This window comes from Setaria viridis, chromosome 5 (genome assembly GCF_005286985.2).
Source record: "Setaria viridis chromosome 5, Setaria_viridis_v4.0, whole genome shotgun sequence".
NCBI lineage: Eukaryota > Viridiplantae > Streptophyta > Magnoliopsida > Poales > Poaceae > Setaria > Setaria viridis.
The window spans coordinates 15,891,956-15,963,685 of record NC_048267.2 but is presented as its reverse complement, the minus strand read 5'-3'; the positions used below and the strand labels follow the sequence as shown (position 1 = coordinate 15,963,685).

Here is a 71,730-nt window from a genome sequence, read left to right as displayed (position 1 = left end):
CTCCCTCCGGGCTTGACAGTCGAGTGGGATCCCTCCTCGGACGGCGAGGGTAGGGATTATTGATGTCATGATCGACTTTGTCATGATATCGTGTATCAACATTTAGTTTTTGCTTGTTTTACTCCATCGTTGTTCACAACCTTGCAAACTTTTGTGCATTTCAAAAACTCTGATGTAATAAATTGTTGAACTATGTTAATGTGATGGGAATGTTGTAATCTCTGTGCCCACTCACCCTCGTTTGAGCAATGCCTCTCGATCCTGAGTAAGTGGTTTATTGGATGAATCCGATGGACGACCAAGTTGACTTGCTTAAAGTGCATGATCGCGTGTCAGGCGATGTCGGGCATCCACCCTAGGCCCACGAGTAGACCTTGGATGGCCCACTAAGGGGCGTACTTGGATACGATCAGGACAAGGGATAGGTGTATCCCACTCGGACTAGTCAAGTATGTATATGGAAAACTACTCGGGCCATACCGAGTAGGACTCTGTAATTGTACTCGACTAGGACTCAGACTTGTAACCCTTCCCTCCCATGTATATAAGGGCGGGCAGGGACCCCCCTCAAAAGAACAACTCCAGTTCATCCAAGATCAATACAAACCAACATACATGATGTAGGGTTTTACGCGATCTAGCGGCCCGAACCTGTCTAAATCGTGTTCCTTGCGTCACCATTGATTCCTTGATTCTCGACGATTCTTACCGCACAAAAGACCACCTAGGGTACCCCCTAGGCGGGTTGCCGGTATAAAACACCGACAGCTGGCGCACCAGGTAGGGGAACTCGTCGAGTTTCTAAGCACGAACTCAATGGCAATGATCGTCATCAAGCCCGTCTTCATCATCGAAGCGGGCGCAACCTTCGTTTTCGGATCCTGGCTCTGCATCGCCGATGGCTCGGATTCGTTCCGGTGCTAGATCATCAACGCTCAGGAGAAGAAATCAGAAGATCCGATCAGAAAAAACCAAGATTTTGAAGTCGACAACTTCGAATTCAACTATGCGTCGGACTCGACTTCGCCTCGGACTAGTCGGTCTCAGTCACTTCTCGACCCGGCTTCGACTCCAAAGCGGTTCCTGCATGGACTCCACAATGCAATCAAAGTTCACCAAGGCTTTCTTACTCAAATCCAACTCGAACTCGGGCACGATGAAGACGTCGACTCCGACTCATTTTATCCGCCAGAGATACCATTATCTGGTCCAGCCCAAGGATTGGTAATAACTTCAACATCACAAGGCACATTCATACATTGGCTAGGATTAAGACCATCTCTTCTTGCTCGCGACTACGACTCGCGCCTTGTCGCCCATATAGAAAACCTCCCATATCAAGAAGGTGTTCCACTCAATTCCAATCGCGAGGAAAGCTCCACAGAGATTGCAACATCAAGCTTTGAAAGCTACTACCCAGACAGGGAAGTCCTTGTTATTACTCAAAAGAACAACCCGGGTACCAGCCGGAACAGAACCCCCAGTCGATTAGCACAACTTGACAACATCTTCGAAGACGAGTCCACTGCTGACACCCCACACAATGAAACCTCCGAGCAAAGAAACCAAAGAAGGATGCACAATGCTACTCGAGCCGAGCGACGGTAGTCCATGGCCGCAAATATTCCTATCACAAACCTTGAAAGGGCTTTCGACGCAGTTCAGGCTCAAGAGCACAATACTCCACTCGCGGCAATCGCCTCAATCAATCTTTTAACAACGTTGATGCCTCAAGACAGGGATAACGAAGCCACAGCTCAACTCGTGCAGCGCGGCAACGGACTAATCGCACAACTCGCGGAGCAAGCCTACAAGTTACTTGACAAAGAATCACCAATTCCATCTGTTCCTCGCATCACGGCTCACCAAGAAGGCAGCCGAGGAGCTGCAGCCAACAACGACGTTCCAAGAAACGACAATGAAGTCGTCAACCAGCCCCGGCAGCACAGCTAGGGCTCCAGCAAACACAAGGCCCCAGCACGCCATAAGAATGTTGGAGAGGCCAGCTGCACCAACTCGGTAAAAAGTATTCGCCCTACTCGGAAGAACCACGAAGTATCAAACTTTAGTGATCTGCGAGAAATCCTCAACAGTCGGCGCGAACGAGAAGTTGACAACTACAACAATTTTCCTGCTTTCACAAATTGGGTAATGAAGACAAAACTACCCGAGAAGTTTATGCCGACTGGAATCACCAAGTATGATGGCAAACAGGACCCAATTCAATGGCTACGATGCTACTCACTAGCCGTCCAAGCAACCGGGGGCAATAACGACACCAAAGTCATCCACTTCCCCATCTGCATGGAACCCGCACCACTGACCTAGCTTGAGTCACTCAAACCCAAGTCAATTGACTCTTGGGCAGATCTGACAAAGGCTTTCACCAACAACTTTGCCGGCTCCATAGCTAGACCAGGCAACAAAATCGACTTGAGTCAAATCAAGCAAAAAGAAAGCAAAACCTTACGCGACTATCTGCGATGGTTCTTCGAAAAGAAGGCAAGTATAGTTGACATTTCCGAAACAGACATCATCGAGTGCTTCCAGAACAGACTCTACGATCGACGAACATACCAAGACTTTGGCCGACAACGACCAGCCAATGTCAAGGATCTTAAAGTTATGGTACAACAGTGGGCAGATAAAGAAGACAAAGAGCGATAACGGTTCGGCTCCCACCGTAACCGTGGACGCGACAACAACAACAACAACAAGGACCAAGATAGAACCTGACACAATGACACTCGAAACAACTATTCGAGTAATCACAACCGCAAAAGGAAGCCCGACAACACTATTGCTGCCATGACCAACTCCGGGAAAAAGGGATCTCGTAAAAACGATGAAGGGCCAACCTTCACCGAACTACTCAAAAAGCAGTGCCCATGGCACCTGACTAGCAAGTACTCGACAATAGACTGCTACAGCATGCGCCGAGTAATGCAAGACTTACCCGCACCACCACCCCCTGAAGAGTACACCAAGAAAAAAGATAAGGGCAAGAACAAAGTCCACAACGACGAAGACAAAGAAGGCAACTTCCAGACCGCCTCAAAAACTGTCAACGTCATCTTTGGCGGTATTCCAGGCACCACATCCAAGCGAGCCAACAAACTCGTGCTCAGGGAGATCATGGCCATTGAACCAACGGATCCAACACCACTAAAATCGTTAGAAGTGCCCATTTCCTTCAGCAGAAAGGACCAATGGACCAAGTTCTCAGAACCAGGCCGTTTCCCCCTAGTACTCGATCCAGTCGTGGCAGGCTCAAAGTTAACCAAAGTACTCATCGACGGCGGAAGTGGACTCAACGTTATTTTCGCCAAGACATTGAGGAAGATGTGCCTCAACATCACTGAAATGCTTACTCCAACAGATTAAGCTTCCTACGGTATCGTACCCGGAAATGCAGCTATACCACTAGGACAAGTCATCCTTCTAGTTACCTTTGGAACTAAAGAACACTACCGTACGGAGTACATCAGATTTGAAGTCGCCGACTACGAGACATCTTACCACGCCATACTCGGAAGGCCAGCACTTGCCAAGTTCATGGCCATACCACATTATGTTTACTTGGTACTCAAAATGCCAGGCCCCAAGGGAGAACTAACGCTACGAGGAGATCTACGGCGATCCTACGAATGCGACACTGAAGCTGTGAAAATTGCTGCGACTTCTCAAGCACTCAATCTCATGCAACAAGTCTTCACAGTTTCAAATAAGCTCCATCCAACCGAACTAAAGATCCCAAAAAACAAGTCGGGGTCTAGAAAGGTGAAACCTGCCAGCGAGCAAGACTTCAACCAGTCGACCTCCAGACGGGCAACCTTTCCAAGACAGCCCTGATCGGAACAGGGGGCTAGATCCTAAATAAGAATCCGCGCTCGTCAGTTTCCTTCGGGCTAACCACGATATCTTTGCTTAGAAACCGGCTGACATGCCAAGTGTGCCCAAGGAGCTGATCGAGCACTCTCTAAATGTTGACCCCAAAGCTACCCCAAAACGGCAGCGACTCCGCAGATTCTCTCAAGACAGACGAGAAGCAATCAAGAAAGAGTTGGCCAAGCTACTCGCAGCAGGGTTCATCAAAGAAGTCTTTCACCCTAACTGGCTAGCAAATCCCGTACTCGTGCATAAGAAAAACAACGAGTGGAGGATGTGCGTCGACTACACTGACCTCAACAAGCACTGTCCAAAAGACCCTTTGGGACTCCCCAAGATCGATCAAGTGGTTGACTCCACCGCTGGATGCGCTTTACTATGTTTTCTCGACTGCTACTCCGGCTACCATCAGATAAGCCTCAAGGAAGAAGATCAAGCCATACAGCTTTTATCACACCTTTCGGAGCTTTCTGCTACAAAATAATGTCCTTCAAACTAAAAAATGCAGGGGCAACTTATCAATGCGCCATACAGATGTGCTTTGAAAAGCAACTTCACCGCAATGTTGAAGCTTATGTCGACGACGTAGTCGTCAAAACAAGAAACCAGGAGGAACTCATCGTTGATCTGGAGGAAACTTTCTCCAGTCTACACGCTTTCCGATGGAAACTCAATCCTACTAAGTGCGTCTTTGGAGTACCTTCCGACAAGCTACTCGGGTTCATCACTAGCCATCGCGGCATTGAGGCCAACCCAGAAAAATTATCTGCCATCACAAACATGCAAGCACCAGCTAACATCAAGGATGTGCATAAACTCACAGGCTACATGGCCGCTCTCAACCGATTCATCTCAAGACTTGGAGAATGGGGACTACCCTTCTTCAAGCTTCTCAAACGCCAGGACAAGTTCAAATGGATGGAAGAGGTAGACAAGGCACTAACACAACTCAAAGACTTTCTGTCAAAGCCTCCTGTACTCATCGCTCCTTCTCCAAACGAAGACTTGCTCCTATACATATCGGCTACTACTCATGTCATGAGCATGGCAATAGTAGTTGAACGGTCTGAATCGGGCCACGCTTACAAGGTCCAACGACCTATCTACTTCGTCAGCGAAGTACTCTCGGACTCCAAAACTCGGTATTCACCGATACAAAAGCTCTTATACGCAATCCTGCTCACCTCCCGGAAACTACGTCATTATTTCCGGAAGCACAACATCACAATCATCTCTGACTTCCCGCTCGGTGAAATTCTTCACAACATAGACGCCACAGGTAGAATCTCCAAATGGGCAGTTGAACTCGGAGCTCTCACCCTAGATTTCAAGCCAAGGATAGCTATCAAATCCTAGGCTTTGGTCGACTTCGTGGCTGAATGGACTGAAAACCAACTACCAGCACCAGTCGAGCGGCCGGAGCACTGGGTAATGTACTTCGACGGGTCCCTCAAACTTGAAGGGGCCGGTGCAGGTGTATCACTCATCTCCCCCAAGGGAGACCAGCTCAATACGTACTGCAAATCTTCTGGGAAGCATCTAACAATGAAGCCGAGTACGAAGCACTGCTACACGGCCTTCACCTTGCAATCTCCCTTGGCATCAAAAGACTCTTGGTGTACGACGACTCACTAGTCATTATAAATAAGATCAATGACGAGTGGGACCGAAACAAGGACAACATGGACGCTTACTGCAAAGAAGTTCGTAAACTGGAAAACAAGTTCTCAGGCTTGGAATTTCATCACATCGTCCACGACAACAACATTGCCGTTGATGTCTTATCCAAAATGGGCTCAACTCGCGCAGAGGTTCCAGCAGGAATTTTCATACACGAACTGCGCAAGCCGTCAATACCTGACCAAGTCACACCGCCAGCGGTCCAGACTGCTGACGTCTCTTGTGAAATCATGATGATAGAAGTCGACTAGAGGACACCCTTCATCGACTACATCAAAGATCACCAGTTACCATCCGACAAAAATAAGGCTGAACAAATCTCTCGGCAAGTAAAAAATTTACGTTCTAGTCGGAGACAAGCTCTACAGGAAAGGTGCATCATCCGGGGTACTCATGAAGTGTGTTACCCGGGAAGACGGCCAAGAAATCTTAGAGGAAATTCACAAAGGAATCTGTGGCAACCATGCCTCTTCGCGGACAATAGTTGGCAAGGCTTTCAGAGCAGGCTTCTACTGGCCAATGGCTCTAGCCGACGCTAAACAACTAGTTCAGAAGTGCAAAGGTTGTCAATTCTTTACCAAACAACAGCATGTACCAGCCTACAAGCTAGTCACAATACCTCCAACATGGCCATTTGCTTGCTGGGGGCTCAGCATGATAGGGCCATTACCAACTGCACTAGGAGGATTCAACCGAGTACTCGTGGCAATCGACAAATTCACCAAGTGGATCGAGGTCAAACCAGTCACTTGTCCCAAGGCAGACCGGGTCCTCGACTTCTTAGATGAAATCGTACACTGCTACGGCTTTCCCAATGGGATTATCACAAACCTAGGGTCAAACTTCAACAATCACGTCTTTTGGAAATACTGCGAGAATAGCGGCATCGACGTCCGCTATATCTCGGTCGCTCACCTACGAGCCAATGGACAAGTCGAGCATGCTAATGGCATGATACTCGACGCCCTGAAGAAAAGACTACATGACGTTGGCAACACCAAAAGTGGCAAATGGCTCAAAGAGTTACCCAATGCCCTATGGGGCCTACGTACCCAACCATGCAAAACTACTGGGCTCTCACCCTATTTCCTCATGTATGGCTCGGAAGCCATACTACCCACCGACATCATGTGGCAATCACCTTCAGTTGAACAATATGACGAATAATTGGCAAAAGAAACAAGGCGAACATATATAGATAGTCTAGAAGAAGCAAGATGTGCAGCACTAGTGCAATCTGCTAGATACCTTGACAGTTTGAGGCGTTACCACGACCGTAACATCAAGGAAAGATCTTTCAACTTGGGCGACATGGTCCTCAAGTGTATCCAAGACACAACAGGGTTGCATTAACTCAATTTACCATGGGAGGGTCCTTACATCGTATGAAAGATTATGGGACCTGGATCTTACAGACTCCAAGAGCTTTCAGGAGAACAAGTACCAAACTCTTGGAATATGGAACACCTTTGTCGCTATTACCCATAGCAGCACCCGAGTAATCGCTTCAAGGCAATAACTCATTATGACTACTCGAGCTAACAGCTCGACTACCGACTTCAAGATACATTAGTCTTGACTCAAGAATTATCAACTCAACAAGGATCACTGCCTTGGTACAATGTTTCCGTAAAGTAATTCTTCACTCAAAACCGAAGATACATCATCAAGTTACATATGAGTAGGAGTATTCGAAATACATAAGGACTACAAGCAACTGCCTACTGGCGGGCTGCATTTAAGCCTCAGGCTTTTACTATATCACAAGGCCATTCAGGTCTGCCGGCTACAATGGGAAGGGCCTACACGCAAGGAAGCTGCGCAAAATGCAGCCATATCCAGGTCCTCTACCCAAGGCAATGCTAGGAACTCCTGCATCGCCACTGCCTTAACAGCGGCAACGATGAATCCGCGCATCGCGCCTAGAGGGAACCAAGGCTGCTCTTTTGCTAGCCTTGCGGAGCCAACCCATTCTACGGCCACACCTCCACCTCTAAGAGAGCGGGATAAAGAACGCGGCACTCGTCACCTATCACTCGCGAATTCCAGCGCATACTTCACTGGATCACGAGCTGCAAGATGAGGCGCGCGATGAAACCTCCTACAAGGATTAGCATCACAGCTATCCCTACGAGCGCAGGAGTCTGTGGAGGGAAGGTGACCTCAATCTACGAGGAATGTTCTAGCACCAGTGCACTCTTTGATGGCTCTCTAGACTCAAACAACAATAACCGAAGGCAATCCATTGCTACTCAAAAACTTGGTTTGAGTCGACCTCCAGGGATCTATTTATAGCCAAGCGCTACAACTACCACCCACCTAGGAGTTACTATGCGCCCGTGATCAATGACTCTGATGACTTTTGACTCTGCCCACGTGAAGGCAGTTATGCCACAAAGGACAAAAGAGTATAGTACACCCGTGCATCCACAAAGGACAAAAGTACAGTACACCCGTGCATCCTCAAAAAGCAGAGTACTCGACAGCATCACGACTACTCGACACTTAGAAATTTTCCAGCCAAGCATGACCCACGGGGGCTTAGAGCAGGCTGACCCTTTACCTAAGGGTCGGGCGACACGAAGCCTTACGAGAAGGGGTCGGGCTCAGCCAACCCCGGGACCAAGGGTCGGGCAAGGCGGAGTACCTCCCTCAGAGGGTCGGGCGCATCCGAACCTGGGACCCAGGGTTGAGCGAGGCGGAGTTCCCCCCTTTTAGGGGTCGGGCTTAGCCGATCCCACAACTTTGGGTTGGGCAAGACGGAGTAAACCTACTCTTCGCAATACAACCTCTTCAAGCAACAAAAGAAATGAGCAAGCATCCATTTATCAAAATATCGTCCACAATACTCCAGAATAACTACAAGAGTACATAAAGATCAAGGCTCTTCTGGAGAGACAAACTCCGACATCTTCGACGCGATAGGCTCCGCCTCCTCGAGGTACTGCGCATATGCTTCTTCTGTGCAGTTGCGAGCCACGCCGTCACCAGCTGCCACCAAGTCCGCCCTCGGGTAGTATGGCTTCACAACAGCAAGGAACTATTTGCAAATAGCTTTGCAGAGTCCCGCCACCTTACTCGGGGCAGCCTTCAATCGCTCGACTAGCGATTGAGGCCCCGCGTCCTCTTCCATGGGGGCTATGGTGTTCACCAAATCTTTAGCTGCTACAGTCAACTCCTGGAGTTCGCCTTGGAGTCTTCCCATGGTCTGGGCATGATCTCAACATGCCACCATGGCCATGGCAAGCATCACTCCATTTTGCATCTTCCTGTCCCGCTGGTGCTCGCAAGCAGCCTGTGCTTCTGCCAACGCGGCTCGAAGATGTTCAGCTTCATCCGCCACTCGATCGTGCGCATTTCTCCAGTCGAGGACTTGGCTCCTCGCAGCAGCCTCTTGCCTCTTGAGCTCTGCAAAACAGATAAGTTCAACCACAGCCGACTACAATCAGACATACTTGAAGTATGCAAAGTACTCACCTTGATATTTTTTGTTCAGAGACTTGTAGCGGCTCTCCAGTTTTTGCTACAGGACCTCGTGATCCGACCGTTCCATAGCAAAAGACTTCGCTCCAACTTCGTGAACCCTCAAGGCTTCTGTAAGTCGAGCGCAGTCCTGCTCCAATTGATGACTTTGTTCCTAAAGGGTCCGAGTATGCAAAGCAATACGATCGGTCAAAACCATCACAGTTACTCGCTATGTAACAAAGCAAAGAAAATTCACCTGGAAGCTTCGGAAAACGTCAACAGCCCTCTGGAACTCTGAGTTGGATGGCAGGCTGAGTACTAGTCTTTGAGTACTTTCCGCAAGATGAGGAGTCGCACCCAAAGTGGCACTTGAAACATTTATCATCAGTCACTGATTGCCACAACTACAATAACAGGACTACAGAGCCATACCTTGAGGAATTGCCTCTTTGGATTTTTCCACACCCACCATAGCCAGAGATCAACCAGTGGATGTTGATAAGGTAGCACTTCCCGAACCCGACGCGGCGACGGGGATCTCCACCGAACGGATGACGTCTTGAAGCATAGACATAGTAGCTCCAAGGCGATCAGCGTAGACTTCGAGTACTTCCTCAACAATCAAATCCTCCAAGGGAGCAGATAATGTAGTCGGGGGATCCGACTCTACCTCTGTCTCTACAGGGATAGTTTCCTTTGCATCTCTACATCAAAATACGTCATTACACGACTTCAAGACAACTTAAAGCTATACAATAGACAAGCAAGCTCACCGGGTTGAGCATGGCGGAAATCGCACACATTTCTTCTCAGCAATTGGTGGCCGAGTACTTGGCGCCATAGGAACAGCTGTCGGCGCTGTCTTCTCGCCAAAACCTAGGAAACAGAAGTCAAGACCACAACAGAAATCAAACAAGCGAAACTAGTTTGGATAGAAAGCTTACCACTGGCGATTACACTGGACAACAAGGAACCAGTAGCGACTACTAACAACACCTCCTTCGCAACACCTGCTACTCCGGCGGGCAACCCCAAGACTGCCTGGTCAGCAACTGCCAGTGTGGTAGCTGGCAAAGCTTGTGCGGTCAGCTCGTGGGCTACTCCAGCATCCATTGACGGCACTCTCTCTGGTACCTCCTCAACAAATGCAATACCGACGCCTGGGTCGGTCATGGCTACTTCTCCAGAAGCAACCGCGTCATCACCAAGTACCGTATCCACAGCCTTTTGAACAAGACAAAGTAGTCACAATGATTGCAAGTTCAAATTCATCAGCTACAATTTAGTACACGACTACATACCTTGGTACCCCGAGACTTCTCAGGGGTTGAAGCAGACTTAGCCGCAGACATTTTGCGGACTACTCTACGTTTCTTCACAGGAGGAGAGGGCTCGTCCTCTGACTCCTCGACAACAGTTTCCTCCTCTTCTTCCGACTGCGCTAAGTAGCCGGCAAGAACTCGAGACTACAAAACAACAGGTCGATAGTAAACAAATATTACACAAGTCAAAAAGTACAAGTCAAGCACCAGAACGTACCACTTCTGGCTCATACCAGGCATCATACTGCCAAAGAGCGGCAGGGATCACTAGTACTCCCTGATAGTTCCTGAAGAACTTAGCCAGCAGCGCCTCTACATCATCATCGGATATATCTTCATTGGACATACGTGATGGATCATTAAGACCTGTGTACTCACTCCCCGAGTGAGCACGTTTCTGAAGCGACTGAACTCTTCTCTTCAGAAAACTGGCCGCCACATTAATCCTAGTAAGACCGAGTGCCTTCAACTCGGTAATCTGCTGCATCAAGTGGTCAAGTTTTGGGGTGTCTTCGGGTTCGCTCACCCAGTTTTCTACATGCTTCGGCGCGTGGCCAGTCACCAAAGGCAAGCGAGGATCATGGTTCCCAATGTAGAACCACCTTTTCTTCCACTTCCCATGGGAGTCAGTCAAGTTATACTCAATATATGCGCCCGAGTTCCTGAGTTGGAACCCGGCGCCTCCAAAGACTTCTGTCCTTTGTGCACTTGGCTAAGGCTTACAGCAGAACAACTTCCTAAACAACTCGAGGCTTGGAGGAACTCCCAAATAAACTTCACAGAGGTGTACGAAAATGGACATATGCAGTACACTATTGGGGTTCAAATGAACAAGTTGAAGCTTATAGTACTCAAAGATACCTCTGAAGAAGTCGGAGGTGGTCACTTCCAACCCCCTCTCCACTGTCTCGCCTGGATGTTCCTCAAATTGCCACGCATTTGGAAAAGCTGGGCGCCACTTGAGTATTTCCTTCGTCTGCAGAAGGTTGGCATCGACTAGCGCTTGCACGGCCTCCTCCTTCATCACCGAATGCTGCCACATCACTCCAGGCGGCGGCGGCACAGTCTAATTCGTCGACCCCACCTTCGGCGCCGGCAGCACCAGTTCCTTCCCCTTCTTGGACTTCACCTTGCCCGCCGCCGGAGCCTTGCCCTAGATGTTCTCGGGTTTCTTACCCATCTTTTTGGTGCGCATCCGCCGATTTTAACCTTAGCAAAAGGCACTCACTCTTGGATCTCTCTCAAGGGGGAGCAATTGCGGAAGCGGCACTTGGCAATTGTGACAGCGCAAACGCGGAGCAGAGGTGGAGGAGAGGAAGAAAAACAGATCTGATTACAGTAGGGTGCAAACCTAACCGAAAGGGGGCCCTCCAATTTTATCTCCGCCACCTTCGGATTCCAAGCGTCATTTACACAACAGACGGATTTTTAAGCGGATTAATTGCCTTAAACACCCAACGGCTACTCGTTTCAACGGATTGCTGACCACTTCAACGACAGAGATCGCCTAAGTGCTCGGGGGCTACGGGTACCGTACCCGATGGTCAGTTTTTTCTTTTTTCAAGATCTCCAAAGGTAGAATAGGTAAAAAGGCAGGATTGACCCTAAGCCTGACTCTTTGACTCAACCTAAGGCTAGGGGGCTACTCCATATGGAGTGCGATTGACATCGCACTACCATATAAAAATTCTCGGAATACAAACAACTCGAAGGAACAAGAAGAGTACCTTCCAGCCGCGCGATAGTACTCGAGCACTTCGGTCTGCAACCTCTATGACGAACTACTCGGATAGCGCCCGCAGTACCCAAGACTGTGGCACACGACTACAAAGTACTCAGGGGCTTGTCGGGCATGCACCCTAGGCCCACGAGTAGATCTTGGACGGCCCACTAAGGGGCGTACTCGGATACGATCAGGATAAGGGATAGGCGTATCCCACTCGGACTAGTCAAGTATGTATATAGAAAACTACACGGGCCACACCGAGTAGGACTCTATAATTGTACTCGACTACGACTCAGACTTGTAACCCTGCCCTCCCGTGTATATAAGGGCGGGCAAGGACCCCCCTCAAAAGAACAACTCCAGTTCATCCAAGATCAATACAAACCAACATACAGGACATAGGGTTTTACACGATCTAGCGGCACGAACCTGTCTAAATCGTGTTCCTTGCGTCACCATTGATTCCTTGATTCTCGACGATCCTTACCGCACAAAAGACCACCTAGGGTACCCCCTAGGCGGGTTGCTGGTCTAAAACACCGACAGGCGACTCAAGTGCATTTTAGTCGGGTTAATTTGGGCGGTTCCGCCACACACTCGGCCTCACAAAGCGTCAGCTTTCTTTCATGAAAGTTCCTTTTATGAACATTATAGCTAGACGCTTGCTGTGCCAGAGCATTAGCCCTTGGATTCTCTTCCCTCGGTATATGATAAATAGTAAATTCATCCATACATGCTATTATGCCTAAGCATTTATCAAGATAAAACACTTAAAAACCCATCTAAGCATTGGCATACCTTAGACACTTGCTGCACTACTAGCAGAGAATCACCATAAGCTTCAATATGTTTAACCCCCATCTCTTGCAAAATTTCCAAACTGAATAACAAGGCTTCATACTCAGTTTCATTATTGGTACACTTATGATCCAACCGGCTAAGAAACTCAAAAATAGCCCCGTTGAGTGAAATAAGTACCACACTAACGCCGCAGCCACTTTTGCAAACCGATCCATCAAAGTACAACTTCCAAGGGGTAAAAGTAATATAACTGACATTCAAATAAAGTTGCTCATTAATCCTATGCTCAACGATAAAATCGGCTACAATTTGTCCTTTCATCAATTTCATCAATTTCAACGATAACATGTTCCTTCCCTTCGGTTTCTTGAGTCAAAACAGCCCCAATAACACCCTCTTCGGCAGCTATATATAATTAAAAAGGAATAACATGCTTCGCAGCCTGAAGAATGGGCGGTGAAGATAAATAACTCAAAATTTCCTCAAATGCTTCTTGCTGCTTTGCCCCCCAAGTAAAATCAGTTTCATTCTTCAACTGAAGTAAAGGAGTAAACGTATTCACCTTCCCGGACAAGTTTCAAATAAATCTCCTCAAATAATTCACCTTGCCCGAGAACTTCTGCAACTCTTTTTTGCAAGTAGGAGTTTGTAATTTCCTGATAGACTCAATTTTCTTAAGATCAATTTCAACTCCTTTCTCATGCACTACAAAATCCAAGAACTTCCCAGCCCATACACTAAAAGCACATTTGAGTGGATTCATCTTTAAACCATACCGACGCATTCTTTCTAATGCAAGTCTCAAATCAACAAATGGGATTCAGGCCCGACCGATTTCACAACAATGTCATGGATATATACATCCAGCACTACTCCAAGCAAATCATGAAAAATCAAATTCATAGCCCTTTGATAAGTAGCACTAGCATTTTTCAAACCAAACATCATAACGATCCACTCAAACAAACCAACAAATCCTGGACACACAAAAGCCGTTTTGGATACATCCTCTTCGGCCATAAAATTTTGATTATATCCAGCATTGCCATCAAGAAAGTTGATCATTCCATGATCAGATGCAGCATTAATAAGTACATTGGCTATAGGCATAGAATATTCATCTTTAGGTGAAGCCCTATTAAGATCTCTAAAATCAATACACACACAAAGCTTGTCTGTACCTTTCTTTTCAACAGGCACAATGTTAGAAACCCAATCAGCATATCGACAAGGCCTAATAAACTCAGCATCAAGTAACCGATTGATTTCCTCTTTCACTCGGTCATAAATAATAGGATTAAAATGTCTAGCAGGTTGTTTATGAGGCCTAAAACCAAGTTTGATAGGCAGCCGATGCTCAACTAGCTCGCGGCTTAAACCAGGCATTTCAGTATAAATTTCATGCAAAACAGCCGACATACTCTTTCAATAATTTTATTAAATCGGCCTTAAAAATAGGCTCAAGATTCTTGTTTACAAATGTCGGTCTTGGTACAGTACCATCACCAATATCCACCTCCTCTAAAGGATCGGCCGACGTAAACCCTTGTCCTAATTTACTCATGTCATCAAGATCTTCAATGGCTTCACACATATCGTTCTTTCACACCCAATAGTGCTCTAGCCTTTGCTGCAATCATTCTAGATTTGCATCCATTATATCATATGTGATGAGCTAGCCGACCATCAATTGGCTTTAGTATAGTAGCGACAAAATCGCCCTTTGTGCAACTAATGTACTCACAATCAGAAAGATCTATGCCAGATAAGCACCTAGCATTATCATGAGCACTCATGGTAGAACTATCGGCCACAGCAACACAAGCTGACGTATCACCATGAACGACCTCCACCTCGTCGCCAATCCACTGAATCAAGCATTGATGTAATGTAGAAGGAACACATTGATTTGCATGTATCCAATCACGACCCAAGATCAAGCTGACATTACCTTGTGTTTCGGCAATGAAGAAAACTTCTTACTCCCAACAGTGAGCTCCATAGAGACGATGCCTTTAGCTCCCATAGGCTCGCCTCCTCCCACACCGCTAATAGTCATGTAGGTCTTGATCAACTCCTCATCTGAACCTCCCAATTTCTTGGACAAAGAATAGGGCATCAAATTTACAATTGCTCCTCCATCAACCAACATTTGAGAAATTGGCTTCCCATTGATGTGACCTCGCATGTACAACGCCTTCAGATGGTTTTTAGTAGTTTTAGACTTCTGGAATACTGCTTCTTTAGGCCCAAAGTCGAGGTGAGCCAAATTTTTCGTCCGAGAGCACATAGCCATCCATTGACATATGAACCACATTTATGTCCAGCATCATCCTCTCAGGAGAAGAACTGTAATGAACAAGTTGTTCATCGTCCTCTATCTCATGGACTGATGCCAACTCTTCATCGCACGCCATAAGGTCAAAAAGAGCAGAAACGGGTGAAGTTTTTGATGAGACCGGTTTGACCGGTTCAGGGGCTAGCTCAAATGTCCCGACCGGTCTGACCGATTCCTCGGCCAGTCTGACTGGTTCAGCCTGAATGTTGGCTTTTGCTCTCCACTCCTTCTTTTGAGGTGCCATGGGTCTGTACTTGTTGAATGCCTCATCTTTCTATTTTTCTAGCTCCTGTTCCCTTCTCTCCTGTAGCCTTAGTCTCTGCAATTTCCTCCTTTGTGTGCGAGTTAACCTGGGAGGACACCACCTTGGTAGGAGATATTTAGAATTTGACCCACTGCTGCTAGCTTCATGATCATTGGCAGTGGATACCTTCTGGACAGGAGCTTTGACCACATTGTTCATATCAATTGGTCTTTCCACATTAGCCTTAGCAGGAATTTTCATAGACCCAATTTGGATAGTATCTTCTCCTCTACCCTCCTCTGAGTCTATCTATATCTTCCAAGCTTCCCCTTCCTTTTGCTTGGGATGATACACCTGCCTAGGGGAAGAAGCGCGTGATGCCTGAACAAACTAGTCTGACCGATCGGGTCTGCTGACCCTGACCAGATAGGTGAGGAACCCACTGGCCGTGCACGTGATGTGAGACTCTGTCCAAAGATGACTTTCTGGAGCCTCCCCATCAAGGATGGAAAGACGGCTGCTGCACCAATTGATAAGGTACCCACATCACCCCATTATCATCCCACATCGGGCAATGTTGGATCTGATGCTTGAGGAGCCCAAGATGTGGAGGGATGCTGTCTGTGCTTCATCTAGTCACCCCTCTGTCTAACAATCACTCTCAGCGGTGAACCTTGCTTCTCTTGATGGGCAGGTGACCTCATTCTTTTTTTTTACTAGCCGATCACTTGTAACGGCCCTTTCTTTGGTATACTTGTTTAGAAGCATATCAAAGGTGACTTTCTACCTGGGGCTGCTCCCTTGATCTTTTGCCACGTTAAGCTTCCAGGTCCCAATTTCCGGGCACATGGGCTTTAGCATTTAGGGACCGCCTTGTGTTAGACCGGTCTCCCAAACCAGTTTTTTGTTTCTTTGAATCGGCTTATGTAATCAAAGACAAATTCTTCTTTGCCTAACCTGTTGCGTGGTACTTCTGAGGCCCCAACCACCCAAACCGTCCATCTTCGCTTGGCCGCCACGCAACCTCCTCGATATCGACATGTGTCCAGTCTCCACTAAGCCTTTGATCACAGAAAATAGCCCTGGGCATTCGGTATTACCGAACCGAACCGAACCGAACCGATTCCTTGGTTCCTCGGTACTTTGGTACCCATGAAAGTCGGTACCGATCGGTTCTTCCAAAAAATTGGTACCGACGAAGTTCGGTTTCAGTTAGTTTGGTTCAGTTTCGGTTCCGAACTGAACTAACCAACCAACTCCGGCTTCCAAAAAAAATCAGCGACGCAGGGAGGGCACTGCCATGCCAAAACTCGGGAAGGCGCGTCGGACCCCAGGCGAGGATGTGGCGCCACGGGAGGTCGCAGGGGGGCGCCGGGACTACAGGTCTCCGAGAGGCGGGAGGGCGCGTCGGCCGCCGGGAGGACGCCGAGCTGGGGACGCGCCGCGGCTGCCGGTTGGGGACGCGCCGGCCGTCGCTAGCCCACTGCTGGGGATGCGCCGTGGCCCGCGGGTGGGGACTTGCTGGCCGCCGTTGCTTTGCCGCGGCTGGGGACACGCCACCGCCAAGAATGTGCCGCGGCTGTGGAGGTGGCGGCTGGCGGGGAGAGAGATGGGACTAGGAGGGGGCGGCGCCGGCCGGAAGGGAGGGGCGATGTGGGTAAGGCTGAGGAGCTGGGAGGGAGGGTGAGGCGTGGGTGGGTGAGGCTGAGGAGCCGGGAGGGAGTGGGCGGCGCAGGTGCCGGACTGACCAAGGGGAGGGAGAGGGAGCTAGGGTTACACAGTTAGTGGGCCTTATTGGGCTTATTAGGCCTCAATTCCTCGGTTAGTTCGGTTAACCGAGGGAAAGAACCGAAGTAACTGAACAAAGTTCGGTTCCTAGGAAATGAGAACCGAACAGGGAACCGAGATTTTGGTTCTCGGTAAATTCGGTTCGTTTCTCGGTTTTTTTGGTTCGGTTCTCGGTTCTCGGTAAAATTTGCCCAGGGCTAACAGAAAACATGATTAAAGATTGGGTCAAGACATGGGACACGTAGAGCAGATGCAGATGACGAATCCTTGATGACGAGCGGTGTAGATGGAACGACGATGGTGTTTCGGATAGATTATAGCAGCCGACGTTGAAGATTACGATACGCGGAGACACGAAGATTGGATGGAGGATGAGTTGTGGTGACAAACTTGAGCAGTCGCACGGAGCATTTCCCAAAAACCTTATTCGCCCTCTCCCGGTGCAGGATGATAATGGCGAATGGTTCCGAAGATCTGCTGCCCTGTTCACCGATGGACGCCAATGCACGGAATGGAGAAGACTATAGAGGTGGCGCAACATTGTAGAAGAGACAAAACCTAACTCGAATATACCATCGGGATTCCCAAACCTAGGGGACTCCCCATATAATAGTCTATAATGCATTTTTTCCATGAGGGGTAGTCCGTATTTATAGGGAGGAAAACCCCCACACCCTTGTCTATTAGTAATACGAAACTAAAAGATGATGTACCTCTCTAACACTAATGGGCCTTTTAAGATTTATAAGCCCATATATCTAACAATGGTCTCCTTGACTAGAATAAGTGGGTCCATCTTCCTTTACCGGAGGGTGCAGCATCCAATAGCCTCCATTGCGATTTAGAAACTACATCATCCAATACCTATAATGCTCACCTTTACCTTCTCTTTCTATTCTTAAAAAACGAATAAGCCCACCTTTACCATCTCTTTCTATTTCAAATAGAAAGGGTTTCCAGTAAAATTTAGGACAAATTGGAATGGTTGTATGGATTTATTCTTTTATAGACATTGGAATTTAGGCCTACAGGCCACTTGTAATTAGAGGTACTAAATGTTAACAAGACTTGAAATAAAATTTACTTTTGTCTAACCAAAGCCCAAACATTTACAGTCATGATAGGGTGCGCAAAGCACGCCGAATGTTGTTGTGAATTGAACAAGAGAAGTGATCAATCAGCTAGCATTATTTGGTCAATGTTTTTTTTGTTGCAGCCATTGGACAACTCCCAACTGACAAGGAGGTACAATATAACTACTGCCTCTCTACTGATGCATGGGGTTTGAGCATTGTTGGCAACTGAAGCTGGGCAAATGGCCCATTGAACTAAATATGAATTTTGTTCAGATTCTACAGGAACTATGGTTATGTACCTCTTTTATTGGTCCTGTGATGTGATACATTTGTAATAGTTCATTAACAGGTTATGTACTGCTAAAAAATCGTGGAGATATTTTCCTTTATGTTATATTTTTTTTGCATTTCAGAATTTTTTTGGAAATTTTGTCAGACATTTATGGTGCAGTTCATTAGCATGCAGCATGCTTTTGCTTCATGTCCAGCCTCCAATCCTATTCGTTTGTTTGGCCGGGTCGCGTCAAACACGTCCTGACGTCCTCTGGCCGGCACGCGTCGGAGTCCCACTAGAAAATGGTTTCAATCCAAGGTTTGAGGCTTGTTAAACATAGAAGTAAATATCTATTCATAGAAGTGCATGGCTATTCTTAGAAGAGCATCATGTATATTTGGAGCTGTGTCTCCTTATCTCTCTTGTGCTAGAAGCCACGTATGTAACCTGCCATGTATTGCTTCATCTATAAATATGAGAGTATCTGCTCCTTTGAGGGCAGGCAGCGCTATTCATCTCAACATGGTATCAGAGCCATAATCTTTTCTTCCCAATGTCCACCACCAATTCTTCCTCCCCTTCCACCAATTCTTCCTCTGACGCCATGAACAGCACCATGCCATCTACCTTTGCCTCGATTCCTATACATCATGCTGTTACCGTTTGTCTTAACAAGATCAACTACATGCTGTGGCACGCTCAATTTATCCCTTACCTGCGAAGCACTAAATTCATCGGGTTCATTGATGGATCCATCTCCCCACCACCCAAGGTCATCACGTCTTCCATAGACGAGGGCGCTCAATGGTTCCCAACCCGGCATATGACCGATGGTATGATCAGGACCAACATATCCTGAGTGGTCTTCTCTTCCCCATAACCGAGGACATCCTTCTTGATGTGGTGTCTGCCTCCACCGCCAAAGAAGCCTGGGACACGCTGGAACACATGTTTTCTTCTACCGTGCACGCTCGCGCCATCCAAGTTCGCGTGGATCTTGCCACGACGAAGAAGCGGGAATATGTCTGCTGCCGACTATTTCCGCAAGATCAAGGGTTATGCATCTAAACTTGCTACTGTTGCTGCTCCTCTTCGTGATGATGAAATCATCGCGTATCTCTTGGCTGGACTTGGCTCAGATTACGATCTGTTCATCACGTCTATCACCACCAAGACTGAAGCCCTCTCCCTCAACGACGTCTACGCGTATCTCATGTGGTTTGAGTCTCGTCAGCTGCAACACAACACCGAGACGCACCTCAATGTTGGTGCTTCGGCCAACTTTGCTGGCCGCGGGGGACAGGTGTTGTGTGGACATGGTCACGGTGCATCGCCTGGCCGTGGCCGCGGACGTGGGTCTGCACCGTTCCAGGGCTGTGGTGGCCGATCTACTCCAAGATATGACATGCCTAAGTGCCTGCCGTGCCAGATCTGTGGCCGTGTGGGCCACACGGCGGTCAAATGTTGGTACCTCATGGATGAGTCCTATCAGGATGAACAACCCTTCGCCGCTGCTGCTACCACTACTTTCTACAAGGTCGACCCTAACTGGTACACCGACACCAGGGCTACCGATCACATCACTAGTGATCTAGATCGCCTAGCTCTCCGTGAACAATACAATGGTGGTGAAACTGTTCAAGTTGGCAATGGGGCACGTTTGCACATTATGCATATTGGTTCTTGTTCAATTAATACTGCTACTAGACCTCTTGCACTAGAAAATGTTCTTCACATTCCTGATATTTCTAAACATCTTCTTTCCATTCATAAATTAGCACATGATAACCATGTCTTTTTTGAATTTCATCCATATCATTTTCTCATAAAGGACCTAGCAATGAGGCAAATACTTCTGGAAGGAAAATGTGAAGCCGGCCTCTATCCTATCAAGCTCTACGACATTGAGTCCTTCAAACAAGCCCTCATCCATGTCAAGATGTCTACAGATCAGTGGCATGCTCGGTTCGGCCACCCCTCTACCCAAGTTGTTAGGTCTATCTTAAGTTTGAATAAACTCCCATGTTCTAAGGAATCAACTCACACCATATGCAATGCTTGTCAATTAGGCAAGAGCCACCAACTACCATACAATAATGCTATTCATCGATCCACATCTCCTTTAGAACTTGTGTTTTCAGATGTTTGGGGTCCTGCCCCTAAATCTGTTGGTGGTTATCAATATTACATAAGTTTCATTGATGACTACAGTTTATTCACTTGGGTTTACTTGATGCAAGATAGAACTGAGGTCCAGCGTATTTTCTTGCAATTCCAAGCTCATGTAGAACGCCTCCTTGGTGCTAAAATCAAATATGTTCAATCCAATTGGGGTGGGGAGTATCGAAAACTTCACAATCAATTTTTTCGTTCGCTTGGCATTTCCCATCATATTTCTTGTCCTCACACCCACCAACAAAATGGCTCAGCTGAGCGCAAACACCGCCACATTGTTGAAACCGGGCTTGCCCTCTTAGCTCATGCCCGATGCCAATGAAATTTTGGGATGAAGCTTTTGCTACTACTGTGTATCTCATTAATCGAATGCCAACACGTGTTATTGATAACTTGTGCCCATTAGAACGCCTATTCAAAACCCCACCCAATTATACCATGCTCCGCATTTTTGGATGCGCGTGTTGGCCCAATTTGAGACCGTATAATCAGCACAAACTCTCTTTTCGATCCAAAGCATGTGTTTTCCTTGGGTATAGCACCAATCACAAAGGCTATAAGTGCCTTGACATGGACACCCGTCGCGTATATATTTCTCGTGACGTTGTTTTTGATGAGGCCAAGTTTCCCTTTGCCACGAACCCTTCATCCAATGTTGAGGAACCACATATTATCCCAACCCCACAGCCAGATGGTAGCAGTTTTAATTTGAACACTAACCTCGTGCATACATCACCTGGTGGTCCTGTGCCTGCAGATATTTCGGATGTAGAAAATTAGGGGAGCATGCCACCTGAATTGGCATTGGGATCGGCGCCGCCTATTCCTGCCACAACCGACGCAAGTGCTACGCAATCAGCGCCCTGTGCGGACCAGATGGCCTCGGGGTCTCCGCCTCCCGCCTCACGCACGTGATCTCCACACCCGGCAGCATCTGTTTATGAGCCGCCTCCTGTTGGCTTCCCACCCGCATCTCGGGCGCCTTCTTCAGTACAGCCCGTGCTGCCCATCCAATCGGATGAGGCCACGCCAGAACCTCCCGCCCACCGGTACGGCACTCACCTCAGCAACAATATTAAGCAACCTAAAGTCCGTATAGACGGCACTGTGACACATTCAGCAGTCCGTGCCTCTGATGAAGAACCAACTTGTTATACCCATGCCAAGTCTCATCCACTGTGGCGGTCAGCAATAAATGAGGAGTTTCAAGCTCTTCTCAAGAACAAGACTTGGTGCTCGTCTCGCCACATGCCAGCCTCAATGTCATTGATTGTAAGTGGATATTCAAGTTGAAGCGTAAGGCTGATGGTTCCATTGATCGCTATAAAGCTCGCTTGGTTGCTAAGGGCTTCAAACAACAGTATGGTGTTGACTATGATGCTATATTCATCCCTATGGTCAAACCTACCACTATTTGAGTACTGTTGTCTCTTGCTGTCTCTCGTGGTTGGTCACTTCGGCAAATTGATATTCAGAATGCATTTCTTCATGGTCATCTCAATGAAGATGTTTATATGAAACAACCACCTGGTTTTGATGACTTAGATCATCCTACTTATCTTTGCAAGCTGGGCAAGTCATTATATGGTCTTAAACAGGCCCCAAGAGCATGGTTTTCTTGTCTCAGTGGCAAGCTATTACAGTTGGGGTTTTATGCTTCTAAAGCGGATGTTTCATGATTCATCTTTAATAAAGGTGGCATTCAGATGTATATTCTCATATATGTGGATGACATTATCATTGTGAGTTCCTCATCATCGGCCACAAATCGTCTACTTGCCCAACTTGAAACTGAATTTGCGATCAAAGATCTTGGTACACTGAGTTACTTTCTTGGCATTGAGGTGCATCATACTTCAACCGGCCTCATCTTGACACAACATAAATATATTCACGATATTTTGAAGCGCACCAACATGGCCTCCTCAAATATTGTATCAACTCCCATGCTTCCTACGGATAAGTTGATGTTAGCAAGTGGTGATCCTCTCTCAGCTGAAGATTCTACACGCTATCGAAGTGTAGTGGGCGCCCTCCAATACCTCTTATTGACTAGACCGGATATATCATTTTGTGTGAATCGTGTCTGTCAATTTCTTTCGGCACCAACAACCACTCATTGGGCGGCAGTCAAACGCATCTTGCGTTATTTACATGCCACTTCACACTTGGGTCTATGCATCACAAAAATTGAGTCCTTACTACTCAGTGCTTTTTTGGATGTGGATTGGGCTGGCAATCCAGATGATAGGCGCAACACTGGTGGTTATGCCATCTTTTTTGGAGGCAATCTCATCTCGTGGAGCTCTCGCAAACAGCCCACTGTATCTCGCTCAAGTACGGAGGCCGAATACAAGGCGATTGCTAATGCTACCGCTGAGGTTATATGGATTCAAGTGTTGCTATGAGCTTGGGATTTCTCAACATTGACCACCAAGATTATGGTGTGACAACATCGGGGCTACTTATCTATCGGCCAATCCGATATTTCATCGGCGCACCAAACATGTTGAAGTGGATTATCATTTTGTTCGGGAGCGTGTGGCATCTCGACAATTAGAGGTTCACTTTATCTCCTCCAAGGATCAAGCAGCCGACATCATGACCAAGCCGTTGCCGGTCACTGCCTTCTGCAATCTTAGGCGCAATCTGAACTTAGTTGCACACCGTTCAGATTGAGGGAGTTGTTAAACATAGAAGTAAATATCTATTCATAGAAGTGCATGGCTATTCTTAGAAGAGCATCATGTATATTTGGAGCTGTGTCTCCTTGTCTCTCTTGTGCTACAAAGCCACGTATGGAACCTGCCATGTATTGCTTCATCTATAAACATGAGAGTATCTGCTTCTTTGAGGGCAGGCAGCGCTATTCATCTTAACAAGGTTCTGGATTGGTTTGTTTAGTTATAAATATAGCATACAGGTTTGTTATTTGTACTGGGCCGCGTGATTAGAATTGAGAAATGAGGTTTGGACTGGTTATGGTCCAGACTCCAGATCGAGAACCATATATTAACAGGTTTACTTCCGGCAAACTTCGATCAGACACCCTGTAGTGAGACACGTAAACTATTAATATTCCCAAAGCAGGAATCAAGCAAGCAAACAACAAGCTCATTACGGTTACGGAGTCCTGTCCAGTCATCCTTCCAGAACTGCCCAGATGGTGCGCACACGTACGTGGCGCCGTTAATGTAACCACCCATACCTGCCGACCCCAACCATGCACGCACACGTACACCGCTGCCGTGGCCTCCCTGACCTCCATCTCAACTCTTAAAAAAAAACACCTGAACCCAATCTCCAGTAGTTATAGTATAAATGCCCATCAAGCCTCTCACTTTGCTGCAACACACGGCAATTACAGTTGTTCGAATTCCTACATCCACATCTGATAAAAAAGCAGTAGCCAGAAAGAAACGAGTTGCCGATCGTAGATTGCTGCTAGGATGGAGTACCAGGGGCAGCACGGCCACGCCACCAACCAAGCCAACGAGTACGGCAACCCGGTTGCCGCTGGGCATGGCGCCACCGGCGTGGGTGCTGCCGGCGACCAGGTCCAGCCCATGAGGGACGACCACAAGACCGACGGCCTCCTTCGCCGCTCCGGCAGCTCCAGTTCTAGTTCGGTACGTCTCCGTCGTCTCTATACGATCACACCCAACCTCCCGTGGTGTCTTTCATACATGTGCAAATTTTACTCATCATGGTGGTGTGGTTTGTCAGTCTGAGGATGACGGCATGGGCGGGAGGAGGAAGAAGGGCATCAAGGAGAAGATCAAGGAGAAGCTCCCCGGGGGCAACAAGGACAGCACCGGCCAGCAGCACACGACGACCGGCGGCGCCGTCGGCCAGCAGGGGCACGCTGGCGCAACCGGCACAGGTGCGCATGGCACGGAGGGCACCGGAGAAAAGAAGGGACTCATGAACAAGATCAAGGAGAAGCTTCCCGGGCAGCACTGAGCTATTTCTTCCATCCCGCGCGCGCTACGAGAACGTGAATGCTAGATGAGCTGGATGCAGGATTGGTTGAAATATCGTACATAGCAATAAATGGTCGTCTGACATGACGGCATGTGTGGGTTTCAATTTGGTTGTTCGGTAATACCGTTGGGTTTGTGATATATATAAATAAATATATATATATATATACACATATATCTTGTGTATGTTTCTAGTATACTTTTATTTTTGCAGTATTAACAGAACTTGTATATTCATTAGAAAATAGTGTTAAGAAATTTAAGGGTCTATCTAAATATCTCGATTGAACTAAGTTATCATCCTCGACCAACCCGACTTAATCAAAATAATTTCGGTAGTCCTGGTATGCGCGCCTCTAGCGTCGTCCAAGCACTAACTCGCATAGCGTTTTATAGTTCACAGCGAGAAAAGAAAAAGGTGACACTTGAAAAAGTAAAAAAAAATGACATGCGCATTGTGAATAATCCAACCGGTTATTCAAATGACCATTGAAACAGAACGATAAGTGGATTTTCCAAGGACTGTCTCCATCACTTGCCCAAGCACAACTACTACTGTACTACTGCCAGTTGCGTAGTTCAATTGTTACTTTGAACTCTTAGTAGACAATTGACAGCCACTACAGACATGCTTGGTAGCATGAATGTTGCCTGGTCAAGGCGCAGTATCTTTTGTTATGCTCATCTTTGGAAGATTGCACAAGTTACCTCAGATTTAAGATAGTTGGAATTTCATGCGCTCTGAACTCAATAGTGAAAGCTAATCTACTGTACACGAATTGAGACGCTGTTCTGGTATGTTCTGGTATCTATGCAGCTATCCATCCATCGCTACCGGAAACAGGAAAGTTACCCGGTGTAAAATATTTGCCGAGTACTTTTTGTCAGGCAGCCGAGTGCATAGGTGCAGACACTCGGTATATATAATACACTTGGCAAACAACAGATTTACCGAGTGTCGCGAAGAACACACTCGGCAAAAATCCAGACGACACTCGGCAACGATTTGACACTCGGTTACTCTCCAGCACGTGGCTCGGACATGCGACGTCCGTAAGGCAGTGTGGCGGCCGTTAGTACTTTGCCGAGTGTCCGTTACCGACACTCGGCAAACTAAGATGTTGCCGAGTGCCTCCTCTAGACACTCAGCAAACTTAGTGTTTCCGTAGTAACTCGGCAAAGATAAAACTTTTTTTTCACCTCTGGTCTCCAAACATTTTCTACTCCCCACATACGACATTTGGTACTGCATGTTAAAAGTTGATCTATTTTTTGGTCTTTTTGCTATTTTTAATGAATTAATTTCATTAATAGAAATTTGTTGATTTAAGTCAAATTTTAACTGCAAGTGATTGAAATAATGGAATAAAATCAGTGAAAAAATCATATTCATGTTATTGAATCCATATTGAGGTCTCATCTAGGAAATGAAAAGAAATTTTGAACATTTTTTTTCCAAAAAACAGGACCACGAACGTGTGGACGAATGCTTTTTAAATTCTAAACTAAAAAAGGCAAACGAAGTCTGAAAATCACGAGATTTGTCAAGATTTCATGATATTATATGTGGAGGCTGTGGTAAAAAATTGAGAAGGTTTCGCACAATTTCTGACATATGGTGCTTACAAACCGACACATCTCCTGAGAAGATTCGTAGAAGTTAGAAAGGATCCAGTAAGATTTGAAGTCCAAGTGAAACTTGAATTCGGTTTTAACTTCAAAGCTTTTTGTATAGGCAACATACAACATAGATTGGTTCATGTTAAATTTTGGGAATTTTTCGGATCCGTTTGATAATTTTAATTTATTAACTGCAATTATAGATTTATAATAGATATAAATTCAATTTGACCTATAACTGCATGGAATAATGGAATAATATTAGTAGAAAAATCAAATATGCATTTGTTGAGTGAATTTGACAAGGTTTTTCAAAAGTATATGAGAAAAAAGTTAGTAAAACACGTTATTGAAGCAGTATACGTGAAATATAAGTGTACTTTGCTGAGTGTTTGTAGAAGACACTCGGCAAAGATAATAGTTTGCCGAGTGTTTTCACTAGACACTCGGCAAAATATGTCCACGGGCCCACTGACAGGCGAGTGTACCGTTTGAAAATTAAAAAAATTTAAACCTTTACTTTGCCGAGTGCGAGATCACGGGCACTCGGCAAAGTGTGTCTTTGCCGAGTGCCAGATCGCGGGCACTCGGCAAACCCCCTGACTTAAACCCCCGGCCTTCTCACGTGAACGCTGACGCACCCAAACACTTAGCCGCTTGTTCTGCTGTTTCCAGCCCCGCCGCCGCTCGGTTTCACTTCCGCCGCCGCCGCCGCCGGCCACCCCCGCCTGCCCAGCCGCCCGCCTGCCAACCCCCCCCCCACCACCCGCTGTCCTCGGCCTCCGGCAGCCCACCCCGCCCGCCGCACCCGGCACCCTGCCCGTCGCTCCCGCCCCCGGCGCCCTGCCCCGCCTGCCGGCTTCGGTGCCAGCGCCCCACCCGTTGCCCCTCCCATTGCCCCTGCCCGGTGCCCCACCCGCCGCTCCCGGTGCCGACGCCCCGCCCGGCCTGCCGCCCCCGGCCTCACCTCCGGAGTCGGCACCCTACCCCTAGCGCAGCCGCCGCTGCCGGACATCCCCTCGCCCCTCTTGGCCGGTGCCCCTCATCCCTCCCGGTAGTTCTTCAATCTTTCTTCTTCAAGTTAGAAAATTGAAATTAGAAATTAGAATAGGGTAGAGAGGTGGTAGGATGAATTAGAAAATTAGAAATTAGGTATAAGAACTTTATGTAGATGTCAGCCATCGTGCTGTTCCGTTGCTGTGGATGTGCTTGTCGGCTATCGTGCCGTTTTATTTGATGCAGGTTATGGAAACCTCTCCGTGTAGGGGAGGTGCTGTCGAAATTTTAACTGTCACAGTAGTATGTTCCTTTTTTTTAGGAGAGGCTACGTTACCGTCCTCGAGTCGTCACTTTGCAGGATAGCAAGGTGAGGCATCCTACACCTCTCTTTCCATATGATGTTCGTATATCACGTAACCTATTTAGGCGTCTCCCGTTCGAAAGAGATACGGTTGGAAATATGCAGATGTTTGCATATCTATAACTGTATCTGTTTTGAATTATCCATATTTTTTAGACAGCCCAAGGATGTGTAGGTGGGTTTAGTTTCCATGGTCTACTCTGATCCTAGATAGAGTTTCGGTAGCACCTCCCTGTTGTTCTCCGGATACACAATCTCCCTTATAGGACATGTATTTGGAGAACAGCGAGGAGGTGGTGCCGAAATTCTGTCTCGGGTCGGAGTAGACCATGGAAACTAAACCCACCTACACATCCTCAGGTAGGATTATGACCTATCTTCACCTAATAGACAGTATAGGAACGTGTAGATGCAACGTGATTTTTTATATTACTTGCTGATATTCTAGAGGATGGAGGATCGTCAGTGGATGTACACGAGCCGCTCTAGTCAGAATTCGTGACCGATGAATGGATTAACAAGACCAATGCTTTCTTGGAACGGGCATTTGCAAGGATCAAAGGAGCAAGATCCACTTGGTGTCTGTGTAGCAAATGTGGAAATATGCGTCGGCAAACCTAGCTGGACATGGGTAAACATCTTGTTAAGCACGAATTTATGTCAGACTATACCAGGTGGATCTACCATGGTGAAACCGATCGTGGGAGAGACGAGGTCGTCAGACAACGCATCGAGGAATATGATGATGATGCCAGGGTGGGAGACATGTAGATGACTATCATGAAGCACGTAGGGAGGAGGAGCCAAAGGCTACCGCAAAGGCGTATTACGACATGTTGTCTGCGGCACAGCAACCCCTTCACGGGCATACCAAGGTTTCTCAACTGGATGCCATTGCACGTCTAATGGCCTTGAAGTCCCAGTTTAGCTTGAGTCGAGATGCCTTCGATATTATGTTGACAGTTTTTGGAAGCCTACTCCCGAAGGGTCACATCTTGCCAAAGACCATGTATGAGGCACAGAAACTCCTTTGTGCACTTAAGATCCCATACGAGCAGATACATACTTGCCCGAAGGGATGCATCTTATTTAGGAAAGAGTATGCGGAAGCAAAGTACTGTGTGAAGTGCGAATCATCTAAGTTCCTGGTGGTAGACTCTGGTGATGGTTAGAAGAAGCAGCTTGCAATCCCCGTGAAGATCCTACGGTACCTTCCCTTCATACCGAGGATCCAACGGCTTTACATGATTGAAGAATCCGCAAAACAGATAGCATGACACAAAAATGGACGTTGATACAATGCTGAGAAGCTGGTACACCCATCCCATGGTGAAGCCTGGACAAGGTTTGATGTGATTTATCGTGAGAAAGCTCTAGAGGCCCGTAATGTACGTGTTGCGCTGGCAACAGATGGATTCAATCCTTATGGAATGGCGGCTGCCCCATACACCTGTTGGCCCATGTTTGTTATCCCCCTTAATCTCCCCCCTGAGTCCTCTTTCAATGATAGAACATTTTTTTGTCGTTGATAATTCCAGAACACCCGGGGAATAATATGAGTGTGTACATGGAGCCTCTGATTGATGATTGGTCCGTGCATGGGAGGAAGAGGTGCGGCGGATCCACCTCGGATTAGCCTGGGTTAAACAGGGTATAGCCGCCTAACACGCGACACCCATGCCTAAGCCAAGTTAACACGAAGTGCTGTCGGATTTCATCCGATTACCACTTGAACAAGACCATTTTAGCAGACTCACACGAAGGTGAGCGGTTCCAGATAGTACAACAAGTCCACCGAGTTAACAACTTACCATTTAGTTTGGTTATGAATAATATCAGAGTTTTACAAGGTTTTCAGAAAGACAAAAGAAATAAAACCACTAGCGGAAGCAATCGTCGGGGGTCGGATGTCCTGGTGAGGCCAGCCGGGACATCACTGATCTCTCTCCTCGCCGTCCGAGGAGGGATCCCACTCGACTGTCCAACCCGGCGGGAGCTGGGGCGGCCAAGTGCCAGCAGGAGAAGGGTCGGGGGCAGCAACTTCACCTGAAAAACAGGAGCCACAACAAGGCTGAGCTACTAAGCTCAACAAGACTTAACCGACAGGAGAACTTTTCCACACTTCTAGACATGCAGGGCTTTTTGGCTGAGGGGTTTATTTGCCAAAAGTACTAAAATAAACCCTATTTTCAAGTTTTAGCTTCGGTTCTAAGTTCATTAACCGGTCTAGGTTTTGCAACCTATTCTAAGCAATCATAGAACCAAAACAAGGTATACATATATCAACAAATCCATGTCATCATCAGATTCCTCATTTACTCAGGGTGACATAGCGATCAAGCAATCTCAAACTGTGAGAGGCAGACGAATCGATTCGAGTTCTTTAACCATGCATGGTGAACCTAGCCTCACGACATCCGCGCACCCGGAGGTCGCTTCCTGTGTCGGCCTTCCCCATCAATCCCCTAACCCGTGTCGGGCCCATTTCCTTTGGTGCAAGGCTCCACAGACCCGGCCTCTGCCGTTCTGTGACCACGCATGCCACCACGTGCGACATCCAGCAGGGGAAACTCCGTTCCAAGAACAATGGGGCGACCGCTCACGTCTAGGTTCAATCCGGTACTAGGCTTCCTCATCCCATACTAAGTATGAGGCTAGTACTTTCAAACACTTGATCACGAACACCACCACTGTCGGGCCTTAGCAAGTTTTCATAGACAGACGGGGCAACCATCCGACCACCAAAGAGTTACCCAGAACCCTACCCCGTCCATCGTCCTTATAGTTGTAACAGAAGGGTAGACAACCAACTCCTACAACTCGCGAGCGATAGGGAATCACTCGACTTTTATCGCTTCCTATTTAAGCAAAGCAGCTACTCGGTCCAACAGCTAGTGTTCAGATCATGGGAACCTAAGTCATGCATCTAGGGTTTCAAACAACTCCTATACGTAAATGCACAAGCATGTTTTAAGGAAGGCATGCGCAAGTTTGGAAAACAACACAGGGTTTTCATGCAACCGGGGCTTGCCTTCGAGCAAGGAGGAAGAGAACTGCTCGACTTTGGGGGCGGCTTCAGCTTCTGGGGGCAGGAGCTCAGCTACAGCTTCGTCTTCTGGCGCCGGGTACAACTCGTAGAAGCCGTCGGCGAGGCGCAGCTCTACACGAATGCAATGCAAGAGTTAGCATAGACGGTTATTTCAACAGCAACACTTGCACGTCTGAGCCCAGAAACTCGTGACAAAGAGCAGGAGGGTATGGAGGTTCAAGGGAGCTAGTGGAGATCAAGAGGTAAGGGTTGGAAAGGAATTTATGATCTGGCCCTTCAACTAGAGGATGTGGTATACTGAGGATCCTCAGACGCAAGCGCTGAAGAGTTCCTAGTTTTACACATACACCCTCGGTTGAAGAAAAAGATCACAGCCGAGCCCTCGGGCGAGGCGGATAGGGGTCGGCGGAACAGATAGGGTCGGGCGAGACGGAACCGGGGTCGGGCGGATAAGAGGGGTCAGGCGAAGCGGACTGGGGTCGACAGCTTACCTTCTTCCTACAAGGAAAGCTTGGGGTCGGGAAGAAACAGACTTGGGCGGAGGGGCTAAGGCTTTGAACGACGGCGAGGTCTGGCAGTGCTCGGGCAGCGGCGGTGCTTCTTGTGGATCACAAGTGAGCTTTTACGCAGCACGGAGGAGCAAGCGGCTGGGTGGCTTGGGGAAAACGGAGGGGAGCGGATAGGAGAGTTCCTCAGGAACTTAGGGTGTGGCGCTAGGAGCTTGAGCAAGGAGCAAGAGAAATGGCTGAGGGCAGCGATGGCGGAGGGAACTCCGGCGGGCTTGCGCATTCCCTTTTATAGCTGCTGGGACGGGGAAGGGAAGCGGCGCAGGAGCGAGAAGGGGAGCGGCGCGAAGGCCGGGGAGAAGCAATGGAGTGCTCTGCCTGGGCGGCGATTGAGCAGCGAGGGCGGTGGTGCAGGACTTCGGGGATGACGCCAGCGGTCATTGGGCTCTGGCGTCAGGGCGGCGCAGGAGCGGGTATGCCGGTGGTTGAGATTTGGCGGAGGCGGGCGTCGTCGTGCGGTAGATTTGATAGAAGCGACCGGTTTAACGGCGCTAGAATCGAGGGCGCACAGGTGAGAAGACAGGCAGCCGCGGGCGCGCGGGCGAGCGCGGAGCAACAGATTGTCGGGCGGCTTCTAACAAGGCGGGGAAAGGAGCTGTCGCTGCCGTGGTCGGAGTTGGCAAAGGAGGAATCGTCGGGTAGCGAAGACCAGGCGGCGCGACTGTGTTCGAAGTGACGGAAAAGACGGGCGACATCGGGCTCTGCGGCCGGGATCTGGCGGTGTGATGATGGGCGCGGGAGGCGAGGCGTGGCAGAACGGTTGCAGAGGGGGCTTCCGCTGCCATTGGGGAAGGGGGCGCGAGAATCCATTCGGTCGCGAGCCAGAGACAAAGCTGAGCGGCGGGCGTCGGAGAAGATGAGCCACGCGGCGGGGAGACTCTGAAGCGGCATGCAACTCGAGTGCGCCTGCCGCGGAAGATCTGGGGGAAAAAGGTCTCGCGGGCCCACTGGTCAGGTAGAACGGACGTTTTGGGAAGGACTCAGAAGATCCGACGGTGGGCTGGTTTTGGCGGGGTCGGAGCCGAAGCGAAGCGGGGAGGGGTCGGGTCTCAGGGGTCGGGACCGGTTCGAAGGTTGAACACTTGGCTCGAAAAACTAGACAGTTGATCAGGGGCTAGGATTAAGATTAACTGGGAAGATTTGGGGCCGGTCGTCACAAGAGGTATGAACATACGACCGAGCTACAAGGACAAACTTCAAGATGCATGTTTTGTAGCAGTACTCCCTGCATGACTTGCCGGCATATGGTATTTTCTGCGGCTGGTGTGTTCACGGGAAGTTCCCATGCCCAGTATGCAAGGCTTATTTGAAGTTCATTTGGTTGACAAAGGGTGGCAAGTATTCTTCATTTGACAAACATTGACAATTCCTCCCTCCTGACCATCCATTCAAATGAGACATTAAAAACATTACGAAAGATGTTGTAGTTAACGACCCCGCACTGCAGATGATGACCTTAGCCGCAGTTTGTGCCTTAGTTAGACGCTCTCGAGGTCAATAATCAAGAAGGTGGTTTTGTGGGACATGGCGAGCAACATGCTTGGACTCAGAAGTTGTGCTTATGGAACCTCCCCTATTTCGATCACCTTCTTCTTCCACATAACAGTGATGTAATGCACACTGAAAAGAATATCGCCGAGGCAATTTTTGGTACAATCATAGACATTCCTCACAAGACAAAGGATAATGTTAAGGCTATAGTGGATCAAGCAAGGTTATGCAACAGACCAAAGCTAGACATGGACATGGCGCCTCCTAGAGCCGGCAAGCCGTGGAGAAAGCCTAAGGCCAATTTCATCCTGACGAGGGCCCAAAGGAGGGAGGTACTAGAATGGTTCCAAACATTAATGTTCCCTGATGGGTATGCAGCAAATCTGAAGAGGTTAGTGAACTTAGCTACTATGCGAATCAACGGGCTCAAAAGTCATGATTACCACATATGGCTTGAGCGCCTACTTTCGGTGATGGTTCGAGGCTATGTCCCTAAGCATGTCTGGCAGGTGCTAGCGGAGTTGAGCAATTTCTTCTGCCAGCTTTGTGCCAAGGAGTTATCTCGTACCGTGGTTGCAGAAATGAAAAGAATGGCGCCTATGTTGCTCTGTAAGTTGGAGAAGATCTTTCCACCTGGCTTCTTCAACCCGATATAGCATATGATTCTGCACCTCCAGTATAAAGCACAAATGGGGGGCCTGTGCAGGGCCGTTGGTGCTATTCAATTGAGAGATGTTAAAAGGTTCTTCAAACTAAATGTAAAAATAAATGCAAAATTGAAGCATCCATTGCAGAGGCATACATTCTGGAGGAGGTGTCAAACTTCACAACAAAATACTATGCTGACAACCTTCCTAGCGTGCATAATCCACCCCGTTGTTACAATGACAGCGAAGCTGAATTGAGCCTTAGCATTTTCCGAGGACAACTCGGAAGTGCAAGTGGTGCGACACAGAAGACCTTGAAACATGAAGAGTGGCGCACTATCATGATGTATGTGTTGACCAACCTATCCGAGGTGGAGCCGTACATGCTATAAGTTCTCAACAAACTTGTTCTCAAGTAGTCACTATTTTGCATCCAACTCGCATGTTTCTCGTTGGTATAGGGAATTCCATAGTCACTTCTAGCGTAAATCAAGGGAACCTACCCCGCACGAAGCGGAGACTCTTGTCAGAGAGGGTGCGGGAAATGGAATGCCCGATTTCATTTCTTGGTTCAAACATAAGGTACAGTCCAATTTAGCTCGTACTTAGTTTGATATTACAAGTTTCTCGTACATGCGAATAATATAACGAACCACCCTGATTGAACTTGCAAGGCCAAACCGATGCGTCTATGAATGTCGTGTTGAGACAGGTTGCTGATGGCTGTTCCTATAGGGTCAGATCGTTTACCGGTTATGATGTCAATGGATATCACTTTCACACAACAAGCCACGAGCAGAGTCGGCCCAATTGAAGAACCACAAATACCAGAGTTTTTACGCCAGGCTTTGATGGGGTCGAGTACTACAGAAGAATTGAAGAAATATACGAACTAACTTTTCATGGTTGCAATGTTCTTAATCCAGTCATATTCAAATGCCATTGGTTTGATCCATCACTCGTGAGACGGGCCCCTAATCTTGGGCTAGTCGAAATTCGGCAATCAACCGTCTTACTAGGAGACGATGTCTATATTGTGGCTCAATAGGCCATGCAAGTTTATTATTTGTCATACTCGTGCCAAACCAACGACCGTCTTAAGGGTTGGGATGTTGTGTGCAAGGTATCGCCACATGGTAAACTACATGTACCAAACAATGAAGATTACAACATTGACCCCAACACATATGATGGAGAGTTCTTCCAAGAAGATGGGCTCGAAGGGATTTTTGAGATAGACTTAACTGAAGCGATCGGAATGGAAGTAGACAATGAAAGGGTTGCTGACGAGGACGTTGGAGACGAGGTTCATAATATGAAGGAGTTAGAATTACTTCAGCGATTATAGTTAGGACAGGACATTGATGATGACATTCCTCCTTCGGAGCACGGGCATGTTTTTATCGACACGCGTGATAGTGATGATGAGACTTATGATCCAACTAATCCCGATCATGATGATTATTTCTAATACACGTATGAGCCGTACTAATTTATTTATTATTTGTCATACCATGTTATTTTTGAAGTATGTTTAGTTTATTTTGCATATCTTCCTAAGTATGTTTTGTTTATCTGTGCCGATTAGTTTACTATTTTTAATTGCAGGTGATTGAACAATGGTGGGCGGTACGAGGAAGATCGTAGCGCTTTACGAAAAATTCAAAGCTGCAGCTTTAGGATCAGCTTCAGGGTCAGACGCATCGAGGGGTCGAGGGAGGAGGCGTCGAGGCAAGGGTGGAGGCAGGGGTGAGGCACTAGTCGAGGAAACAGAGGAGGCACAGGTCTAGGGTAGAGGCAGGGGTCGAAGGAAGGGTAAAGGGGTGAGGCCCCCGTCGCCTGTACCTTCGGCCCGGTTGTCTGAGGAGGAGGAGGTACCTTCCGCGCACGCCTCTAGTGACAAGGCGGAGGTAGAGGAGGAGAAGGAGCAGGAGCAGGAGAGGGAGGAGGGGGAGGAGGCAGGGGATTCGCAGTCCAAGATCTGGTTGTGAGGTCCCTCGTCCCTCCCAAGACGACCGATACCTCTTCATAGACGCCCACTGATTCAACCCACTGGGGCAAAGTAAGTTACTTTAGATATTCTCAATAATTTTGATATGTTGAAAATTACAATAGAAACTAATAATTTATATTAATCACTTGTGCAGGAGTTGGATTAAGCTCAGTGGGGGTGGCCACAACCCCAAGGTCAACGGCATCCTTGGTCTTTTGTGCAGGCTACACTTCCCTAGCCCGGTGGTCTTCGCCGGACAGGAGGAGCCGGCCTACACGTGGGACCACTACGTCGCCGCCGCTGACGTCATTGATCGTGACCACAGGACATTCGCCAACAAGGCGGAGCGGGTGAAGGCTGAGCTGTGGATAAGTATTCCTAGCACTACATTGCTTAATACATCACCTTCACTGGACATTCTTGAAATAATAACTGTATCCATCGCGTCTATATGTAGGACTTCTATAGATGTCAGGAGGGATTCGAGGCCAGGGCAGCCTCCATCACTGAACAAGCCACCAAGAAGCTCATCAAGGACATGCACTATGAGGCGCGGGTTCAGACCATCATCGACTTCTATGCTAAATTTAGAAGGATGAAGGTCAAAAAAGAAGAGGCAAGCACAATGAACCTGACCATGGAAGAATTCTTAGCGGAAAATACAGAACGTCAATACTTACTTTTTCAAAGATTAATTACGCTTAATTTCTTTTGTTATATGTCACATACTTGATGATGTAGGTGCCTCCGTGGTGGTGCCGAGAGCATACCCGGTGCTGGGAACAAATGGTGGACGTGTGGTTGCAGCCCGGGTCGTTGGAGCACCACCTTGCTTGCCGGGAGTGGCATCTGCAGATGCTATATGCATCACACCATCAAGGCAACCTAAGTTTTGATGAATACAAGGAAAAATGGGTACGCGGATTCAATTATTTATTCTAACGCTCAATTATGCATAATTTCTAATCATTTTGCATTTTTACCGCAGACGTCGTCACATGATGGCCAGGAGTGCTCCCGACTCAAGGCATGGGTTATGTCCAAAAAGGGCAAGGCGACGGCGGACATCGACTTCAACCTAGAGGACCCACCCGAGGCGTACAGCCATTCAAGCATCCACAGCCGCGTCACCGAGTACACATCAATGGCAAGGGAGGTTCATGGGCCAGAGTTCGATCCGAGCTCCTAAGATATTGATGCAGAAATTGTGATGAGGGTGGGAGGAGGCAAGAAGCATGACCGGTATTGGATTGGCGATAGCGTGATCGACACTGCCAGCACTCCCACTCTCTCCCAGATCTGAGCAAGGAGCATGGACTCGAGCCCCGCGATACGGGCACGGCCGACCACTTCACAGTTACAGATGGAGGCTCTGTAGGTTATTTCTGTTTGTTTCATCTTTCGTTGATTTTTACGTACCTTTTGCTTTGCAATAAGATATTGGGATGAAATATTGTAGACCCAGGTGGAAGTAGAACGGAAGCGCAACGGGAGGACCTAGAGGCGAGGATCGAGGCGGATCGACAGATAGAAAGGTAGAGGACGGAGTCGATGTTCCAGTACATGCAGAGTGTTTTTCAGAGTTTAGGTCAAACTCCACCACCTATGCCACTGAACCTATTCCCTCCACCTCCGCCTCCTGCAGCTACTCCTGTGAGTCACTTGTCAACCTTACAATTAATCTAGAATTAAACTAGAAACTACAGGCACTAGAAACTTACAATAGAAAAGTGACTAATGCAATCTCTTTAACTTTGTGCAGAATCAATAGGTGGGATCCAATGCTTTCTCGGAGCCATCATTTTGGTCGCAATGGCCACCTACACATCCTCCTCGGTGACTTGTTTGAATGGCTAGTGTGTTAAGCATACTTGTGAATTACTTGTTTAGATTGGAACCTATATATACTTGTGAATATTATTTGTGTGCTGTGATACTTGTGATGCAACTTATATGTCTGTGATGCAATTTATATGCCTGTGATGCTTCCGTGATTGTTATTTGAGAGGGGTCCTTTATACGTAACGAATTTGTAAAATAAGGTGGGGAAGGACACTTTGTCGAGTGTTAACACTCGGCAAAGAGGCCAATTTTTGTTATTCTGGGACTACTTTGTCGAGTGTTTTTGTCACAACACTCGGTAAAGGCGCCATAAAATGCTGGCAGTAGCGGCTTCTTTGCCGAGTGCCACGCCCATAACACTCGGCAACATATAAATCTTCGCCGAGTGTCGAGAGTACGGCACTCGGCAACATGTAAATTTTCGCCGAGTGTCGAGTAGACGGCACTCGGCAACATATAAATTTTTGCCGAGTGTCAAGAGCACGACACTCAGCAACATATAAATTTTTGCTAAGTGTCGAGAAGACAACACTCGGCAACATATAAATTTTTGCTGAGTGTTCTTCCGTCTGACACTCGGCAACAACTCCGTTACCGTGATAGTCCGTCAACACCTTTTTGCCGAGTGTTTAGTTTTGCCGAGTGTTTTGCGACACTCGGCAAAGGCTTTGCCGAGTGCCCGATATTTGACACTCAGCAAAGATACTGTTTGCTGATGGAACATTCGCCGAGTCCTCTTCGCCGAGTGTTACACTCGGCAAACCCTTTGTCGAGTGTTTTTGGGGCTTCGCTGAGTGCCTGGGACACTCGGCAAACTTACTGTTTCCCGTAGTGCATATACTTGGATTAGAAAGGAAGGAAATTGATCTAACATTGATGCAGAGGATGGTCCCGTGTCCCTGTATGTGTGGTGGATAGGAGCGAAAGGTGGACGCAGATTTCGGCAGGTGCTCCTCCAGGCAGCCCGCGTGGAGGAATTAGAGTACCGCCTCGAGCATGCGACACCCCGCTCCCATCTCTAGTGGAGGGGGCTCTGGTTGTTCTCGAGCGCCCAAACGGGCGGTAGGCTCGGTGAGGTTCATAACGACGTCGGAGAGGGCGAACCGGTGAAGGCCGGAGAAAGGGGAGGAAACAAAGGGGGCTCCCAAGATAACTTTAAAGCCTATTAAAATCCAGTTAGGAACTACTGGGTTCAACATATTTTTTAAAGTTAAGTCAACATCCTAAAATAGTATATTCAACTTTTTTTAAAACATAGATCAATATTTTAGAAAAAAGTAATTGAGAAATATTTTCTACAACCTACTTCACGACATTTTTCTAAATCCAATTCAACATTTCAAAAATCACTATTTTTAACCATTTCTTCTTTGTTGCCGGCGGCGGCAGGGTGAGAACGTGGCAACGAGAGGGGCACCAGCAGCAGCGGGAGAAGCACCGGTGGCGCGTGCGTAGGCAACAGCAGTGGGGAGGAGCAGCGGTGTGCGCCTAGGAGGAAGCAATCATCAGCGGTGCGCGGAAGGAGTAGCACTTGCGAGCAGGATGACCAGTAGCGGTGCGAGCACAGGGGAAGAGCACGGCGGCACGGTCGCAGGCGCATGCGGCGGTGGCGTGGCATGGATGCAGGCGCAGGCGGCAGTGGGAGGAGGAGCACCAGCACGAGACAAGTGGGGCGGGGCACAACGACGGCAGGGTAGGAGGAGAGGGTGCGCGGTTAGGGTTGAGGGAGGTCAGCATCCAATGGTGAAGAGGTGCACGCACGGATCTCATATACCGGGAATCCTGTAAGATACGGGCTTTCGGAAGCCATATAGGATCTCCGGGAAACAACCGGAGGTAGAGTTTGCTGCTAGGGCAGCCTCGACGGCCTAAGGCCCACGAAAGTTGGGGCCCAGTCCATCCATGTGTGTGCTCTCAACGTGTGGGTCTTTCTAGTTCGGAAACATATCCGGTGCAAATCATTTATCCCGTGGAATTTTGGAAACTATGAATCAAGGTCACAAGATGCTAATCCAATGGATACGATTAGTGGTAGGATTATTTTGCAGTTAAGCCCCCCCCACCCGCCAAAATAATCCTACAACTAACCCTATCCATTGGATTAGCATCTTATGACCTTGATTCATAGTTATAGATTTCCATTTGGCACTACCACGATGGGCCGCCCTGAGCACGACACGAAGAAGCACAGCCCGGTAACGGCCCGGCCCGTGAGCCATCGTGCTAGTACCAGGCACGGCACGGCGTTAGTGCCGGGCCTGGGCCACCTATTCAACCCACAGTGCCGGCACGGGCACGGCACGCTTAATGGGCCGACACTATGCTGGTCCGATAAATATTAGTCGTTGGATCTCCTAACTAAACTAGAGCCGTTAGATTCACATTGAGTCATATATAATCGTGGAAACCCTAGTTCCTCACTTCCTATTCTCTTCCCCGTCTCCCACGCGAGCACAGGCGGCGGCGGCGCGGCCCCCCGCGGGCGAGCGCAGGCGGTGGCAGCGGCGCGGCCCCCCCGTGGAAGAGCGCAGGCGGCAGCGGCGGCGCGGCCCCCCAAGGCGCGCGTAGGCGGCGGTGGCGGCGCAGCCCCCTGCGGGCGCGCACATGCGGCTGCGGCGATGACGGAGCGGGTGGCGCGACCTCAGGCCGGCGCGGGCACACCGGGCTACCGTGCTCGACAGCATGGCACGGCACGGCTAACCACCCATAGAGCCGTGCCAGGGCTGAGATGTCGGCACGGCGGCACTACACGGCACGGCACGGCTAAGCCACCGTGCCGCATAGTGCCGTGCCGCGCCGTGCCCATGCCAGTGCCGTGCCATGCGGCCCGGTTGGCCATGTATATTCATAGTTTCCAAGGTTGCACGGAGTAGATGGTTTACACCAGATACGTTCCCTCCTAGTCAAAAAAAAAAAGAAATTTTGGACCTACTACCACTTCAATCAGTTTTCATGCTTTTGCAATTCCAAAACTGTATTCCTAAGTGGTTTTTTCTTCTTAAAAGTTGTTGATTAAAAGATCATGTTGTGCGGTTGAAGCTCCCGTGTATCCTGATTGGCACTTGGTTCTTTTCTTTTTACAAATTTTGCGTTTAGCGCGGAATTGCATACACTATTATATACTTCATCACACACTTACAGCACGTGAATATTCAAAGAATGTTTGATCAATAAGGAATAGTTTCTCACTGTATAGCAATTAAAATAATATTTGAGATGCATGCTCAATTGATTAAGATTCTTGTGGTGAAATCTATCCGCCTGAGTTTGAGCCTCTGACGCATAGGTGTTTGTATGTAAACTCTTGCATCAAATAAATTAAGAACCTGGATTATTGGGCTACTTTGACTTTTTTCTTCACTTTCAACATACACGCTTAGGTGCTACTCCTTCCAGATATAGTGTATGTCATGAACCTAAAAAAGTTAAAATGATTTACAATTTGAAACCGAGGGAGCAAGAGTTATAATCTTCAACTAATAGTGGTACAGTTTCTTGATTGGGGTTGTGGCCTCCTTGTGGGAGTACCTTAAAAGGATCCTTTGTAAAATATCACAACTTCTGTCGTTTTAAATTTAAACACACGCAAACACAAGCATGTCCCAGTTAATAAATAGGAACAATTGCGTAATCAAACATTCAGGGATCAAACGCCGGGACCTCACAAGTTGGTCCCCGAGCAGCTTGGTACAACATTCTTGGGATGAGGCTCCTGTACTTGTCCTCCACCCTCTTCTCCAACAAGTTTGAGATGATACGCTCGACCTCCGATTTTACGTGCATGTAGAGATCATTCGCAGCCTGCTTATCAGTCAGGATGTCTTGCTTGTCCTTGGTAGGAATCGGCTTCCCGAACTGGTAATAAAACCGGCCCGGTATTTTCATATACAGACCCGGGAAGAACACCTCATGATCAACGTCGTCCCTGCAAAGATCAGCATTTCATGGAACATTCAGGAGCCATCAGTGTAAGAAGTAGTCAGATAATCAGGTCTCAAACCTCAAAGAAGAAGCTATTTGCGTGGGTACCTTAGTTTCAGATGGTCGCTATATGCTTGCATCATTTCCTTGCCAAAGGGTGCATTCCTGATATCGTCGAAGGTACAAAGCAGCTGCAGAACATTGTTTTTCAGGTATGCATATTAGCTATGGATCTTAGAAATTATTCTGAACGTTTCAATATTGTCAAGAATGCTCATTCCTTCATTTTTTGTGCCTAACTTCTTATTTGCAAAAGAAAAAACTGCATCCCACGAAATGCCAATAATGTTCGTTGTTGTTTTAAGTTTTGACGAAATCAAACTTTTGAAACATGAAAAAAATGCCAAGAAACACTAAGAAACCGAAGAACGCTTAATTAGTTGAAAAACAGCAGGAAATATCCCGGAGCATACTTCTAGCAGATCATCCTCTCCGACGACTCCAAAAGGCACAATTGTGGCATTGAACTGTGCTGCCAACCTAACAAATTCGGCCTGAGATGGCCAGAACAGCCTGTGCTCTTCGCCCTGTACAAGTATTTCATACGAATCAGGTGGACACGTTTCAGTAATCAATCAAGTCCTCAAAATTTAATCTTTGAAATATTGCAATGTTGCAGACATGATCTCTGCACTCTACTCTACTAATGCATACGCAGAAGGACCTTGCAATGGAGCGCCTCCCGGTGGCCGCCGGGGTAGAGGAGCACGAACTCGCCGGCGGCCAGCAGCTCGTAGATGGACTTGTACATCATGGGCACGCCGCCCCACAGGTTGAGGAAGTCGAAGAAGTCATGGCCCTCCGACCACGCCCTCTTCTTATCTGGGAACAGCTGCGGGTGCGCGATGCCGCGCACGACCACCCCCTTGAGGCGCAGGAACTCCGCCGCAAGCGAGATCAGCTCGATCCCCAGAAGCATGTGGTTGCCGACGAGCAGCACCGGGCCGTCCTGGGGTACTCCGGCAAGACCCCTCACCACTGTGCCGTCTTGCAAAGTGGAGTACATGGCCGGGCAGGTCCTGAATCTGAGATCACTGCAATTTATCGTGAAAGAAAAGAATTATCGTGTCATTCCTTTGGAAGCAGTACAATGCGTTCAGGGTTCAGCCTGACGTGAAGAGTTTAATTAACAGACGTTCATTCTGGTTACCGGGTAGCTTTGTCTACTTCCTTCAGCTCTGTTGCAGATGGAGGGATGTAGTCGAAAACCCGGTGGTACCGCCTCGAATGGCGGTAGAGATCGGTGCACTTGATGATGGACGCGACATGGACACCGTACTCCTGAAATGCATGCTGAATTACATCACCCAGGTCTGTTGAAGAGTATCTTCTCTTCTTTCAGTACAAAACTTTAATCTGACTTCTTGTCAGATAAACCTCACCAACAGTAAGCTGTGCCCATGCTTGTCAAAAAAATAGATTGTGCATTTTGGTAACAACTTCTGTAGCCTGTCAGCTTCAGCTTTGCTTGGAAGTAACTTGTCAGCACAGCTGACAGAAAGCATACCAAATTAAGAACTATTGTCCAACGATGTAATGGAATTTCTCAAGTGGCAAACTTCAGTGTAATAGGAGCAGATAGCTAGATCGCTTAAAGAAGCAGATAAACCTGGCAAGAAGTAGAACTTCAGCTTGAACTGATTGTAGACGATAATTAGCATAAGAGGCAGCCCGTTTGATCAGCTTCATTTTCCATTTCATCGTATCCTTTGGTATTTTGTCAAGTATGTTCTACAATGGAAGGATAATATTTTGATCACACCTTTATATAAGATTATAAGCCAAGTGCAATGAAATTGTTTTATTTCTTGAATTATTTCTACATCTCCATCTATAATTTATTGAAATGGACCCAGTAATAACATGTGAAGGAACAGTAAATACCGAATGCTTCAGGAAAGATGACATGTTACTTGTCAATCTGTTCAGTTCTTCTAAGGGATGCTTCCCATTTATCATGCTACTTACTGCCATGTGCGCTTCATTGTCTGGTGTCATGATCAGGAAGAACAGAAGTACCAACACGCAGTAAACTTAGACATGGAGTCATGGACAAACGTAAGACAAGCACAAAAAAATGTGCAATACAAAAACAATTATACATTAGTTCAGCAGTAAGGATTTATATCAAATGCTATAAATAATTCGCAAGCAAGTAGAAAAGTAACTTTCAGTTAGTTAAATTATTTCCATGCATTTCAATTTTCTGAACTATTCTTATGCTTTTATTTATCACTTCTGTGATGCAACCTACCAGGCACTTACCAATGTTGTAGTTCAATAGAGCTGTAATTGCCATACAGGCTTGATCGGAGAATAGGCTGAAAAACGATAGAAGCTGCTGTATGCTTGACTTCTCATATGATGTCGCTTTAGCATTGCGAAAGGAAGAAAAACTTATAGGTCAAATATTCCAATAAATAATTAGAAAGATTCATATAATAGAAGACGTACTCTAGCAAATACCTGGATTTACTAGCACCAGTATCAAATCAATATGTGGGTTACGAGCAGCTACTGCAAGGGCGAGGCATCCTCCAAAAGAGTTCCCCAATAGATAGATAGGCTTATTGGGAGATGTGGCATGCTCCCTTCTTACAACATCTTCTACAATTGTAACAAGATCTGAAAAAGAAAAGCAGCTAAATTATACAACCTTGAGAACTTCGAAGCTGGCTAACCAGTCTTCATTCTGAATCATAATTGAAGTTTACAAAATGGACCTCAATGAAGATGGGAAAGAAATAAACTTGCTTAGATCTAAAAATCCTTCAGTGAACTAATTTACAAACGTATGTGCACCTTCAAATGGAGTGCGGTCATGGAAAGGAACGTGCATGCATCTAAGTTCAAAAATCCTGCAGACGGGAACAGTAGTATCCGTTATTATTTAATTAATAATAACCAGCTGAAATTATCCACAATTTGAATAAGCTTTTCTTTGTTTCTTACCTTCCAAGTGCCTTGTGATGCATGAACAGCCCCATCCCCATTCCATCAACTCCTGAATGTTTAATTGACATCCAAAACGCTTTCATGCATTACACAATACAAAATACAGAATTCATATAACACATTTGATCGAGCAACATTTAGATGTATGTTAACCTGGCAAATACAGCATTAGCGGAGCATCTTCGATAGGCGAACCGGCATCGACCGGACAAAACCAGCGTGGCGGCCCACTGTCATGCTCTACCAGCTCCCCAAGCGATTCATAGTAGTAATCTAGGTTCTTCACCGTCTGGTACCCATCGTCATACAGTGGTTCAAGCCCCCTATACCTCGCCTGCAATCTTCCGGCATGCTTCAGCTGGCAGCTGGTCCTCTCATGTGAGCGATTCCACTGTCGCCGTGGTCGCCAAAGAGCAGCCGCCTGCGTGTGTAGAGGACGAGACAGAGTCGCCATTTCTGTGAACTAGAAAGCCTTTTCGGGAGTTCTTGGCATGGTTTTAGGGAGGCCCGGGAGAGAACGGAGTCATGCGTTAGGGAAGCTTCAAGGTGCGCTGCGAGAATAACTGAAACGGAATGAGGCACAAAGGGTGTGAGTTTGGAGATTGGAGTGTTGTAGACTTGCACTCCACTGTCTAAAATTTGTGTGATCTGGTCATTTGGAAATCAACCACATGACGTTTCGATGGTCAGACACTCAGACTCTAGCATCTTTAATTATGCCAATTGAAACCATCCTGTAGAAACTAAACATTGCCATTTTGACGAACTGCAACAAAGAGGTGGTTTGTGAGGTTTTTAAATATTGAATATAGGAAAACCATGAAAAGTAAAAAAGTGTAACTATTTTAAACCATACAAGGAGTTGTGCTTAGCTTTCTCCTAAACTGAGCTGAAAAGATTACTCGATCATGCTCCATCAATGAACTGGAATTGGTAGCACAAGATTTAGGTCTGCAATTTGTGGATGCTTTGGTATTCAATATGCCTCATTAAGATATATTGATATCATGATATGCCTCCCTCTTTTGCTACTTAAAAAAACATTAACATGATATTTGGCATAATGCAATTGGAATAAACTCAAGAATGGGTTTTGGACACAGAAATAACAGATTTAAAAAGGATGAGGAACATCCTGCTGCTCTTCTGGTGGGAAATTTGGAGAGGTATTTTACGGTACACAATACTACCTTATACTACTATTCGAAAATGACTCATATGTAAGGGTCCGACGGTTGAGATTAATTGTATACTGCTAAAACCTTAAGTTGTAGTATAGGTAGTATGCATGAGTAGTATAGATAGTATAAAGGTATGATTGGAGAATGTGTAAAATGATATTGTTGAAATATATCAAATCTTTCTTAATTATCCTTATCTTCTTTCCTTTTACTCCTTGTCTCTTCATTTCCAATCACTCGCACGTGCACTGGGGCGGCGGCAGCGGCATCTACACCATCGCAAGATCCATCTGAGCTGCTGGAAACTCCGCCTGCCACTCTACTCGCTAGAGGATGGCGGCGGGAGGTGCACGGCCATCGTCGGTGCCTGCGGATCATGATTAATAATCAATAATCAATATGCAAACTTCTATCAGTCATACCGTGCCGCAGCGGACGCGGTCGGCGCCGTCGTCATCCATCCAGCGTACACCGTCCCCGTCGGAAATGCGACAGGGCAAATTCACCGCGTTGGCCTGCAATGGCGACTCATTGCGCGAGGTCCTTCTTGTCCTCCTTGTTTCGTACCAGGCAGCGGCGAAGGGCACCGTGCTGGAGTAGACCAAGGAAGGGCCGTCCACGGGGTGGCACGCACGACCAGCATTGCCGCGTTATCTCCCTGCTCCTGATGGCAAAGCTGGCAACAATGTCGGCTGCTCCTGATTTCTCTCTGCTCCATCGAATGTTGAATGCCTACAATGCCGATGCGATGCAAGCAGCGGAACTTCATGTTGAGTGTTGTCACAATTTCTATCTGAACTGGTAGCATAGTTAGTTTCAGGTAGAATAATTTCAGGTTTCGTACTCATGATGGCACATCTATTTCGACCAATGCAATGCTTCAAGCAAAAATTATTGCCAAACGCGAACGAATAATATCACGCACAATGTGTTTCTTCTACTGCATTCCTGCTGCAATGATGTTTGGCAGAGTATTTGGAAATCTTCAGGAGTTTGCCTGACAGGTTGACGAACTTTGAGTGGTGATGCAAGTCTGACAGACCTGAAAATTGCTCACTTTATAGAATTCCAAATATTAGCGGTTTGTATGTGATATATTATTGTATTTCATAAAAGGTAAAATAGCCAAACTGAACACTCATCCCTAAAGATCGTGACATGAATGCCTCATCGATCATCTAACAGATGCGTAAAGCAAGTACTCCGGGCCTATTTTTTTTCTGTTTTTTATATACTATTATTTCACATCATTCTACAATTTCATTTCCACATCACGACACATTTGAACAGGAGTTGTGCAAATTGACCATGCAAAAAGGAACATCTATATACATGGAGACCCAGAGTGAAAACTCTTACGAGACAACTCTCGTTTCCTGCCAAGTTTTTGCATTAAGTGATTAACATCTTGAACCAATGAAGTGACAGTCTATCTCAACAAAAAAAAAAATGAAGCGACAGTCGCATTAGGTGACCCTATGAAGGGCTATACCATGGCAACAACTGTTACCCTTGAACCATTTGCAAGCTCCACGCAAGAATACAGACAGTATAATATCAGTTCTACCACGATATACCGATTCAATCTTTTTTATCAGTTCTATCACGATATACCGATTCAATCCTTTTTTATTACATCCAGAGGATTACTATTACAAGTTCAGTAGACAATGCAAGCTGCCTCAAACGAAGAGCAAGCTGTCGCCCTTGAGTGATGATGTTTGATATCCACTCAAAAGAACACACGGCACATGTTCATAATGAATCTTGCTGAATCTTATGTCTTGCTTCATCCAAATGACGGCTATCCTTTCCAGGGTGCGCAATGAAGAGAGCTTTTATATGACTATTCACCTAGTTTCTCTAACCATGTGAGGGTGAAACTGTAACCTGCATCAATTTGAACAACTTATTATGGATCATACTCTGTTCATTTACACGACGTGACTTGAGAATAAATATAACATCCTGGAAGGAATGAAACCCATACGACGATAGGTGCTACTTTGTTAACATGATAGCTGTTGCAATTATAAGGTGTGCTGACTCTGCTTGTTTAAGTTAATGGAGGCCAACATCTTAAGCTACATATCAGTACCTACCAATAACTAGGCTTACACCTCCCTTCCCCTGTCACTAATATTTTCAAATGCTATTTGGGGTACCATTGAAAAATAAATTAATATATCACTCAGATCCTGACAATTTGTTAGTATTATATTCACTCAGATAATTCATGCTCTAGCATCACTGTTACATTCACCATGATATTATCACACATTTTTGTACCAGATAAGGTCTGGTATGCATCTATTCCATGTAAAAGACAAGCCCAAATAACAAACAACAAAAGAATTATGCCCTTTAATTTGGGTAAAGACATCATCTGTATTTGATCATCTAAGTCAGTTTAAGAAAATATTTTTAAGGCTGAAGATGCTGGACCAATTCCTCAACTTAATTACAGTCTGTATATTTACGCTAGCAAAATGCAAAGTAACATACCAAATCCTATAGTAACAGCACAAGAATAAAAATATAACGCATAATAGCTAGTGCTATTCTAGTACTGAGCTGCCGAAAAACAAGAACATGAGATTTGGTGTAAAAGACAAGCTGTTCAGATTTGGTGCTAGTGCTATTCTATCTACTCATGCAGGTTGAGCAGACTCAAATGGGGGAAACAGTGCACACAGCACAAGCAAAATGGATCGAATCAATTATTGCAATGGAACAAAAAACTAGCATTCAAAAATCTAGAGGCATGAAGCACCAGTTAAAAGCTGAACACAAGCCTTCAGTCCACACCATTGTAGCACATGATGAATGTTGCAATGGATTGTATTGAGTCAACGCAAGTACTATTTAGGGCTATATAGTATAGAAGTGCACAACATAACAGTATACACAATAATCATGTCTGAATGCAGGTACTGTTCAGGGTTATATAGCACAGAAGTGCACAACATAACATTATACATAAGAATCATGCATTCAGAGACAAACAACAATTTGAGTATATTCTCATCGTAGAGTTAACAAGCTAATAACAACATTTTAGGACCATATAGTAATGATGTTTTCAAACATTTGGTGAATTGTGTGGAGCTTGTGAAAAAAAATGGAACAAAGAATCTATTGATGCCAAAATAAAACAAATGAAACAATTCACCAGAATACAAAATTTATGACATAAAAAGTATATTCATGGCATAAATACAAAATTTAACTATCCGACCCGTAAATTTTCAAACATTTCCTTAGAATTCATGGCTTGCCTTCCACCTCTTGTTGGATCGTGGAGCACCTTTCGAAACAATCTTCACCTGATCAAGTACTTTGGTGCCACAAGGCTAGTTGGCTGCTGAGAAATGAGCCGGTAGCGGCCCAAATGATGTCTCCTCTTCCATCCCGTGCTCCTGTGTGTCTTCTTTCAAAATATCATCAAGTAACTTCATTACCCTCTCCATCTCACCTTGGCTCCTAGAAACTTTGAATAAAGCATGATTGCCCTTTGAGCGAAGGGAATGGTAACTATCCATTTGTTCTATCCAAACATGCGTGTTGGTATGCATCTCCGTTCGGAAAGCACTCTTGGCATTTATAGTCCACCTCACGTAAACACAACAAGGAGGGATGCTCTCTATACGATGCAGAAAGTATGCGCGCATGGAATTCCTTCCCGCTCCAGCTTCCAGCAATGGCATCTAGCATCAACCAACGATGACCCAAAGGTACAAGTCACATGAAAACAACGCTTGTTGTTGCCTTGCAATGAAACCTCATACCTCAAACACCCATTCTGCAATGTCACCTCTGTCACCGACCAATTACTTGATTTTTTAATCTACAAGCTCACTTTCTGGAAAATATTTGGTGTGAAGATTTGCGCAGCACTTTTCTCAAGAACATTAGCAGAAATCTTAGTGAACGGGATAGAACACAACACCTTTGCATCAAGCTCAATCTCATTCCGATGAATGCATGATAGCAAAACTCGTAATGCTCCATTAAATCAACCAGGGACATCTTTCAGTCTAAATGGCTGTGAAGCCTTGAGTTTAGACTCTCGCTCCTCTGATTTCTTTGCATGCCCAAGAAATGTCTCCCTCTTGTGAATGTCGCGGCCCACTTCCTTCTAAGTTTGTACATCCTATTTACCCATAGGTTATCTTGTTTGATATTATGGGTACCTTTAAACGCTCTCCAAAGCCTATCAAATTCACCCTCCTCCATTGCATGGTATATGAACTTTCTGAAATCCTTGAGCTTCGAACCACGGAATCGTTTCAGCATATTTTGCTCTATGTGCCAACTGCACCATCTGTAATCTGTAATCTGCATCAGGCATGACAATCTCAATAGCTCTTACCATCGCTGCGTCCCCATCAGTGATTAAGGATTTTGGATGCTTCTGGTGCATCGCCTCCAATAAAGCCTCGAGTGGCCATACATATGACAAGATAGTTTCATCCGATAATATACCAAAACCAAAGACAATTGTGCTTCGATGATGGTTAACTCCTATAAAAGGGACAAACTGAAGATTGTACCGGTTCACACGGTAAGTGCTGTCGAATACAATGACGTCTCCAAAAACACCATAGTCTATCTGCGACTGTGCATCCAACCAAAATAGGTTCTTCAACCTTGCCTTGTGCATCCACACTATATGTGAGAAAGAACTCTGGATCTTTCTCTTGCATCTGACGCATATGATTCAACACAAATTTTGCATTGCTTTCTTCAACCTTTCCCTTCTTGTACCTTGAAAAGAAATTGTACAAGTCCTTCTAAAGAAATCCAGTCTCTCCTGGACCACCGTGTCTGGTCTCCATTACGTCCATGATCTGAAATGGACACAGTCCACCTAGCCCCAGCTCGATTGCCTCCGCTTTCTGAGGATCATTAAGCCCTCGATGAGATCGCAAAACAAAAGCATGCTCTGGTTTTGCAAGGGCATGTGTGTGGACATCCACAAAGTGCTTCACATACCAGATGCCATTACTTTCACTCCACTCCACATCAAGCTTAGCCGTACATCCACAACGGGTGAGAGCATATGGCTGTCTTTTTTGATCCATCCTTTCGAAGTACTTAACAGATCTATATCCTTGAGCACATGAATCTTCTCCATAGCACCTCTTTGGTACCTATCTTGTACCTAACTCTGTCCTTTCTGATACTGAACCCTTTATGGTATGCATAATCATTGTAAAACTCATAGAAATCTTCCTCCCTCATAAAAGTCTAATCTACAACACTCTTATATTTCTTAATTTCCTCCATGCTAATGCCTCCATTATGGTAACCTACAAGAAAAAAAAAATGTATCCCAACCATTTCAAAGAATACCTTTGTATCAACATAGGACGGTACTGAAGTTCTTCATCCCAACCTAACTAACAAAGCTTACCACATCTGTAATTGCATGTTAATATTCAAATAATCAGTCACAAAACATGCATTTGATAGCTCAACTTACAGCTGCAATGGAAGGGCTCCTATCTTCACTAGGATGAGGATTGGTCCAGGAAAGGGAGGAGGAGGCGGTAGCGGCGGCGGACTGGAAAGGGAGGAGGAGCCGGTAGCAACGTCCTGGAGAAGCCGGAGGTGGCGGCGCGGCACGACGGGCGGGGCGGCATGTGGGCGGTAGCGGCACGGCACGATGGGTGGGGCGGCGGCGTGCGGGCGGTGGCGGCGCTATGGGGGGTGGGGCGGCGTGCGGGCGGTGGTGGTGTAGCGTGCGCTGAGAGATCGTGAGCGAAAATAGCGTGCAGAAAAAAAATCCCCGAATAATATATGTCGTGCTAATTACAATTTTAACTATACAAAAACAGCCTATACTCTATATTACCACGTGGTAGTATTGTGCACCGTAAAAGAGCTCAATTTGGAAGGACAAGATAGCAGCACAGATGGTCACTCACAAGAACAAGTAGCAAGCTAGCCTACGAACTTGTTATGTAATCTTTTCTTGCTTCTTTCTTTCTGTACTTGGTTGTGATTTTTGTGTTTTCTCCTTCATCCATATGTAATCTCCCTTCTTGATTAACTCTTTAATTGCTCTGTATGTTCCCTCAATGAATGAGCAGGGCTCCTGCCTTTTTATTTCTAAAAAAATGGTTTATCCATTGAGATTTAAAGCATGAAAATTACAGGTGTTTTACCAAAAAAGGAATGGTGATCCTTTGTTTGAACAAACATGAATATATCGTGCTAATCATATTGATAAACCACTTACACCCCAGTCGGAAAACTGTCAGAAAAATATACACATGCAATATTTTTTTCTGTATAGTACATGTAATCTACTTCTGTACAATGTGTAAGGGAGGAAATTTCCTCCGAATGCATTGCATCTGATCAAAGAATCGCAATCGCTTGCAGTTGCAGATGTCCTGCCCTACGTTCACCAATTCTTTCTCCTATTCTGTTTGTGTGAGCTTTCAAATATCCAATCACACTAACATTTCTCTGCACCTGATCTTCATGGTTCAAAAGTTGGGACTTGAGCAGAGGTGCCCCATGTTGCCTGGTATAGCGCACGCTGCGCAATACTCCTGTAAGGGTCTTCCTCCCTCTTCCTCTTTAGATACGACATTATCTCCTCCACTTCTGATTTTATGCGTAGATACACATCATTTGCACTCTTTCTGTCTCTGACAAGGCTGTTCATCCCTTTCATTTCAATCGGTTTGCCGAATAGATAGTAGAATCGACCAGGTACTTTTGGGAGAAGAGCAGGCAAGTACATGTCTTGATTCCCATCCTCCCCTTTGACACTATCCCTGAAACGAATAATGCATTCCATGAATGAAACAAGAGTTCAGTTGAGCAAGCACAAAGGTAATGTCTGATCATTGTGTTTTAGTCTAGGAGAAAATAGCTTAAAACTGACCTCACTCTGTCAGCTTCTTTGTTGACTGACTCTATCCATTCCCGAAGGCCAGGGATGTTCTTCTGATCATTGTAATCCAGAACCAACTGCAGAATGAGTGCACAGAGTAAGTGATTAGTTTCATCAGCATGCAGTAGAGAAACATAATACAAATGTGCAATAGCATGACTTATAGCCTATAGCCATCATGCACTTTTGCAGACAAAGGAGTACTGAAGCAAAACAGTATATCTAAAGCTAGGCATTTTTCTATGGTATTTAAGGCATAGAGAATGGTATTTTCAGATTCATATGATAGAGCAAAGACATGGATCAACAGATATCTACCTCTAGAACATCATCTTCTCCTACACACCCAAAGGGTATGACAGTCACCCCAAACCGTGCCGCCATTCTTACAAATTCTGGTTGATCTGGCCAAAACAACTTGTATTCTTCACCCTGCAAAATTCAGTAGATATAGTAAGGAGTAAGCAAAAGGTCGTCCGCAAATTGGAGTTCAAGTAGTAGTTATTCTTTTTCATAGTGATACCGGGTAGCTCATTTTTAGTAAACTTTAGCACATCATAACTGAAAATCTTTCTGAGAATAATTTTATGTACCACTAATGATTCAATCGAGAGGCTAGTAGTGGGTAAACTGGTCAAATTATGCAAACCTTCCTATGAAGGGCTTCACGAACACCACCAGGATAAAGCAGAACAAATTCATTCCTCTCAAATAACCTGTACATATTAATTGGGGTGACCGGTAGTCCACCATACATAGAAACTGTATCCAACCGAGATAACTCCTGGCGCGAAGACTCAAATTTTGTTCCAAACAAAAATGGATGAGCCAAGCCACGAACAATTGTTTTCTTCTCCCTCAAGAACTCTTCATACAGTGGACTCAATTCGATACCCATGAGCGCATGATAGCCCACGAACAAGACAGGACCCTGATCAGGAATGCCAGAAAGACCACGGACAATTTTTCCATTCTTCAGCGTAGACATCATGACTGGGCTCAGTGCAAGGTGAAAAAGTCTGCAGAAGATTCAGTTTGCCGTTTACAAAAAATAGCAAAAAAAAGGTAGAATAGAACTTTCAGCATTTTAATACATACTTGTGATCCTCATCAAATGTTTTCTTGAACTCACTTAAAGTAGGAGGGAGATAATCAGTTACAAAATCCCTTTGCCTTCTGCGGCGATACATGTTTACTCCCTTTATGACAGATAACAGATTGACACCATCCTCCTGTGCAAGCACATTATGGCTTTCAGAATTGGAGGAAGAGGAATGCACGGCTTGGTCCAAACATTATAATCGGATGGAAAGAACAGAAGAATTGTGAGTGTGATGGGATGTACCAAGAGTAGTGTATGACCATTGTCCTTGAAGTATCGAACTCTGCAGTTCTTCAGTGCCTTGAAGAGTCGATCTGCTTCATCTCCGCTTGGTAGAAGATTGTCGTTACCGCTGATTACAGGTATATATATACACTATGAGAGCAAGGATATGGAGGCTAAAGGTCGACAGACTACAAAACTACGGGTTATACATAAAATATTAAAACAAGGACCTGGCAAGAAGTAGAACTTCTGCTTGTACAGCATGAAGACGAGAATTTGCATAGGCTGCTCCGGTCTTGAGAAGTTTTAACTTCCACAAAAGAGTATCTCTTGGTATAATATCTGCCAACTCCTGAGGTTAAAAGAAAAAAGCATGAGTCAAAATGAATAATATGAAGTGCTCCCCCAAAAGATTGTGTAATACCATTATGTAGTTAGATTTGTATCTGATCTCATGATGAAAGAAAACAAGGAACACAAGCTTCCAAGAAAGTAACTTAAAAGAAATGCATGCTTGTTCCATCTTTTAGAAACACACAATAATAATATAATGCATTGCTAAAAGTAATGTTTGTCACACATTTCGTGAAGCGAGACTTCAATTATAGAAGAATACAATTGTGTTCAAAATATTCAGCACATTGGTTGTAAGAGTGAGGACTGATCTGATACAAGTTAGGTGCTTAGCGGGCGTAGAGCTAATCTGGGTGAGTTAAGACATTTTTTTTTGCCTCAACCAGCATTAGATCTGACTGTCGTTATATTAAGGAGAAATAACAGATCTAGTTTCAATTGAGAAACAAACAAACAAGAACTACATGGTCGACAGGATTAGAGACGAGTCTGCCATGTGGATCGCGGCTGGAGCAAAGCACCTTTCCGTTTTACTAGCCCGGTGTTAATACTTTACTTCTGGACGTTTGTATAGGTTTTTCAAGCCTTTTTTCTTTGCTCTTTGCACCGCTCGGTGTTTTTGTACTTGTTGGACCCTCTTCTTTTTAATATAATCGGCAGCTCTCATGCCCGGTTCGTTCCGGAAAAACAAACAAGAACTACATTGCCCCTGGATCAATGAACACTAAGTGCCACGGACTTATTAACAACAACCAGAATACAACTCTCAATAATCAAATATTGACCACGTGGTTGAGGTTTAATCAAGTTAGACACTTAAGACTTCCCTAATGTTGAAGTATAGAGCATTCCATATGTTTTAATGATGGGATGGAATACTAACCGAAAGCAAAGGCAGCATTGAAGTGAGACTGTCTGACAACTTCTGTAGAGTTTCTGGAGGAGATAGGTTGTTTTCAATGCTAACCGAAGCCATCTTTAGAGGGTCACCTGTTGAAACACATCCTTAGAAGCAAGACCAAAGAGGAAAAGATGTATTTTTTCTTTCTACATTGATTACAACTCTAATATATTTTCTGCCACCAAAAAATGCATGTGGCCTTTGCCATTTAAACATCACAAAAAAAGAAAATGTAAAAAAAAGATAAATATAAATGCTTTTAAATTGTAAGAACTTTTGGGGAAAATAAAAAAGGCACATAGCCCCCAAAAATCTAACAATTAATTTTGAATAAGTCTTCAAAATTTCAAGTAAATCTTACTATCAGACATTTTTGGCAATGTTACACCAAAGTTAAGTACAATGAACATATCTTCCCTAGTACAGTCCTTACTATGGTGTGATTTATCAAAAATAAAAATATATATTTTAAAAAAATGATAAAAAATTTTCCTCTCTTCCCTCTGTTTTTCTTTACTATTTGCATTTCTACATCTTTTAGTCTTTTCAATTATTCTGAATACCCCTGCTTCTTTTTCTTGATGATCAAATAGTGCTGACCTAGAAGGGGTGGCAAAAAAGGAAATGGAAGCTACAAAATGCTGGAAAAGAACAAAGAGAGATTCCGTGGTCGTAGAAAAGGAAATTAGAGACCAAACCATGGTAGCACAACTGTGTATTATAGCTCAAATCAGTTGCAAAAGACAAATTTGTCTAGAAAAATGTAGAACAAGAATTACATTTTAACATTTAATATACCAAGGAAGAATTTCTTTATGAACAATCAAGACTAACTTTCTTAGGTAACGGTGAAAAGGTCTGAATAATGTGTTCAGTCGATGCAAATTGGAAAAAGTCTGATCTGGTTCAAGAATATTCAAAATTCAAATAAGAGCTAATAGGAGGCATACCCATGACAAAACTGAGAAGATATGGAACTGTAACATGAAACTCGCTTGGCATTGATTCCAGAAGAGGCAATATTGGCTGCAATGGAGTCCTTGCAAATGATGTAGCTGAAAAAGAGAAACAGGTTAGTTGGAAACAAAAGCGGGAAAAAAACAGTACTGTGAAAAGAGTCTATTCAAATCAAATCTGAAACTAAAAATGATCACCTGCCTGGATTTACTAGTATCAGAACCAAATCAATTTGTGGATTACGAGCTGCCACTGCCACTGCAAGGCATCCACCAAATGAATCTCCAACAAGGTATATTGGTCTGTTTGGTGATAAATCATGCTCATGCTCGATAGTATTTTCGACGGTTTGTAGCAACCCTGTATGAATTTATAGTCACATGTATCAGAAAAGAGAGCCTAATGGATTACTCATACCTCAGTCTCTTGAACTAACGAACAATTCAAAAATTCATACTCATAATTTTGTAATTTCTACACTCAGAGTTGGATGGTACATAAATCTTATAAGATATACTTATCTATAGGATAACTAAATATCTCTAGAACGGGCGTGCCAAACTAATACTACTTTGCTTTAGAGTTGTTCTCTAGATAATTAGAATAGTGATGCGGACTGTGAACCAAGTGCAGCAACATCGTACCTTCAAATGGCGTACGATCATTGATTGGTATATGCAAGCAACGAACCTCGAATACTCTGCAGAATTGAAAAAGGAGGCAAAGGAGTTAAGGTTAACTCAACATCCACTATGTGCTGGAACAGTAAACTTTACAATACAAAATAAAGTTGGTGAAAATTGTAATATGAGTAAAACGTTACTTCAGATTTAAGATCATAATATTTAGTCTGTTCTGTTGAGTAGCGGCTAGCTCCAAGATGGAGTGGTTGGATAAACACAAGAGTCAAAGACAAAACGAGAAGGAAACAGAGGCAGACGACTTTTGTCACATGGGCAGCCGGGCAGGTTTAGCGTTAGAAAAGATGAAAAAAGAAAAAGGCATCAACATCTAGCGGATCAATCACTAGTGGACTAATTACTCATCGTGTCTTTCATAACTTCGTAGACAATGACGGCACGGAGCTGAAGTAATCAGAAACAGAGGGCAGTCTTTTGTGGTTGACTAGGAACAGTCTTGGATACTCCTCTACCAGTGAGTCAGTGACATGGACAAAGGGCACTAGCATAAACATGTGTATCAAATGTAATGTAACAGTAGAGGAAAAGAAATCTATCTTTAGGGGATGTTTAAAGGGGATGTTTGGATCTTTAGTTCAGACTAAAATTTATATCACATCAAATATTCGGAGATTAATTAGGAGGACTAAACATGAGCTAATTATAAAATTAATTATACAGATGGAGGCTAATTCACGAAACGAATCTATTAAGCCTAATTAATCCATCATTAGCACATATGTACTGTAGCATCACATTGTCAAATCATGGACTAATTAGGCTCAATAGATTCGTCTCGCAAATTAGTCTCCATGTGCATTGGTTTTGTAATTAGATTATATTTAATACTCCTAATTAGTATCTGAACATTCGTTAGGAGAATAATAGTCGTTAGTAATTTCTTTGAAGTCGTCACGAAGAAAACTGATGAAAAAATTTGTTTAAGAAAGGGGGGAAACTGATAAGGTTGACAAAGCAGGCATACATGATTGCGAATAAGTTTGCTCCAAACTGGCTGCACCTATAAGTGGAAAATGGTAAAACCAAAAGTAGAAAAGAAAGGAAAAGACTCACTTGCCCAACGACTTGTGGTGCAGGATGAGCCCCATCCCGACGCCATCCGTTCCTGCAGTGTTGTCAATTCGCGGCTCAGCATTATCACAGTTCACAGAAACAGATGGGAGCCCAGAATGATTTCTCCACTGGGGCATTTACGTACTGCCCTTCTGGGAGATGTTTCTATATATGTCAATCATGTGCTTAACTTTTTTTGGTAATAAACTGCCATCTTTATCGAGTGCTAAAATTAACGGTGCTCAAACGAAGTCTAGCTAGGCAAACGCGGCAGTGATTGATTTGGCCAGCTAAAGGAACGCACCTGGCAAGAAGAGCAGCAGCGGCGCGTCGTCCACCGCCGGGCGGCCGCACTCGACGGGGCAGAACCAGCGCGGCGGGCCGCCGTCGTCCCTGGACACGGCCTTGGCCGCCGCGAAGTAGTCCTTGACGGTGACGCTGCCGAAGCCGTCGTCGTAGAGGACGTCTAGCCCCTTCTTCTCATCCTCGTCCTTCACCACTGGCACATCGGCCTTATCCTCCTTCACCTTCTCCATCCTCTCCACGGGCGCCCCTGCCACGCCATTCAGCACCGTCACGGCCGCCGACGGCGACTCCAGGGAGCTCGCGCGGAGGCCGAACCGCGCCTGGCGTCGGAACCCTCGGCGGCCGGCCCCGACGACGGCCGGGAGGGGGTGGAGCGCGGCGACGGGCATGGGGCACGGCTGGGCGGGAAGACAGGAGGAGAAAACAGAGGAGCTGAAGGTGAAACAGGGGAGCTAGAGAAGTAGAGAGGGATCGACTGGAGCGGATGGGGTGGGCAGTGGACGACTGCTATTGGTTTTCTAAGCGAGGGAAGCCGCGAGTGTGAATGGTTGGGGTGGCAGTGGCGTGGGGCACGTAGGTTGGCAAGTCGGCGCGGGGAAAGAGACAAGGGGGAGGGAACAGCTGGTTGCAGTGTGCGGCAGGCCCGCAGCTGCACACGCCGATTGGGCAGAAAAAAAAGGTCTTTTGTGTTTTTTATTTTCTGCTACTATTGGGTAGGATGCCTTTTACATTGTTGGGTAGCACGTGTCACTCGCGTAGCCGTTAGTTTTATCTTTTTTTGAGCGATTTGAATCTGACGTGACCATGAATTCTTTCTGGTGAGCAGGTAAAGAGTCGCCGCGCTATATTTTTACACCAGATAAAAATTGCTCAAAGCCAGTACTATCTCCATTTTCAATACAAATACATGTCGCTTAGAACAAACTATTTCATAATTAGTTTAAAATGAACTTCTGACCGTTATATATTTAGAAACGATGGAAGTATCAGCCGTTGACTCGATTAACTTGGATTGAACATGAACCTAAACAGGCCGTTTGGATCTCACGAACTAAAAGAATGTGAGATGCTTTGTTAATTGGATCTGCCTCCTACGATTTTTTTATTATAACCTCTTTTTTAAAGATATTTTTCAAAATAACCTCTCTCCAACTTTATTTGCATGGGTGACCCTTTTGATCGCGCCGCGAGCTGTGGCGCGGTAATTAGCCGCTACCGCGCCACATGCACTGGCACGACAGCCCTACGACGCTGGCGCGGCGAGGCAAGCCACGCTAGCGCAATGCTGACTGGCGCGGCAATGCCAATTCTTGAGAGGCGCACCGGCTTTTCCTCCTCTCTCCCTCCTCTCTTCCTCCTCCTCCAGCCTAACCCCCCAGGTCCGGCGATCTAGGTGCGAAAAGTGGGGGGAATCGATCCCCACGTTGCTGGGAAGGTATCCCCCACTTTTTTCCTCCTTTACCATTCCATTTAGTAGATTGGAGGGTGTTTAGGTGAATTAGATTTAGGATTTTGTTTTGAAATTTTCATGATTTACAAGTTTGTTACGTAGTAATGGATGCTTAGTTCATACGCAGCCAACTCTCTGCCGACGATTTTAACATGTAGAAGTAGTTGCATGCATCGATTTATATAGTTGTTGATGTATTAGTGTAGTGTACATGGCATGTGTAGGTTTATTTGTCTAAAATATCTGTAGTTTGTTGTTGTTGTTCATAGTAAATGAGCTATATTTTGTACTTTGTAGATGGATCGTTTAGTTCATATGTTTCATGGTGGGATTGTGAAAGAGAATGGGGAGTTTGAGAATATGAATGAGGTAGTGGAATTGTTCGATGCTCGTCCAAGTTTTAAAGATTTAGTTGACCGTGCAATGAGAAAGTATGGATGTGGAGTGGATGAGATGACATTGAGAGGCCGTTTTGATTGTGGGAAAGCTAGACCTCATTATGTTCTTATGAACTTGGCATCCGAGTCTAATTGGAAGCAATATGAGGAGGTAATTGAGTATGCAAATGTTGTATGTTTGGAGGTGGTAGTTGATATTTGTCCTAGGCCTAGCACAAATGTTGCCTTGAAAGATAAAGTTCAGTTAGTGATTGAGAATGGTACCCAAGAGTCAACAATTTCATAGCATGGTTTAGGTGAAAGCCAATCTGATTTTGGCTGGCCACTGCGAATGATGATTTTCCCAATGATACATTTGAGTGGGAAGAAGCAAAGATAGATGATGATGAAATATCTTTAGGTTTCAAAGATGATGACTTTCAGGAGGAGGATGGGGCACAAGATGTTCAAGCCAATGCACATGAAGATATAGTAGTCGGAGATGGGCTCGAATGTGAGGAAGAGGAGTCACAATCTGAGGAGGATGGGCCTGAATCTAAGGAGGAAGAATCACAATCTGAGGAGGATGGGCCGCAGGTCAACACTACAACTGTGCATGATGTAGAGGATATTGGTTGTGTCGACAAATGTGTTGATTACACCCTTAATGTGTTGCAGTTATTGAAGGAATGTTATGTCAAACTCCCATCCATTCCCAGTTCTAAGGACATAAGCATGGTTCACAAAGCCATATGTCAATCTACTTGTTGACGCCAGATTTTGACACGTATTTTGAATCGGCATCAGGGAAGGAAAAGATTGGCCGATGCGGTGGATTAAAAGCCACAGTTAGGAATCGGCCGATTGGTGCTACAATGTATCGGCCGATTGGCGAATGGAGTTCACAGAAGTCGGCCGATTGGAAGGTTGGAGCAGCTGGGCCAATATGGGCTTAAGGTGGGCCAGAAAGGAAGATGGAGAAAGATTGGCCCGTGGGAATATGATAACCAACTCCGATACGAGTTGTGTTTGTAAATATTTGTTTTCGTTTAAAATTAGTGATAGATCCTAGTTGGTTAGGAAATCAGTTGTAACAGGCTATAAATAGCCATCTCTAGAGATTTGTAAACAACACATCAATCAATACAAACAATCTACTTTTTCATTGTACTTTACTTTCAAGTCGGCGCTACATATCAACGGGCTATGAATTATATTTTTCACAAGCTTATTGGTGTACTGGTGGAAATCTACATCGATGACGTCGTGGTCAAGTCAAAAGGATATCAGGAACATCTGGCCGATTTGCGAGAAGTGTTGGAGTGCACAAGGAAGCATGGGTTGAAAATGAACCCGAACAAATGTGCATTCGGTGTGTCGGTCGGACAATTTCTAGGATTCATGGTCCATGAGCGTGGGATAGAACTCAACTGGAAGATCATAGCTTCCATCAACAAGGTTGTGGCCCCGTAGAATAAAATTGAGCTGCAGTCCCTAATCAGCAAGGTCAACTTTATCAGAAGATTCATATCCAACTTGTCCGGGCGTATTCAAGCTTTCACTCCTTTGTTAAAATTGAAATCCGATTAGGAATTCGTGTGGGGAGAAGAACAGCGAAAAGCATTGGAAGACATCAAGCAATATCTAATTTCGCCACCCGTGTTAGTCCCGCCACAGGCTGACAAGCCGTTCAGACTATATCTATCGACCGATGAATGGGCTATCGGATCGGCACTGGTACAGGAGTTCGAAGGAAAGGAACGAGTAATATATTATGTTAGCAGAAGACTCTTGGACGCCGAAACAAGATATTCCCCAGTAGAATGGTTGTGCCTGTGTCTGTATTTCTCGTGCACCAAGCTCAGGCACTATCTGTTATCGGCAGAATGCATAGTCGTATGCAAGGATGATGTAGTAAAGTACATGCTACCATTACCAATTTTGAAAGGGAGAATTGAAAAGTGGATCCTAGCTCTGTCAGAATTTGACCTAAGGTACGAATCGGCCAAAGCTGTCAAAGGTCAAGCAATGGCCGATTTCGTGGTTCAGCATTGTGGACCAGAAATCGCTGTCGTTGAACCAGTTCCATGGACTCTTTACTTCGACGGTTTTTCATGTGGGGCTTGATCAGGAATCGACATCGTCCTCATATCGCCTTAGGGGGCAAGTTATGATTTCTCTCTACCAATAGAAGCATTCGCGACAAATAATCAGGTGGAATACCGAGCTGTCCTAAAAGGTATTCAATTGTTGAGAGAGATCAAAGCCGATGTGGTGGAAATTTTTAGGGGTTCCATGCTCATTGTGGATCAATTAATGGGGAGATCTAAATGCAAATATGACGTCTTGAAGATTTACTATGAAGATTGCCTCCAACTTTTAAAGGAATTCAAGTCTGCGGTTATTGAGCATATTCCCAGAAATTACAATGAAGAGGCCAATAGGCTTGCCAAACACGCGTCCGGGTATCGGCTGATCCAAGGTGCCATGACTTTGGACCTCGTGGCCGATGATTGGTGAAAGGAGATCGCCGATTACTTGAAAGATCCGTCCACGAAAGTGGATCGGCGAATACATTTTTAGGCCACGAAATATGTGCTGCTCGAAGTTGATTTATTCTACCGGACGATTGATGGGGTTCTGCTTAAATGCCTTGGAACAGAAGAAGCAAAGGTCCTGATGGGAGAAATTCATGAGGGCGTGTGGGGGGCTCATCAGTCGGCTCACAAAATGAAGTGGATGATCAGAAACAATGGGTATTATTGGCCAACGATACTCGAAGATTGCTTCAAATATTATAAAGGGTGTCAAGATTGTCAGAAGTTTGGCAACGTGCAGCGTGCACCAGCCTCGGCTATGAATCTGATAATCAAGCCATGGCCGTTTAGAGGTTGGGGAATAGACCTCATCGGATAGATTTACCCTCCATCAAGCAAGGGACACAAGTTCATATTAGTAGCCACTGACTATTTTACCAAGTGGGTGGAGGCAGTTCCGTTGAAGGCTGTAACATCGGCCGCTATGGTCGATTTCGTGAGAGACCATATTGTTTATCAGTTCGGTATCCCTCAAACCATCACAACTGATCAGGGGACGATGTTCACTTCAGGAGAGTTCAAAGAGTTCACCACCGATATGGGAATTAAATTGTTGAATTCTTCTCCATATTATGCTCAAGCTAACGGTCAGGCTGAATCGTCCAATAAGGGGATAATCAAATTGATCAACAGGAAGATAGAAGAACAACCCAAGAAGTGGCACCTGTCTTTAACTGAATCTTTATGGTCTTACAGGATGGCCTACCACGGGGCCACTAAAATATCTCCTTATCAGGTGGTATATGGTCACGAGGCAGTATTGCCTTGGGAATTAAGGACGGGGTCAAGGCGCACATCGCTTCAAGATCAGTTGACAGCCGATGACTATTCCCTCCTCATGAAGGGGGAGCTCGACGATTTGGTAGGTCAGCGGTTAAGGGCCTTGATCAGCATTGAAGAAAACAAGAAAAGGGTGGCCAGGTGGTATGACAAGAAGGTCAAGGTCAAATAATTCTCCCAAGGAGATTTGGTATGGAAGTTGGTGCTGCCGATAGGGTCTAAGGATCTCAAATTCAGTAAATGGTCACCCACTTGGGAAGGGTTGTATAAAATCGGCCGATGCACTCTGGGAAACGCATATATACTGGAAACTATCGAAGGAGAAGAATTCACAAGAGCCTTGAACGGAAGATATCTGAAGAGATACTATCCCAATATATGGGTGGATGCATAACTGATGATAGGGCACATCAGAACAACGTGGCCAACTCCTATTGGCTCTTGTTTATATAGCTGATGCAAAGATAACGTCGCCTTGAGGACGAAACATTTGATTAAGTCTGGCCGGTTTATTATTCGGTACAGTAACAGGGTACATGGCCAACATGGTACAAGTTTCCCTTAGAACAAAAGTACCAACACATTTATTGACCATGCTTTTTCTTAATCTCCCTCTCAATCCGGCCTAATTCTATCAAGAGGTGGGTGCTCTTTTCCTCCAGATCCTGCATGGCGGCTTCGACCTCAACTGGACGAGGAAGTGGGTGGCTTCTGTCAAGAGGTGGTTGGGATGTCCCCGTCGCGGTATCCTCAAGGGTGACTTGACGAGGAAGCGGATGACTCCTTTCAGTTGGCGGCCACCTGGAGCAGTTGGCATCCATATGGTCCAGGATCTTCTGAACGTCAGCGGGGATATGATCTTTGAGTTCTTCGTAATGAGCCCTGATCAGATCTCTGTCCGCCTGCGACAGCAATTCGTCGAAATGCATGACCTCGATCGCTCGTTCCAGGTCAGGACTAAGGCGTCTTGGCTGAAAAGCAGCAAACAACCACTCATCGTCAGATTGATTGAAATGTCAGATGGAGGAACGAAGGAAGATTTCGTACCTGATAGATGGAGAAGGAAGAAGAGGAAGAAGACATCTCGGCACCTAGTCTGAGGGTATGGAGATCAAACCACTAGAGGAAAAGAGGACGTGTGATGTGAATGCCTTTAGAAACGATACGGGGTCTCATGGAAAAGGCTGAGGGGTTGGTAAGGCGCGTCCCATCGGAAAAAAGGATCATTAAATGAAAAGGCTGCCACAGGGAACAGTCCAAGTTTGAACCCGCACGTCAACGGCAAGAGGACATTACATGTTTACAGAGCATTTAGTACTTTTACAATTCACCCGAGGAGGGCATTAATAGCCGCAATTGCTCGCTGCCTAACTTGATCGGCCGAATCTAAAGTCCTCTAGTCGTCATCAGCCGATCTAGGGACTTCTGGCATGTGATGATGGAGTCGGATTGCTTCATGGGCCAAGTTCTGCCGCTCCTGCTTCAAATCAGCAATGACAAATGGGAGGTCTTGAAGTTTCTTCTCTTCGGCGGCTATGGCCTTGATCACCTACTCCATCTCCTTGGCAAGTTCTGCCCTTCGCCGTTTGAGGCGGTCTATGGTGCTGACGGTATCTGGGCAGGAGTTCTCGAGGAAGCTGATTCGTTGATGCACTTCTTGAGCTCGGTGTTTATAGGAGTTGTCCTGTTCACGTGCCTTTGCTAATTTGGCACGATCGGCCATATGGCGTAAGGCCCTGAACACTGGAATTCGCATTGACTCGATGTATGCAGTGGGTGCCAGAGCCTCTTCTGCCTCTTTTGGAACTCGGCCTCTGACTTCGCCGAGAAGCTACCGAATCGGCGAAGCGTCTTCCACTAGTCGGCCGATGTCGTCTTGGAGGAGGGTCCGTATGCTCTCGAGCTTGGCACGGACGTCATCGGGGATCGAGCTCAATGCGACTTGGCGTGAGGCTACCTCTTCATCGTCAGAAAGTGCAACCGCAAAGGAGAAGAGGCTGTTGTTGGGCGTGTCCTGCCCGTGAGAAAGAAGAAATGATAAAAATATAGATTAGCCGATGGTAATAGGAAATTGGCCAATTTGGATGTTAAGTTTCTTACCTCTTTAAAGCGGATTTCTTCTGCTTGCACCGGAGGGAGCGTTACCCTCATCTCGGGAACTGGCACGGCTGGTTCATCGGAGGAGGAGGATTCGATGATTATCGTCGCCGTGCTCGAGCCAGCCTCCTGGAAAGGATCAAGAAACGAATCACAATGAGTATGAGGCAAGTGATAAAGTCTGGTGACAGATAATAACTGCTATACCTCAGCAAGTCGTCCGGCCGATGGCTGTTGAAAGGGCGCGATTGACGTGCCCAGGGTAGTCTGCATCAGAAATCGGTTAGATTTTGATTAAGGATTGAGAGATTTGATTTGAATGGATTTTCTCTACCTCAGTAGGAGGGATTGCTAGCGTCCCTGCCTCTACTTGGATTGTGGCCGATCGTTGCGGGGATTGCACTGGAGCGATTTGCGTAGTCTAACAGAAGGAAGAAGTTAATATCGACAAAATACTTAGAAGAGTGCGAGGTGTACGAAGTTACCTGAACAGCTTCTATCAACAATGATGCAGCAGCTGCTCCAGCTTCTGTAGCGGCCTGGGGGTCGACTTCTTCGACAATCAGTAGGATCGGCGTAGCTAAAGATTCAGCTGATGCCACCGCCGACTGATCGGCCAGTTCTATACGGGCGTGCACTCGGCGACTCGTCTTCTTTGAAGAGGTTTTGTTCAGCGCCTGTTTCGATCGGCCGGTGGTATTGTCTTCAATGGTTGGAGCATGATAGCCGATAAGTGGGAATGATGTATATGGATAGCGATTTTCTATCGGCCTACCACTTCGGCTGTGCATTGCGGGAAGTCGACTTTCGGACTGCAAAAGGAAATAAGAGTTAGCGGTAAATTTGTAGCATAAAAGAGATGACGATGAAATCGACTGAGAAGAAGGTAGTACCGCTGCATTTGGGTCGATGTTGTCAGGGTCCAAGTCATTATAGTATGTTGTGGGGGATACACAGAAGAGATGTTAGTTTCATTCTCCCCACCATAGTATAAATTGCTTGACAGCAAAAGGAGCTACCACCCAGTTGTTTAGATCGATGGTGCTGGAGTCTAGCACTAGATTGCACAGCTGATTGTAATCAAGACCCTTGGTGAGCTCGTCCCGGAATTTTTGCGAAGCCAGCAAAGTAAACCTAAATCGGCAACTGACCAAGACTGAACTGCCGTGCTGCAACTAATGGGTTATAAAACTCATAAGTTGGGGAATCTTTCCCGGAAAAGAAGTTCGCCGATAACATCCCTGGTTTGATCAAGGTGTCTGTGAGATCATTGTCAAAAGAGTTGGACGTCGAGTCATAGCAGAAGGGCAGCGCGAAAAGTAGCTCTGTTCTTTGGTATGGGTACCAACTTGTGGTTTCTTCACTAAAGCTGTTATAGAAGCATCTGAAATATTCGGCTCTCCGTTTGACAGTTTAATGGCAATCTGGTGCATCATGTGGTAGGCCGATCCTAACAGATGTTTCCCTAGAGGAATAGTGGATCCTCTTGCCAGGGCTTCGGCCAGAGCTTGTGTGTTGGAAGAAGGGCCGACTGCTCTGCCGCAGAAGAGGTGCTTCTCTAGCCACATCATCAAGAAGGCTACGTATTCTCTCTCTAAAATCATCCCGGTCCTCATGTTTTTATTGATATACCCCTTCCACCCACCGATTCCTTTCGTCTCTAGCCGATGGGCTGGCTTGATCAGATAATTAAAAGGGGTATCGGGGGAAGAAATGTCGAGACTAGTCAGCATCAAAACATCTGCCAGAGTCAGGGTCATGGGTCCGTGCCCAAAGAGAAACACATTGAGCGCGTCAGACCAGAAATAAGAGGCTGCTATCACCAGGGGTTCATTTTTCTCCATATGGGACAAAGATAGATTTATACATTGGCCGATTTTCAATTCATCCCATTGAACTCTCTTGGAGTTGGCCATTCTTTGGTACCATTCTTTCCAGCCGGGAGTTTCATTCGGCCAAGATCTAAAAGTGCCTGACCACTGGCTCAAATCCATAGGTGATTGCTTAAAGGAGATCCTATGGGTTTCTAAATTGATCAGATCAGTTGGGTCTGGGTTCCCCATAGGGCCTAGGCAAATAAGGCCAGGTGCATCGAAAAGACGGATGGTGATTTGCTGTTCGACCGCCTAAGAAAGATAAAAAGGAAGAACTAAGAATAGATCTAAAAAATGCATGGGTGGTAAAAACTAAAGAGAAAAGGTTCTGGATGTTTACCTCTGGAATGAAGCTCATCGTTGCTGATAGGGTTGCCGATGGAACTGCCGTTGTTGATGGAGCTGCCGGCGGAGCCTCCGTTGTTGGTGGACTTGCCGATGGCACCGCCATTGAGGGAAAGTGAAGTGGGATGCAGACGAAAGAAGAATGGCCAGAGAATGCGATTGGAAGACAAAAGGGCGCAGGAAGAAGATGGAAAGTGATTCGCCGGGGAGGAAGTTACTGAGCTCGTGGAGAAGAAGCGGTAGAGGACGTCGGTATTTAAAGACGGTCCGAGAGAAGGGGTAAAGGCAGGATTTTTATCGCGCCGTCTACACGAATTTCGGAGGAGCAGTTGTCTCAGGCGCCCAGTTCGAAAAGATTGCAATCATCAGGTAGAAGACCACGAAACAGAAGGGGATTTTTGCCGCGTTTGTTTCGGAGAGAGAGTTAAAAAAGAATTTCGAAGTAAAAGCTATGTTTTACTTCGAAACTGGGGGGGCATGTGTTGACGCCAGATTTTGACACGTATTTTGAATTGGCGTCAGGGAAGGAAAAGATTGGCCGATGCGGCGGACTAAAAGCCATAGTTGGGAATCGGCCGATTGGTGCTACAGTGTATTGGCCGATTGGCGAATGGAGTTGACAGAAGTCAGCCGATTGGAAGGTTGGAGCAGCTGGGCTAGTATGGGCTTAAGGTGGGCCAGAAAGGAAGATAGAGAAAGATTGGCCCGTGGGAATATGATAACCAACTCCGATACAAGTTGTGTTTGTAAATATTTGTTTTCGTTTAAAATTAGAGATAGATCCTAGTCGGTTAGGAAATCAGTTGTAACAGGCTATAACTAGCCATCTCTAGAGATTTGTGAACAACACATCAATCAGTACAAACAATCTACTTTTTCATTGTACTTTACTTTCAAGTCGGCGACTTCGCCAATACTTCTTTTTCTTTCACGAGTTCGTATGGGTTGGCAGGGCTGCATCGACACGATCTTCGGCCGATTTTGTAAATTCCGTTTATCGAGTAGTATTTAAGCTTTAACTTCGGGCGCATTGCTATCGTTTCGTTTAGATTTATTCACCAATTATCGATATTTGCTAGAATTATAGGTTTTATCTATTGTTCTAGTTTTATCACCAATTATCCAGCTTGAGATTTGAACTGTCAGTTTTATTATTGTTATTTTTGTTTATCATCGCATAGCCGATTAGATCTATTTCAAGTGTTGTATTTGTAGCATTTTTTGGCTTATTCTAGTAGTTTCTTCATAATCGCTACGTGATTATCGGTTGTTCTATAGCTGGTCATCTCTACAGCAAATCGGCCGATTCGCTGTTACGCTTTTTGAGACAGATCGGAACTTTAGCCGATCGAAACCTCTAAAATTTAATAGGTTTCTTTCCTTGTCAATCAACAGGTCAGATTGACTGGCACGCTGCGCAATCCGCACCAGGGCAATAACCCGAACAGGAGCTAAGCAGATTCTCCTGGGTCGTGTGTCTGACGCTGAAGATCATCGGCTAATTTTTAGCGCCAACACTACTATTGTGAATTCGGAAGGGATACCCTATAGTGAGAATACAATGATTAAGAAGGAAATGAAGTTCAACAGTCTTGAGGAGCTCATGTTTTTCTTGGCTAACTATGCAGTGAGGTTACATAGGCCTTTCAGTGTAGTTCACTCTGATAAGAACATAAGGTATGATGGCATGTGCATGCAAAGATGCATGTGGCATGTATGGTCGCGCCTAATTAGAAGCATGGGACAATGGAGGATTTCAAAAGTTGTGCAACTTCATACTTTCCGTTCTTCTGAGCCAAAGCGAGTGCACGCCCAGACATCCTAGGCATTGTCCATGCCAACAGCGAGACATCAGTGCCATCTCTCGTGCAGTCCATATTCTCCTTTAGTGGATACCGTATCAAGTATTCAAAGGTATGGTAGGCGAAACAACACGCTGTTGCACTGCTTTGGGGAGACTGGAAGGAGTCGTATGGCATGGTTCCTAGGGTCCTTACCGCTATAGCCTACTACAATCCCGGGATAAAATGATTCCCTCACACGTCCGGCATGATGCAACCTGACAATGGTGTTTTTAAGTACGTTCCCCGATTTTTTTTGAAGGACCGAAAAAGGTGACCAGAGGGGGGGGGGGTGAATGGGAGCCGATTCAAATTTTCTCAAAGAACCTCAGCTATAGTCGCAACCCAATCCACAAACCTTTCTTCTAGCAACTATCAAGATCACGTAGTCACAGCGGACCTATTGACCTTAGGAACAATGCTAGGAAGGCTTAGAAGCAATACGGAAGCAAACACAAAAGATTTACACAAAATCAAGCTCAAAACACCTTCCAGGTATCGGAACTTTTGACCTTTTATCGGAACTTCCGACCCTATGTTGAAACTTCCGGTACCTATCGGAAGTATTGAGAAACTGCCGACAGGAACTTTCAGGTTTTCAAAAATTAACTCATCGGAACTTCCGGTCCTGTGTCGGAACTTCCATCGCATCGGAACTTCCTATACAGTGTTGGAACTTCCTACAGCTCAGAAAAACTACCCGAAAATTTTAGGTCAACACTTCAAAATTCGATCAAATGACCTCCAAAATTCATGAAATTTTAACCATAGCTCTGCAACAACATACCAAAGCTATTCCTAAAAGATCTCAAAAAGATCAAGACTTCCCCTTCGAATTCATGATTTCGGTCAAACACAAGAGAGAAGTGGTTTTCGGGGAAAAACCAAGTTAAGCCGAATCCGTGGAGGATTTGGACTTATACGCGAAGAGCACAAGAAAGATGTTCATAAGGAACCTAGCAACATATTCCCCCAACAAACCTTGAAGGATTTGGACTCATACGCGAACAACAAAAATCCCACAAAAAATGCTTTGAAAATACCGAAAAAGAAAAATGCTCAGGAATCAAAGATTTGGCACAAATCAAGACATCTATTAAAGCCAAATCACAAGGAAATCATCTTTACAAGATGAGAACTAGCCTCCTCCCTTCATCCATCCACTAAAGATGAAGAAATCAAGAGAAAAGGAGTATCACCCTCTAATCTCCCTCTCTCCTCTCTCACTAAGCACTTGGATTTGAGGGAGATCACTTCAAAGATGTTCACAAGGAACCCAGTAATATATTCCCCCAACAAACCTCAAAGGATATGGACTCAAACGCGAAGAACGAAAATCCCACGAAAAATGCTCTGAAAATACCAAAAAAAGAAAAATGCTCGGGAATCAAAGATTTGGCACAAATCAAAACATCTATTAAAGCCAAATCACAAGGAAATCATCTTTACAAGATGAGAACTAGCATCCTCCCTTCATCCACCCACTAAAGATGAAGAAATGAAGAGAAAAGGAGTAAATCACCCTCTAATCTCCCTCTCTCACTAAGCACTTGGCTAGCCTGTAAGCAAATGATTTAGGGTTTTTTCAAGAGGTCCTGAAATGAACAGCCATCCATCCATATTTATAGTTCAGGACGGATGACCAAACTACCCATACAACTACAACTAGGATAATTACCCACGCAAGGGCATTTTGATCCAAGCTTTTCTATGCTTATTGGACAGATACACCACCTTCACGACTTTGCTTTGCCTCGACGCAAGCTTCACGATGATGCCACATGCCCTCCTTCTCGAAGCTCCAGCCGCACCGAGCTCGCCCCCGATTTTGAGGCCCAAACTGGCAAACCTGCCTGCGTGGTGGTTTTGAGGTCCAAACCACCCAAACCGTCCATGTCCACTTGGCCGCCACGCGACCTCCTCTATGTCGAGTCGTGTTCGGTCTCCGCTAAGACTTTGACGCCTCCAAGTCTTTCGTTCCCGGCTCCCGGGCCACCTACTTGACTCGCCTCCGTCCCGCTTGACTCGACTGACGCTGTTTCCATCCTATCATGTTCTCTTGCTCTCTGTGCACCATGTGGACTGCCCGTGACTACGCCCGGACTCCTCGGGTCCATCGGTCCAAACCTACTCTCGTTCAGCCTTCACCGCCCTTGGTCCATTGGCATGAACTTTTCGCTTGACCTTCACCGCACGCCGTCAGGCGTCACACCGCATCCTACACCTGCACATCATAAGGCAAGAGCAACATCATTCCAACACAACGTTGTCAATCACTCATCATCCATGGGTAATCACCATTGGTCCTCAATCTCCCCCTTGATGAGTGCATTGACAACACCCAACACAAATTCATAGTTTGAAAAAGAAAACAAGAAACTCAAAATAGAAAATCTCAGTCCCCTAAGACAAGGG

General features: G+C 45.8%; 3 protein-coding genes, 1 non-coding gene and 1 pseudogene across 4 annotated transcripts; 2 read left to right on the top strand and 3 right to left on the bottom strand.

The window, feature by feature from the left end:
- Positions 1–19,689: 19,689 nt before the first annotated feature.
- On the top strand, positions 19,690–19,828 carry LOC117859402 (small nucleolar RNA Z247). Its single transcript, XR_004641194.1, has one exon. It is a non-coding gene; the product is annotated as a small nucleolar RNA Z247 (small nucleolar RNA).
- Positions 19,829–24,111: 4,283 nt separating this feature from the next.
- On the top strand, positions 24,112–24,957 carry LOC117858541 (dehydrin DHN3). The gene is made up of 2 exons (XM_034741623.2): positions 24,112–24,406; positions 24,504–24,957. The coding sequence occupies exons 1-2, from the start codon at positions 24,227–24,229 to the stop codon at positions 24,738–24,740; spliced, it is 417 nt and encodes a 138-aa protein (XP_034597514.1). The 5' UTR covers positions 24,112–24,226; the 3' UTR covers positions 24,741–24,957.
- Positions 24,958–40,782: 15,825 nt separating this feature from the next.
- On the bottom strand, positions 40,783–44,832 carry LOC117858431 (phytyl ester synthase 1, chloroplastic). Its single transcript, XM_034741499.2, has 13 exons — positions 44,418–44,832; positions 44,262–44,313; positions 44,112–44,167; positions 43,776–43,934; positions 43,575–43,679; positions 43,194–43,297; positions 42,919–43,040; positions 42,692–42,800; positions 42,460–42,590; positions 41,974–42,343; positions 41,723–41,836; positions 41,358–41,440; positions 40,783–41,253 (listed from the first exon to the last, which is right to left on the bottom strand). The coding sequence occupies exons 1-13, from the start codon at positions 44,716–44,718 to the stop codon at positions 40,968–40,970; spliced, it is 1,992 nt and encodes a 663-aa protein (XP_034597390.1). The 5' UTR covers positions 44,719–44,832; the 3' UTR covers positions 40,783–40,967.
- Positions 44,833–47,636: 2,804 nt separating this feature from the next.
- Positions 47,637–50,657, bottom strand: LOC140222809 (protein FAR1-RELATED SEQUENCE 5-like; annotated as a pseudogene).
- Positions 50,658–51,657: 1,000 nt separating this feature from the next.
- LOC117858083 (phytyl ester synthase 1, chloroplastic) lies at positions 51,658–58,440 on the bottom strand. The gene is made up of 13 exons (XM_034741075.2): positions 57,953–58,440; positions 57,649–57,700; positions 56,539–56,594; positions 56,096–56,254; positions 55,888–55,992; positions 54,920–55,026; positions 53,913–54,034; positions 53,701–53,809; positions 53,454–53,587; positions 53,005–53,374; positions 52,674–52,787; positions 52,347–52,432; positions 51,658–52,236 (listed from the first exon to the last, which is right to left on the bottom strand). Exons 1-13 carry the CDS (start codon positions 58,341–58,343, stop codon positions 51,936–51,938), a joined length of 2,106 nt encoding a protein of 701 aa, XP_034596966.1. The 5' UTR covers positions 58,344–58,440; the 3' UTR covers positions 51,658–51,935.
- Positions 58,441–71,730: the final 13,290 nt, after the last annotated feature.

Excerpts from the sequence above, each read along its gene's own strand:
- LOC117858541 (XM_034741623.2), top strand. The coding sequence starts at position 24,227 with ATGGAGTACCAGGGGCAGCACGGCCACGCCACCAACCAAGCCAACGAG. Across the intron at positions 24,407-24,503 it reads GCAGCTCCAGTTCTAGTTCG|TCTGAGGATGACGGCATGGG; the intron begins GTACGTCTCCGT and ends GTGGTTTGTCAG.
- LOC117858431 (XM_034741499.2), bottom strand. The coding sequence starts at position 44,718 with ATGGCGACTCTGTCTCGTCCTCTACACACGCAGGCGGCTGCTCTTTGG. Across the intron at positions 43,680-43,775 it reads ACTGGTGCTAGTAAATCCAG|CGACATCATATGAGAAGTCA; the intron begins GTATTTGCTAGA and ends GCAATGCTAAAG. Across the intron at positions 41,441-41,722 it reads GAGAGGATGATCTGCTAGAA|CTGCTTTGTACCTTCGACGA; the intron begins GTATGCTCCGGG and ends AATGTTCTGCAG.
- LOC117858083 (XM_034741075.2), bottom strand. The coding sequence starts at position 58,343 with ATGCCCGTCGCCGCGCTCCACCCCCTCCCGGCCGTCGTCGGGGCCGGC. Across the intron at positions 53,588-53,700 it reads ATGGTCATACACTACTCTTG|GAGGATGGTGTCAATCTGTT; the intron begins GTACATCCCATC and ends GTGCTTGCACAG. Across the intron at positions 52,433-52,673 it reads GAGAAGATGATGTTCTAGAG|TTGGTTCTGGATTACAATGA; the intron begins GTAGATATCTGT and ends CTCATTCTGCAG.